This window comes from Caloenas nicobarica, chromosome Z (genome assembly GCF_036013445.1).
Source record: "Caloenas nicobarica isolate bCalNic1 chromosome Z, bCalNic1.hap1, whole genome shotgun sequence".
Lineage (NCBI taxonomy): Eukaryota > Metazoa > Chordata > Aves > Columbiformes > Columbidae > Caloenas > Caloenas nicobarica.
The window spans coordinates 56,150,513-56,219,012 of NC_088284.1; the positions used below are offsets into that span (position 1 = coordinate 56,150,513).

Below are 68,500 nucleotides of genomic sequence, written 5' to 3' on the forward strand. Positions count from 1 at the left end.
GGGCAGAGTAGAGGGGAAGGAGAACCTCTCTCGACCTACTAACCACCCCCCTTCTAATACACCCCAGGATGCCATTGGCCTTCTTGGCCACAAGGGCACAGTGCTGGCTCATGGTCATCCTGCTGTCCACCAGGACCCCCAGGTCCCTTTCCCCTACACTGCTCTCTTATAGGTCATTCCCCAACCTGTACTGGAACCTGGGCTTGTTCCTGCCCAGATGCAAGACTCTACATTTTCCCTTGTTATATTTCATTAAATTTTTCCCCACCCAACTCTCTAACCTGTCCAGATCTCGCTGGATGGCAGCACAGCCTTCTGGCGTGTCAGCCACTCCTCCCAGCTTGGTGTCATCAGCAAACTTGCTGATAGTACACTCAATTCCCTCATCCAAGTCATTGATGAATATATTGAATAGTATTGGTCCCAGAACTGACCCTTGAGGCACTCCACTAGATACAGGCCTCCAACTAGACTCCGCCCCATTGACCACGACTCTCTGGCTTCTCTCCTTCAGCCAGTTTGCAGTCCACCTTACTACCCGATCATCCAGTCCACACTTCCTCAGTTTAGCTGTGAGGATGCTGTGGGAGACTGTGTCAAATGCTTTACTGAAGTCAAGGTAGACCACATCCACTGCTCTGCCATCGTCAATCCACCTTGTTACGTCTTCATAAAAGGCTATGAGGTTGGTCAAGCACGACTTCCCCTTGGTGAAGCCATGTTGACTGTCCCTGATGACCCTCTTATCCTTGATATCCCTTGAGATGGCACCAAGGATAAGGTGTTCCATCACTTTCCCAGGAATGGAGGTGAGGCTGACTGGTCTATAGTTGCCCGGGTCCTCCTTCTTGCCCTTTTTGAAGACTGGAATGACATTTGCTTTCCCCCAGTCCTCAGGCACCTGTCTCATTTCCCAGGGCTTGGCAAAGATGATGGAGAGTGGTCCAGCAATGACTTCAGCCAGCTCCCTCACCACCTGCGGGTGCATCCCATCTGGACCCATGGATTTATGGATGTCCAGATTGCTTAATTGCTCCCTAACCCAGTCCTCATCAACTAAGGTAAACTCCTCCATTGCCCTGCCTTCCTCTGGGGCCTCAGGGGTACGGGGCTTCTCAGGACAGCCTCCGGCAGAGTAGACAGAGACAAAAAAGGCATTCAGTAACTCCGCCTTCTCTGTCTCTTCTGTCACCAGGGCACCCACCCCATTCATCAGTGGGCCTACATTGCCTCTGGTGTTAGTTTTATCTGCCATGTATTTGAAGAAGCTCTTTCTGTTGTCCTTGACCCCTCTCGCCAGGTTTAACTCTAAGGAGGCCTTAGCTTTCCTAGTTGCCTCCCTACATCCTCTGACAACAGCCTTATATTGTTCCCAAGTGGTCAGCCCCTCCTTCCATGATTTGTAAACTCTCCTCTTCCACTTGAGTTTGCCCAGCAGTTCCCTGTTTAACCACACAGGTCTCCTGGCTCCCTTCCTTGACTTCCTGCGCGTTGGGATGCTCTGATCTTGAGCTTGGTAGAAGCAGTCCCTGAATGTTAACCAACTATCTTGGGCCCCTTTACCTTCAAGCAGCCTTGCCCACGGGATTTCCTCCAGCAATTGTTTGAAAAGGCCAAAGTTGGCCCTGCTGAAGTCAATGATCCTAAAAAGAAGTTCCACCTATACCTTCTGACTGGATTGTGGTTTAATCAGGTTGTCAGAATTTGTTTAGAAATGTAGGCTTTAAAATACAGGATATTTCTTGCTGCTGATAAAAGAATCAAGTTCAGAGAACTGGACGAACCCAAAAACTTACAGGGAATTCACAACAGGTTCATGAGATCAGTGGTATAAACAGCAGTTAGGAGTTTCTCCACAAATGAGAAAAGATCTTTGTCAAAGGAAAAATATGACCAGCTTCCATGAATTATAACTTCTGAAACCTGAAAAACTAAATTTTAAAAAATATTTTCCTAGAAAGGGTAATATCTGTGTGTCTTCTTTAAAAGTCTAAAATCGTATTAAACATGTCTTATCTCCTGCTCTTCTGGAAGCCTATTATACAAACATTGTTTTCACCTTCTCTTCTTCTTCCTTTCCTCATGTCGTGGTTTGATCGCAGGAAGACAATCAAAAACCATGGCAGATGTATTTTCCTTAACCCTCCCATTTTCCATCCCCCCTGCTCTCCCTTTTTCACTAAGGACAGGAAATTTTGAGAGGTGTCGTGGTTTGATCGTGGGGAGACAATCAAAAACCGCGGCAGATGTATTTTCCTTAACACTCTTCCCCCCTCCTGTTTTCTGCCCCCCCTCTCTTCCCCCTTTTTCACTAAGGACAGGCGATTTTGAGAGGAAAGGAAAAGAAGAACAGAGAGAAGAAAGCTGGAAAATTTGAAAATGTTTTACTAACACTACTAAATAAACATAGAGAAAAATAAAGCAGAACAAATATTACAGAATCAGTCTTGCAATTCCCAGCAGCTCATCTGGCAGGATCCTTCAGCCAACCAGAACTAGATTCAGTTTGTCACGAGGCCTCAGCTTGCAGGGACAGCCACGAGGCCTCAGCTTGCAGGGACAGCAGAAAAACACAGAGACGAACCAAAGCAGCAGGAGACCCAGCAGAAGAGAGGGAGAGTCCTTCGGGTCCACCTTTTAAATCCAGGAAGTCATGAATGGGATGGAATACTCCAATTGGTCAATTTGTGGTCACCTGTCTCAGACCACCTCCTCTTGTTGCTCCCCCTCAATGACCCAGGACATTCCACCCCTTATAACATACCATTCACGGCATATTTAAACCTCATCAACACAACCTAATTAATACAATCTATCAAGGCGATCTAATTAATTACAGCAACTATATACATATATATATATGCAGGTGTAGCTCATCATTCTCTTAGTCCATGGACCATCCTTTGGAAAAGCTCATTTAAATTCACTTATCACACATCTAGTACATCTCATGACCACTGTTTCTGGGTTAAAGACATCAACTTCGAAGAAGTTGTCAGGCGCCGCTCCAAGAAACTAGCTCTGGTTCCATCACCACTGTCTTGATCTGAAAGACACTTATTAGACGCTGTTAGTATGGCAATTAACATCATGCAGTTCAGTCTTGACTATTTTCACCTAAAATCAAATCCCCTTGAGGTACACATTGAACTTCTCCATCTTTAAGCATCACCCACCAGGTGCTACCAGGACCTTGGGCAAAAACAATCCCACGAATGGGCTTGCCTTTGCCTGAGGTAGGAGTGACCCAAACTGCCTTTCCTAACATATTTTTCATGACTACAGGGACTTTATCTCCCTCTACAGTACGTAGAATTTCTGATTGTGCAGACCCGGCTCGATTAGTTGATCCTCTAGTGTTGACCAACCAAGTGGCTTTTGCTAAATGTGAATCCCAGTTTTTAAAGGTTCCACCACCCAGTGATTTTAGTGTAGTTTTTAACAAACCATTGTACCTTTCGATTTTCCCAGAAGCTGGTGCATGATATGGAATGGGATATACCCACTCAATACCATGTTCTTTGGCGCAGTTGTCTATAAGACTGTTTTTGAAATGAGTACCATTGTTTGATTCAATTCTTTCCGGTGTACCATGTCGCCAAAGGACTTGCTTCTCAAGGCCCAAGATCATATTTTGGGCTGTAGCATGGGGTACAGCATATGTTTCCAACCATCCGGTGGTTGCTTCTACCATTGTAAGTACATAGCGCTTACCTTGATGTGTTTGTGGAAGTGTAGTATAATCAATCTGCCAAGCCTCTCCATATTTATACTTTAACCATCGCCCCCCATACCATAGAGGCTTTAACCTTTTAGCTTGTTTGATTTCGGCGCAAGTGTCACTTTCATGAATAACCTGTGAAATAGTGTCCATAGTTAAGTCCACCCCTCGATCACGAGCCCATTTATAGGTTGCATCCTGACCTTGATGACCTGAAGCATCGTGGGCCCACTTTGCTAAGAAGAGTTCACCTTTATGTTGCCAGTCCAAATCCACTTCAGCTACTTGAATCTTAGCAGCTTGATCTGCTTGTTGGTTGTTTCGATGTTCCTCGGTGGCTCAACTTTTAGGCACATGAGCATCTACATGACGAACTTTCACAGGCAGGCTATCTAGCTGAGCAGCAATGTCTTGCCACAGTGTGGCAGACCAAATGGGTTTACCTCTGCATTGCCAGTTGTTTTTCTTCCATTGCTGTAGCCACCCCCACAAGGTGTTTGCTACCATCCATCAGTCAGTATAAAGTATTGGCCACTTTTCTCGTTCAGCAATGTCCAAGGCCAACTGGATGGCTTTCACTTCTGCAAACTGACTAGATTCACCCTGTCCTTCAGTGGCTTCTGTGACTCGTCGTATGGGACTCCACACAGTAGCTTTCCACCTTCGATGTTTTCCTACAAGACAGCAGGATCCATCTGTGAACAGGGCATACCATTTTTCAGTCTCTGAAAGGGTATTATACAGTGGTGCTTCTTCAGCACGTGTTACTTTCTCCTCCTCTGGGGACATCCCAAAGCCTTTACTTTCTGGCCAGTCCGTAATCACTTCTAAGATCCCTGGGCAATTGGGACTCCCAATTCGAGCTCGTTGCGTGATCAATGCAATCCATTTACTCCACGTAGCATCGGTTGCATGATGCGTGGAGGGAACCTTCCCTTTAAACATCCAGCTCAGCACTGGCAGTCAAGGTGCCAGAAGGAGCTATGCTTCAGTACCAATCACTTCTGAAGCTGCTAGGACTCCCTCATAAGCTGCAAGTATTTCCTTTTCACTTGGAGTATAATTGGCCTCCGATCCTTTGTATCCCCAACTCCAAAAACCTAAGGGTCAACCTCGGGTTTCTCCTGGTGCCTTCTGCCAGAGGCTCCAGGTAGGACCATTATCTCCGGCCACAGTGTAGAGCACATTTTTAACATCTAATCCAGTCCGAACTGGTCCAAGAGCCACCGCATGAGTTATCTCACGCTTAATTTGTTCAAAGGCTTGTCATTGTTCTGGTCCCCACTCAAATTGGTTCTTTTTATGAGTCACTCGATAGAGAGGGCTCACAATCTGGCTGTAGTTGGGAATATGCATTCTCCAAAAACCTACAACACCCAAGAAAGTCTGTGTCTCCTTCTTATTAGCAGGTGGAGACATAGCTGAAATTTTGTTGATCACCTCCATTGGGATCTGACACCGACCATCTTGCCATTTTACTCCTAAAAACTGGATCTCTTGTGCAGGTCCCTTGACCTTACTACGTTTTGTGGCAAAACCAGCATCCAAAAGAATATGAATTATTCTCTCACCTTTCTCAAAGACTTCTTTCTCTGTGTCGCCCCATACGATGATGTCATCAATATACTGCAAGTGTTCTGGAGATTTACCTTCTTCCAGCGTGGTTTGGATCAGTCCATGGCAGATGGTAGGACTGTGTTTCCACCCCTGGGGCAAGGGATTCCACGTGTACTGGATGCCCCTCCAGGTGACAGCAAACTGCGGCCTGCATTCTGCTGCTAAAGGGATAGAGAAAAATGCATTAGCAATGTCAATTGTGGCATACCACTTGGTTGCCTTTGACTCCAGTTCAAATTGCAGTTCTAGCATATCAGGTACAGCAGCACTCAACGGTGGTGTAACCTCATTCAGGCCACAATAGTCTATTGTTAGTCTCCACTCATCACTAGACTTATGCACTGGCCAAATTGGGCTATTAAAAGGTGAGCGAGTCTTACTGATCGCACCCTGGCTTTCTAGTTGATGAATCAATTTCTGAATAGGAATCAAAGAGTCCCGGCTGGTGCAATATAGTCGACGATGCACCATCGTGGTAGCAACTGGCACCTGCTGATCATCAACCATCAGCAGTCCTACAACAGAAGGGTCGTCTGAAAGACCAGGCAAATCAGACAGCTGTTCAATTTTCTCAGTGTCCACAGATGCTATACCAAATGCCCACTTATACCCTTTTGGGTCCTTAAAATACCCTCTCCTGAGGTAGTCTATGCCAAGAATGCACGGAGCATCTGGGCCAGTCACAATGGGATGCTTTTGCCAGTTTTTTCCAGTTAGGCTCATTTCAGCCTCTGCAACAGTCAGTTCCTGGGATCCCCCAATCACTCCAAAAATATTGATGGATTGTGTTCCTTTATAATCTGAAGGAATTATCGTGCACTGAGCACCAGTGTCCACCAAAGCCTTGTACTCCTGGGGGTGCGTTGTACCAGACCATCGTATCTGTACAGTCCAATAAACTCTGTTATCCCTTTCCTCCGCGTGACTGGAGGCAGGACACCACTAATCTCTGTCTTGCACAGTCTCTGAGTGTGAATTAGAGGTTCCTTCACGAGCATCAGAATCTCTTCTGTCCCTTCTGTAAACTGGGGCAGCCCTTTTCCTAGGAGTTTTCCCTTTTAACTCACGTACTCGTTCTTGAAGTTCTGAAGTAGATCTTTTATGCTACTTATTCATATCTTCTCCCTGCTCATGTAGGAAGGACCACAGTGAACTTCTGGTGCTGGTCTGCCTCTGTTCTCTCTCCAGAGATTGGAAACACCTTTTCCTAATAGCTGCAACATTGGTTCATGAAGCGTGTGTGTCTTCTCTGAGTACTTTGATTTCTTGCAACAGCTTTTCAAACTGGTCATCAGATTTTTCACACAGTTTCTCCACAGCAGAGACACAAGCCCGTAGAGAACCAGCAAGGCTGTCCTCAAATTCCTGGAGCTGCTCAATCACGCCAGAAACACTTTGTCTACCACCAGTTGACAAGACCATTCCTGCCAATGACTTAGCATATGAAGGTGGTGCACTTTGTACTAATCTGCACCACATAGATCATGTACACTTGATTCTATCTGGGTGTATCCCCTCCTGGCTGTTTGGCCCAAAACAGATGATCTCTCGCACAGCTAATTCTCTCAGGAACTGGATACCTCTCTCCATAGTATTCCATTTCCCTGATGTGCATTGACAGTCATCCTTGTGACAAAATCTTGTTTTCATAGCTGTCGCTGTCAGGAGTCGGGTCCAGAGGGTAGCAGAGTTGTGCTCACTTGCAATTGCCCTATCAAAGGTGGAATCCTTTGATAGAGATCCCAGCTGGTTTGCTTCTCCGCCCTCCAGTTCTATCATTTCAGCCCCATTATCCCAGCATCGTAGCATCCAGGTTACAATATTCTTGCCATCACGACGACTATAGTCTTTTCGCAGATCTCTCAGCTCACCTGGAGAAAAGGACCAAGCAGTGGTCACTTCCTCCCTTGATGATGCCCCTTGGGATGAGTCTGGCCTGTTGCCATCATCTGCAGTACAAGTAGCCTTTCTAGTGACTTTCTTACAACCGGCAACTGATGCTGATAAGGGCTCACCATTATCACAGGGGTTGTTATTGTTGCAACAGCAACTATGCCCCGTGTTTGAGGAAGGAGGGGCCCTGTTAGCCTTTGGACAAGCAACATCATCCACGATCGAGGAAGGGGCTTGAGCCTGTGTAGTCGTGGTGTCTGCGACTGGGGGCGCAGTGGCTGCAGCTGCAGCTTCAGCTGCCCTTCCAGCTTCAACAGACACCGTGCAACTCTCTTTGCTCAAAATGGACATAAACTTCCAATTTAATCTAATTTCTCTTAACACTAGTATTAATACTAGCAAATTCGTCATGGCAGAGAACACTGTTATAGTTCTATCAAAACTCCACGGATATTCAAAGCACTCAAAAACGTCGGTAATCTGCTCAAACGAGAAGGCGAAAGTATGGTTAGTCAACCTTTCTAAAGACTCGCTAGCCCATTTAGCAAACACATAGCTGGATTTTATCTCTCTCGGAGGTTTCTCAAAGTAAAGCAGAAATGAATAGAAACTCATTATCAGTCGCAATATCATAAAGTAAGCCAATGCCAAACCACCCAGTACAATCATAAGCATTGCCCAGTTCTTTGTTGTTATATAAGATTCTATTCCCAAGAAACAGCCAACATAAATTGGGTATTGCAGTCCATAAAGCAGAAAATAACGGATACAAATTATACCACAGCATTTTCAAACCAATTTAATTCACTTCTGCCTTAATACCACTAAATAATATCCTAAGCACCCAGACCCACAAGTTTTATAACTCTATGAGTTGGCACCATGCCAAGAAAATTGAAAGGTACGTCTGACCACTTTTAAGAGCCCAAAAGATCTCCAAATTTCACGCCGAGCCAAGCCGCACCACGTGGTTGTGCTGAGCCGAGCTGCGCACAAAGACACGGCAGGCAGCGCCACCTCGTGGCCGCGCCGCGCAACGCTGAGCACAAACACGTGGCCGCCAGACAAAGAGAAACGCGCCAGGCGCGGGCAGCCCCACCCCTTTTTAGTGCCAAAATATTAACTATTTCTTGAGCCCCAGTTTTGCCCACATTCTCCACCAATTATCAGTCGTGGTTTGATCGCGGGGAGACAATCAAAAACCGCGGCAGATGTATTTTCCTTAATACTCTTCCCCCCTCCCGTTTTCAGTCCCCCCTCTCCTCCCCCTTTTTCACTAAGGACAGGCAATTTTGAGAGGAAAGGAAAAGAAGAACAGAGAGAAGAAAGCTGGAAAATTTGAAAACGTTTTACTAATGCTACTAAATAAACATAGAGAAAAATAAAGCAGAACAAATATTACAGAATCAGTCTTGCAATTCCCAGCAGCCCATCTGGCAGGATCCTTCAGCCAACCAGAACTAGATTCAGTTTGTCACGAGGCCTCAGCTTGCAGGGACAGCAGAAAAACACAGAGACGAACCAAAGCAGCAGGAGACCCAGCAGAAGAGAGAGAGAGAGTCCTTCGGGTCCACCTTTTAAATCCAGGAAGTCATGAATGGGATGGAATACTCCAATTGGTCAATTCGTGGTCACCTGACTCAGACCACTTCCTCTCGTTGCCCCCCGCAATGACCCATGTCACCCCATCTGATCCAACTATGGCGGAATTGCAAACACAGCAATCAAACTCCCAGATAAGTCAAATTTACTTATTGTATTACGCTCATATATACAAAATAAATTATGCCATCTCTGTTCTTATTAATTATTCATGTCAAGAGGTGTAATTTAAAATCTTGGTCTTTAATTTTTTTCTATAACTGTCAGAGAGGGCTTTGGGGTGTTTTGGGCTTCGTTTTTATTTTTCTTCTGCAGCTTACAAAACATTGTAAACATTAAGGTATAATAGTTTCTCACCCTGTAGCTGTTTAGAGAAATCATTCTGGATTAGTTTTTTTAACATTTATTTCTGGTTTTTATATAAAAGAAAAATAAAGCTAGATTCTGAACACAAGCAATTCCCAGAGATACTGGGTTGCATTGCTGAGTAAAACCATGTTGCCTAATGTTGGAAACAAATTATTTATACCTCTTTGTGTCAAATTTTTTATTATTATTATTTTATGTATTAAGTCAACTAATTTTTACGGCGTCTAAATAATTTAGGAACCTAAATCCTACTTGCAAAATCACTTTGGGGTTAGTCCTACAGGAGATTAAAGCACTACAAGAGAGATTTAGCTCAGTGTGTATCTATTGACACAAAATCACAAAAGTAAGATAAATGTACATTTAATTTCTTGACTGAGTATTTGAGATATAAATCAAGTTATGGAAAATTGTATTGTTATTCAGAAAGCAGAATTAAGAATATAAAATCTAAAAGACTGTGCCCTTGATTTCAACAGAATATAAATTGTACTGAAATCTATTCTATTTTGGACACTGCCTAGTTCTGAAAGTTTCAGAGAAAGGAGAATAGTTCATTTTCGGCAGACATGGAATAATTTGCACCAACTCTATATGCCCTAATCTCCTTGTTTAGGTATGCTCTTCCACCCTGCAGAATTCATGTATAATACCTCCCAAAAAGTATAGAATTCTGAGCATTTCTGTTGTCATATAACTTGCAAATTCTTTTAGACTTACACAAAATTATTCACCACAAAGATGTTGTGTGGACCACTGCATTCATAAATATGTGTTGATGTCTTTAACTGACAAATTATTTTGCTTTCTTGACTGATCTCTCGTCATTGAGCTATGCAATAGGGAACTGAATATCCTCTGATATTTCTTCTCTAACATTTCCTATATTTTGACATTTACCGTGTTTCTTCTCCTTCATTTCCTAAGATTAAAAAAAAAAGCCAAAACCAAAAACATTTTCCAGTCTCTCTAAAGTGCCTTTCAACTCCCTTGACAGACTTCTGTTTCACTGAACTCTTTTAACTATAGCAAAATTCTTTTTGAGATGGGGAGACCTATATTGCTAGAAAATTGGAGTTTTTAGTTTTTTACAATGGTAACATACTATTTATATCATCCTGTTTATGAGATTTAAAAGTCACGTAGTATGATCAGACAGTTCTGAAGTTTCTCACAGACCTTGGAAACACCCAAGTCATTCTTATGACTTGGAACTGTACTATTTCATTAATCACATTCCCCTTTGATTGTATATGTGCTTAGAGCATTACATAGAACCTCAGTATGGAATCCCTGTGCTATCAACACCTACTGCCAGTTAAATCTCACTCTTTGCTTACTTTCTTTTGTCTGGTATTGATTCATGATGTTATATTGTTTCTCACATCATAACTATTAAATTTCCACAACAGCATCTTTGTATGACCTCTTAATTTGTTTAGCAAGTCTCATTAAATTATACCTAGTCATTCTCTCCTTACAATACTTTACTGGAACATCACAGAACCACAGAATCACACAGAATCACAGAATGTTAGGGATTGGAAGGGACCTCAAGAGATCATCTAGTCCAATCCCCCTGCCAGAGCAGGAACACCTAGACGAGGCTACACAGGAAGGCATCCAGGCGGGTTTTGAATATCTCTAGGGAAGGAGACTCCACAACCTCCCTGGGAAGCCTGTTCCAGTGTTCTGTCACCCTCACTGAGAAGAAGTTTCTTCTCAAATTTAAGTGGAACCTCTTGTGTTCCAGTTTGAACCCATTACCCCTTGTCTTACCATTGGCTGTCACCAAGAAGAGCCTGGCTCCATCCTCATGACACTCACCTTTTATATATTTATAAACATTAATGAGGTCAGCCCTCAGTCTCCTCCAAACTAAAGAGACCCAGCTCTCTCAGCCTTTCCTCATAAGGGAGATGCTCCACTCCCTTAATCATCTTTGTTGCCCTGCGCTGGATTCTCTCCAGCAGTTCCCTATCCTTCTTGAACTGAGAGGCCCAGAACTGGACACTATATTCCAGATGTGGTCTCACCAGGGCAGAGTAGAGGGGAAGGAGAATCTCTCTCGACCTACTAACCACCCCCCTTCTAATATACTCCAGGATGCCATTGGCCTTCCTGGCCACAAGGGCACAGTGCTGGCTCATGGTCATCCTGCTGTCCACCAGGACCCCCAGGTCCCTTTCCCCTACACTTCTCTCTATTAGGTCATTCCCCAACCTATACTGGAACCTGGGGTTGTTCCTGCCCAGATGTAAGACTTTACACTTTACCTTGTTATATTTCATTAATTTTTTCCCCGCCCAACTCTCTAGCCTGTCCAGGTCTCGCTGGATGGCAGCACAGCCTTCTGGCGTGTCAGCCACTCCTCCCAGCTTGGTGTCATCAGCAAACTTGCTGATAGTACACTCAATTCCCTCATCCAAGTCATTGATGAATATATTGAATAGTATTGGTCCCAGAACTGACCCTTGAGGCACTCCACTAGATACAGGCCTCCAACTAGACTCCGCCCCATTGACCACGACTCTCTGGCTTCTTTCCTTCAGCCAGTTCGCAGTCCACATCACTACCCAATCATCCAGACCACACTTCCTCAGTTTAGCTGTGAGGATGCTGTGGGAGACTGTGTCAAATGCTTTACTGAAGTCAAGGTAGACCACGTCCACCACTCTGCCATCGTCAATCCACCTTGTTACGTCTTCATAAAAGGCTATGAGGTTGGTCAAGCACGACTTCCCCTTGGTGAAGCCATGTTGACTATCCCTGATGACCCTCTTATCCTTGATATCCCTTGAGATGGCACCAAGGATAAGGTGTTCCATCACTTTCCCAGGAATGGAGGTGAGGCTGACTGGTCTATAGTTGCCCGGGTCCTCCTTCTTGCCCTTTTTGAAGACTGGAATGACATTTGCTTTTCTCCAGTCCTCAGGCACCTGTCTCATTTCCCAGGGCTTGGCAAAGATGATGGAGAGTGGTCCAGCAATGACTTCAGCCAGCTCCCTCACCACCTGCGGGTGCATCCCATCTGGACCCATGGATTTATGGATGTCCAGATTGCTTAATTGCTCCCTAACCCAGTCCTCATCAACTAAGGTAAACTCCTCCATTGCCCTGCCTTCCTCTGGGGCCTCAGGGGTACGGGGCTCCTCAGGACAGCCTCCGGCAGAGTAGACAAAGAAGGCATTCAGTAACTCTGCCTTCTCTGTATCTTCTGTCACCAGGGCACCCACCCCATTCATCAGTGGGCCTACATTGCCTCTGGTGTTAGTTTTATCTGCCCTGTATTTGAAGAAGCTCTTTCTGTTGTCCTTGACCCCTCTTACCAGGTTTAATTCTAAGGAGGCCTTAGCTTTCCTAGTTGCCTCCCTGCATCCTCTGACAACAGCCTTATATTGTTCCCAAGTGGTCAGCCCCTCCTTCCATGATCTGTAAACTCTCCTCTTCCACTTGAGCTTACCCAGCAGTTCCTTGTTTAACCATGCAGGTCTCCTGGCTCCCTTTCTTGACTTCCTACGTGTCAGAATGCTCTGATCCTGAGCTTGGTAGAAGCAGTCCCTGAATGCTAACCGACAATCTTGGATCCCTTTACCTTCAAGCAGCCTTGCCCACGGGATTTCCCCTAGCAATTGTTTGAAAAGGCCAAAGTTGGCCCTGCTGAAGTCCAGGGTTGCAATTCTGCTTGCTATTCCATTCCTGCAACACGAGATCCTGAACTCCACCATTTCATGGTTGCTGCAACCAAGGCAGCCCTCAACCTTTCCTGCTTCAACTCGACCCTCCTTGTTAGTGAGGATGAGATCCAGCAGTGCACCTCTCCTACTTGGCTCCTCCACCATTTGTATCAAAAAGTTATCATCAATGCACTGGAGGAACCTCCTAGACTGAGGCTGGCTTGCTGAGTAGTCCTTCCAGCAAACATCAGGGAAGTTAAAATCCCCCAGACAACCAGGGCCTGTGACTGTGAGGCCGCTCTCAGGGACACGTATTTTTTATTTCCATAAAAAGTCACTTGTGTAAAAATTCATGTGCATAAAATCCCTTATCAGAGGAGAACTTTCAAAGTGTTTTCATTATCGAGTTTGGTATACAGGAATATAAGAGGTGAGGGTAGGGGAGTGTCACAGAACGGCCTTCACAACAAACTGCAGAGATTTCAAGCACTTGGCTGGCTTGAGTACCCAGAAGAAAGTTCTTCTGAGAAAGCAGTTAAAATCTCATCCTTCTGTGGCTCTTAATCCATGCCAGTGGGCTTTCATGGCACTAAATCCTCTTCCAAAGAAAACCACCTAATCTCCTGATTTCAAGGATCAAGAAAGATCAAATCTCTCTAACAAAAGCTGCAGAAAGAAGTGTTTCTATAATTGATTGCTTGTTATTGAATAGCTCAGGCAATGTGGCAGGTGGTGAGGTCTTGGATAGACCTCTGGTGACACATTGAAGAGAACATAGCTTGGATGAGCAAAAGGAGGACCTACCTAATAGCGCCTAGTCATGTAACTCAGGAGACCTAGCATACATCTTTTGGTGCTCTCAGACATCAAGTACAACCAGCCTTGAGCAACAGGTAAGTTTAAAGTCAAATTAGCAGGTTCTGTGCTCTTGGAGCTCCAGCCTAGAAAGAGCATGTTAATAACAAACAGAAAATTTCTAGCAGAGCAGGGAACAAAAATGAGGCCACCAGCTTGTCTTCCTGTTAGAATCCCATCAGTGCACTAAATGCTTTTATAACTTGTTTAATATGAATGTAAAAATGTGATTATTTCTCTCAGACCATTTTCAGGAAATTCCTGTGGCTTAGTAGCTAACGATTTTTTTTTTTTTAAACAGATCTTCCAACATTTCTTGATTATTTATAAGCAATGTAAGTATGCAGCTAGGAGAGAGGTATGATCAGAATATGCTAAGGGAGCACTCCAGTGAGGCTGTCATTTTAAATACTTTGTGAAATGTCTAGAAGAAGAAAAAGGTGAAAAATCTTCCTCCAAACAAAACTCAGCTCCATTCCATGACTTTCCTGCAGTATTAACTCTTCATTTGCTACACAGTCAGCTTTTTAGTTAATAAAAATATTGCTTCAGAATTTGACAGCAGATAAGGCTGACATTGGAGAACAGTGCAGGAAGGAAGAACACAGGTATCCCAGAGACATTTTGCTTTATGAATAATGGTGACGATGATAATTAATAATTATTCTGTGCCATTGGAGAATTCCACTAATTGGTAATCTCCTGCTTTAAAAGTCCTAATATTTTATTTCTGCTTATTTCTAACTACCAAGTAGAATGCTAATGGAAATGTGGCCAACTGATATTTTAGTAATTATAACTGTAATCACATGAACTCTTATGTAGCTAACCTTTAATTACAAAACTAGATGTAGAAAACTGGTTACAGTCAAAAACATAAAATAGAGTAGGAATTATTTTTCAGAACAAAATCTGAGCTTCTAGCATTTCTGAGGAGTAGCTATAACATATTTTATCTTGAACAACAATAAAAATCCTTGGGATTTTGAGGTGGTTGGTGCTGTATTAATGCAAGGGGGAGGATTTAGTAGTGCATGAGTGAAAGAGAAAGGAAGTAAATTATTACATTTACAGAGCATACAGTTCAGTAATCAAGTAACCAGCAAGTCTTATTACATAATTATTTAAATAGAAATAGTTAAATCAAATAGGTTCTTTTTAAAATTTTACTCAAGTAATTTTGTAAGTCAATTTCCTACTCAGTTTCACGTAGGATCAGGTCTTCAAAGGCATGTGTACAAATAGAGATAACATATCATGATGTGAAAGTCCTTTTGTCTCATCCGCTTTGGGACTACTTGCATGAAACCCAAGCATCTCATGTAGTCAAAGCCATTTATGTTTACTTTTCAATCCATTTTATAGAATCATAGAAACACAGAATGCCCTGAGTTGGAAGGGACCCACAAGTATCATGGAGTCCAACTCTTGGCCCTGCGTAGGACAACCCCGCAGTTCACACCATGTGTCTGAGGGCGTCCTCCAATTGCTTCTTGAACAGTCAGGCTTGGGGCTCTTACTGACTCCCTGGGGAGCCTGTTCCAGTGCTCCACCGCCCTCTGGGTGAAGAACCTTTTCCTAATGTCCAACCTAAACCTCCCCCGACACATCTTTCTGTCATTCCCTTGGGTTCTATTGTTGGCCACCAGAGAGAAGAGATCAGCACCTGCTCCTCCTCCCCTTGTGAGGAAGCTGTAGCCACAATGAGGTCTCCTGTCAGTCTCATCTTCTCCAGGCTGCACAAACCAAGAGATTTTAGCCACTCCTCATACAGCTTCCCTCCAAAGACTTTGCCAACTTAGTGGCCCTCTTCTGGAATTTTAGGTAATTTCTAAACCAGTTAATATTTTTGTCCTTACCGCAGCATGTTTAGAAATTAAAGAAAGTTATTTTCCTTGAAAAGTTGTCATGTACATAGGTTCTGTCACATAAATACTACAGTAAGATTTCAGGGTCTGTATTTATTAAAGCTTTCTTAGCAACTTTCAGTGTTTGGTAGCAACTGGCAGTATCTTTTTTTCTGCATCAGCATGGTTAAGAGTGTTTACCAATTCTTGTAACAACAACACGTGTTGTTGTAAATGATGTTATTGATTAAAGACCATACTAAGTGCCATAATGAAACCAGTGGGAGTGCAAGTTAAGAAACAATTAGAAAATTAGAAAAGTAAATGTACCAGTGACCTCATAATTGAAATTCAAGGCATAAGATAAAACTGACTGATGGATGGAAATGTTGAAAAGAGTGGCATCTTCACAGAATAGCAATTTGTGTAAGTCACTAAAAAATATGTCTGAGGTTTTAATCTTCCTGCTCTCCTCACTCATAGTGTCTCATTTAGAAGCAGCTCTTTATTTTTACCCTGGAGATCATGCTGAAATAAGCTGCCAAACATCCCTTACACCTCCATGCCATCTAATTATAGCCTGTAACACTCCAGAATGCTGACAGTGCTTAGCTATTGACTCTTGACACCCTCTAAAGCACTTAATTATCTTTTCGCACAAGCCCCTTTCAGACCTGTCAACTTCTTTGTATTGTTTATGAAAAAAGTTGCATATTAAGATTTCAGGATTACGCACCTGAAGTCAAACTTGTGCATACACATGGACCATTAAAAGAAGAATTTAATAAATGACAGGAGGAGAGATGAAAGAATTTGACTTGATAAAACTTCTCAAATAAGGAAAAGAAGAAATATTTGGCCCTTCGCAAAGATTTCTGGGATAAATGGGAAGAATTTGAGGATTTTTTATTATTTTTATCAAAGACTAAAAGGAAAAAGACATCAACAGGTAAGTGGCTCGTATTATTTATTTTTATTCCATGAGCTTAGTATCCAGACTTGGAGCTTTGTCTCTCTCTAAAGAAAACTGCATGTAAGCATCCCCAGCAAAAAAGGAAAAATAAGCTAATTTTTTCAAGAATTCCTGTGTTTCCTACAACCCTATCAAGTACTACTAAAATCTAAAGATTCCTTAGTTGAATGAAATAATTGTGAGTAATATATTCCAAAATACATAAGTAATATACTGATTTTAAGCATTTTGGAAGCTTTTCTATCTAAACCTCTTGAAGTTATCCCTTAAGTGTCATTGAGAAAAAAAATGTCAATTGTGGTGTCTAAACTGATGTGAAACTCTAATTGTCCCCATAAATTGTAATCACACAGTATTTAAAGTAAGACAGCTTTCAACTATGACTGCTTGATGACTAGATGCATGGAAGACAGATTTTGAAACACTTGTGTTTTCCTATAAAATTTGAAGATTTAAGCTCATTCACGTGATTCAGCATGATTCTACATGAATATGTGGAACTGACTTAAAGTATGTGTTGCCTTTGTATAGTATGTTGTCTTGAAGACAGTTACATGCACGTCACATTTACTAAGTCATGTACTCACCAAGCTACTGAGTTGTTTAGTACTGACAAGACTCCCAATCTGAATATCAACTATGTCTACAACCCCTGTTGACTATCAATTGTTCTCTTATAGCAATTTTGAATAGACAGCATAACTTGTAAAAAAGCAACTAGTTCACAAGCATTTTCCAAATCAGAAAAACAAAAATCTTCCTAAACAATCACTCTTTTAGATAAAGAGAGTTCTTTCGGAACACAAGCACTAATAATGAATACAAAAACATAATTTTGAATTTTAAAATAAGAAAATTCCACTTCAAGGATTCTGTAAGAGACATCAGTATTTTCTTAGGTATAAACAAACAACGAATCTATTAGAAACAGAAAATCCTTGAGAAGATATGGCCTATCACACCATGCACGTATCAGCTTCCTTTATCACCAGACTTACTAATCATGCTAATTATGTATGTGTGAAGTATTGTCTTATGACTGAATGTGAAGCACTTAAAAGTTGGCATTGAGAAGATTAACAGAAATAGCAGCTACATGCCTCACATGCAGAAGGTGTCAGGGCAGCAAGGTTATCCTGTGGTAGTGAAGAGACTAAACGTGTGTGCAGATATTCAGGGGTTCAAGTTCATTAAGATTTTTGCTAGGTGACACCAAACAGCATATCCTAAACAGGAAGAGGTGGACAACATTAACTAAAGACGTTTTATTTGAGTTTTTTACAGTGGTTTAAATTCTGTATGCATCAAGTGGTCTCTTTTGTTACATTTGGAAAACAAGCTACATGAAAACAAATGAAGTTCTTAACTTCAAATACGCGTCCCCATAAAGGAGGAAAACAATGAAACACCAATGTAACGATACCTAGGCCAAATAGTTCTCAACGTGCTTCATGCTCCTCAAAATGTTTGTACTAACCATGAGGCAAAAAGACAGACAAGAATACAAGAAGCAATTTTATTAGGATGTTCTGATTACACAACAAAAGAGAATATGATGTCCACAGCACCATCAATAATTATAGTTTCTGTGTTTATAGCTACTTTAATAATGTTTGGATGTCATGACTTAATGGAATCACATATGCTCCATAAAATGTATTCCATCTCTACATCTTACAGCTGTCTGACTCTAGATCGTGAACTCTCACAGCAGCTTTCTACCTTTCCAGTCTACTTTTCCCTCACATTTTCTGCAATCGCTTCTTAAACTGCTTTGGTGAGCTGGAAGTCTGCTACTCTTACTGCTCTAATGATTGCTCTTTTGCACTGTTTCAGAGATTTACTCTACTGCTTCAGTGATTTTTTTCCCCTTTAGTATCACTATTGTGGCTTTACCTTTTAGTCTAGAACCAGTGATTGCTCAAAACATGTACTGTAGCACACCACTGAACTATAAGATTTGCTTTACCTGGCTTGTCAGGCAGTGAGTGATATTTTGTCAATAAGAGGACCTGAATTTCTGGACATTCCAGGCTATAACAAGCAGCAGCCTGTGCAGGGCATGGGTATGTGTATTATACGGACTGGACATGCTCATTGTTTTCTTCCAACCTTTATCTCATACAGCTGAAACTTGCTTACCTGCCCGAGTAAACATAGAAATAAAGAGGGAGAAAAGGGGTTGGGAGGAGTTCACGCAATGTGCCAGGAGATGTTTTTATTTGCAAAAATATCATTGTAGTGTAATTAAATGGTCCCTAGAGTTCCTTATAATTAAATTATAAGATACCTCCTATTTGTAGTCAAGCTCGGGGTAGCCGGGCAGGGGAATGTGGGGAAGCTCAGCTTTGTTTTATGGTTCTCTAACTGTTCACTAGGGTCTATATATCATAATCCAATTATAAGCAGAAATCACAGAATTAAATATCACAAACATTTATTTCAGATGGTTATACATTCTCCATAAATATTTCCTGTCAGTCAAACTTAGAACATCCTATTTAATTATTTGTCTCCAGTAATTGCCATGTAAATTCATCCTGAATATGAGCCGTAGAGAAAAAGAAATCGCTTACCTCTTTTCCTGTATTTTGAAAAGACATTTAAGGTATCTTTCTTCCATAACTAAATTATGGCCTTTTTACTTTTCCATATTCTGTAAGTCCCTCTAATCCTATTCGTAAAGCAAGCTGAAAGAGCAGTTAGTGACAATGTTCTTCCTCTTTGAGGGAGAAGCAGATTGCATTTGAGGCTGTTCTGGTGTTTAGTAGCCCAAATTAGACTTCTTAGTCTTCCATAAAAGATCATAAAGCTCCTTTCAACAACATTTCACTATTGATTTGGTTCTTGTGGTCTTTTCAAAACAAAATCTCTGAATTCAAGAAGTGTTCCCCAAGCCTGAAAGACTCGTTAACATATTATAGCTATCTCAGTAAGATTCTTACTATGCATTTAGTAAAATGAAGGCAGAAGACACAAATTCTCATCAGGATTTCCAATGTTAATTCATAAAGAGAAATACATTCCTAGGGACATAAATCCCATCCTGTGCTGTGTAGCAGAGATGAGACCGAGGAGAAAGAATAAGAAATGAAAATTGTCTGCACATCTGTGTAAATATTGCTTAAGTTTAAAGGCAGAATTATATTAGAACAGCAAAAGCAACAACAAATCATCAGCTTTACCCATTTTTCCAAAAATCTGAAGCACTATCACTCATTTCTAAGAATAAGATAATCTTACCATTATATCAAAATAAATAGAATAAGAAAAGACCACCTTGTGCTTATATCCAACTGAGATTTAACCAAAACTATCAAGACAAAACACTTGTCTTCCCTAAGGTCGTCTACAAGCAGCACTCCATCCTACAGCATGCTTACTTTCACTTATTTGCTTTCTCGGCCCTTTTCTCCACAGCTGCAACCCATCTGGTGTACAACAAGAAACATTGCCATCTCATATCAATCTTAAAGCTTCAATTTGATCTGTATGTCAGGAGATTTTCAGCTTTTTCATAGATTCACACTCTGTCCTCTTTTTACTCTCTGCTGTCCTCTAGTAGCCTGTTGAGCTGCAGCTGTTCATACTTAAAAAGAAAAAAACCCAAACCAAACTAAACAAACAAACCAAAACAAAACAAAAAGCTGTTGGCAAACCAGAAAGGATTAAAAGAAATACAATATAAGGATTATCTTAGGAATGTGTCTCCCAGTGAAAGACTAGAGAAGCTCAATTAATTCAAATTCACTACAAGCAGAAGTGTAAGTAATCAGCTCTAAGTAATCAGTGAGAAAAAAATATATATATATAGTTTAAATATAACCGCCAAAGGCATAACAAGAAGTGGAAACTGGAATCTAAAACTGCTATAGAGATAGTATTTCTATAGTGGAGGTAATTAAATAGTGGATTATTTTACATTCTTTTTCAGCTGATATCTTTATATTAAGCCTTGATACCTCTTCTAAAAGCCACTCTTGGTTCCAACAGGAAATTACAAACTTGAAACAGAAACCGCTTGAGAAAATTCTGCAGTTCGTTACTGTAGCAACTTGTGGCCTTGAAATCTATTACTTCACTTGCCATCCACTTCTTAACTATATTATGTTGCTGTGCTTGGGACAGCTGAACAATACCTTATATGCAAAGATAATACTAACAATATATTAGTTGACATAACCATGGGGAAAAGGAAAGAAGTTAGCAAATCTTGAATAAATACCTCATAGAGAGTAAGCAGGATGCCCTTGGGTGTTATTATAGTCCATGTGCAATGAGTATGACTGCATAGTGGAGTTTAGGAGAAAAGACAGAGGATATATATAGAGGTGCCCAAGATCCGAATTTAGACCATCTCATACTCTCCACGGTTAATATCCAGAGGCATGTGGCTCTCAGCAGTTTCTCCAGTACATCTATCCCACAAATACAAACCAAATGTCATTACAAACTTTAGATTTCCCAAATAATATTTCCTTTGACCACTGACAATGAGAGCCTATTTTCACAGAAATTTAAAAAAAGATAGATAAACTCCTTTAACATTCTTGCATGAACAGCAACTATGTACACTTTTCTGATGTATTTTGTTGCCTTTCTCTTCCTTAGATCACATTCTTCCTTTGATTGCCTTAAGCATTCAAAACAGCCCAAGAAAAACAAAAAAAAGAATACTAAAAGAAAGGAGACGAAGACCAGACTCTAAGCATGGCCTTGATTTGCAGTTTAATGCACCTATGAAGTGGATAATTGTCTATTTCATCTTGCGTCTGTTGCTTTTATGTTATATTTAAACTAATTACATATAGAAATATTGGTACTCCAAGACACAACTGTCATTTTCCTAGAGCAAAACCTAGTAGAAACTCAAGGTTTATTAGTACAGACATGGGGACAATATTTTTTGTAACTTTTCCTAATTTTTACTCCAAATATTGGCCACAGAAAAGAAGCATAATTCAATTTTGGTCAGACAAGAAAGGCTTTAGGAAAGCTATTTGAATGCCAAGTTTCAAAAACATGTACATCATTCATCCAATATATTTAAACATGCAACAGAGGAACACAGTCATTCAAATTTATGTCTGCTTAAACAAATGAATGTTAGCATTATTTTGCACTATACATTGCAATTTTTTTTTGCTTTTTATTCCTTAAGAACATATTTTGTCGAAACTTTAAATCAGTACCTACCACATTCATTGATACAGTTACATCAGGATAGAAAAATTTTTTAAAAATCAAATCACAAACAAAGAAAACTAGAATTCGTGAGGGAAATTCCTGGTCGAAGTCCAAAGTGACAAGTTTGCATAAACCCAGCTTTCCTTCTCTGAACTTGATTTTTATTTAATAAAATTTTCTATAAAATACCATTTTACCTATTCTTACTCTTCAAATGAATGAAAACATTAAAAGACATAGAAGTAGATTTCAAAAAATTGGGAGATAGGCTTTTCCAACAGACGTGAAATACAGGTTAGCCCATGCATCAGGAGGTATATTTAACCATAGGTTTTTGTCTGTGCTCTTTGGAAATTGGACAGAGGGTGGTATGAACTTTAATAGAGCAGTCATGAACTCTGAATGTAAAAAAAGAACAACCAAAAATTGTTCCTGTCCTTGAGTCAATTGCTAATTCTAGAATTGATATAATTCAAAGTGAAATACCTGGAGAGTGCCTGTTTACTACTTCTAATTCCAGTATCTGATGATTCACTTAACTGTCATGTTTCAAATGGAATTCATAAAAGTAGGGAATGTTAGAATTCGTATAATATTTTTTTCTTCTCTATAAACAGGACATTGTAGAAATGCTCCAGGAAAGACTGCTTGTGGCAGGAATTTATTCTATGTGCCAAAGTCTCTCACAACACTCAAACTTCACTTAAGCCTTAAGAGTAGACTACAAACACAGAGAAGCCCTGTGACCTGCTTTGTGCAAGAAAGTCAAATTCTCTAAGCATGTGTGCATACATGTATGGCTTTGTAAAGATTTGATTCTTCTTCTTTTTTGTCTAATCAATCTCAATTTTAGCAGAAAAATTAACTCACAATTTTTTCTAGAATTGTTTTCAGGCTTTTAAACACGTAACAACACAGCACAGGCGTGTCCTCAACTGTGATACAAAAAAGAACACAGTTTTTTGTTTACTCTGGACTAGGCAAGAATTCCTAGCGTTAACATATTAGCAAAGAATGACATTATTAGATAGTGTTATGTGCAATAGTAATTCAAAGAGGATTAAACATACAGTATGTTGCCACCACGTAAGCAAGTGAAGATCATTGTTATGCATCTTTTCTGTCAGCATATATGTGTTTATGCTACTTCCAGTGAAACTCTTGCTGAAAAAATGAGATTGTTACACTGGAGATGATGCTTTCTACCTTATTATTTACTAGGATATTTTGGTATTTTCAGTTATGCTAATTCTTAATAGAAAACACATTTGTTATTTCTTTCTTACCACTCTGCCTCAAATTTGATATTTCAGAAAATTCAGTGGTTGTCCATCAAAAGGAAGTCTTCAAAGGGTACAGAACAAACAAGGTAAAATGTTCCTAAAATATCACCATTTGTTTAAGATTTAAAAAGCCTCATTTTCCAAAAAGTACCTCAACTGTTGAATATACTCGTCTAGCCTTAACAAACTGCTCTTAACACATTAAGTGTAATAAATTGGAAGAGAGACTGTTATGAATACCACATGTAGTTTCTATTAATAACTACAATTCATGTCATCTTTTTAATACCATGACTCATCAAAACCAAAGGAAAACCTCTGCACATAAATAATTTTGTAACAAATCACCAGAAATATATTAATATAACGCCACCTTCCACTGAAACTGCTTTAAATTAAATGTAAATTATTTATTGCCTTTACTGTATTTAAGTTCAAACATTTCAGAAATGTATACCTATAGATTGTAAAGCCATCTTGTATCGTCACTTTCTATAAAAGAAACAGTAACTACATTGACAGGCAGTTCTTTGATTAATAATTTACATAGTTCAATTATGCTGAAATATGTGCCATCCAAAATAAGATTTTTTTTTAAGCAGCGGTCTTTTAATTACATTTATTGGAGTAGTAATTGTTAATATACAATACTATAAAAATCAGTTTGACTTTTTATTCTAATTGGATAATTTATACATCAAGTACTGTGGAATAAAAGGAAGAAAAAATTTTAATCAGAAATTTTGCAAGACTGGTGAAAACATAACACCATGATTTGTTTACTCAGCTGTGCCTTCCACCTTATTGTCTCCAACAGTCATCTCACCTCATCTCATCTCATCTCATCTCATCTCATCTCATCTCATCTCAGCTCATCTCATCTCAACTCATCTCATCTCATCTCATCTCATCTCATCTCATCTCCACTTCCTATGGCCCTGTTTGTCCTGGTTTTGTTAAAAACAAGACCAGTTCTCTTTTAGTGAATTGTCCTTTCAGCTATGTTCTTCTAAGTAACTGCGCTTTTCTGAATTCAGCTGCATGCTTTTTTGGACACTGCACTCCAAAACTGATATGGGTGACCAACGGAATGCAGAAGAAGCTCATGTTTAGATTTATTGCTATAGCAGCCAACAATTCTGACAACAGGACATATCTGCAAGGAGAGGCAGACAGAACAGGTGACTAAAACTGACCAACTGAGTATTCCATCCCATACAAGTCAAGAGGGATATGACGAGGGTCTTGCTCTCTTCGACTATGGCTGGCATCTGAAGAGGACCCTGCCTGCAGTGCCTGCAATACAAGGTCTGATTCCAGACCCTGCATCCCTGAATCCAGTTTCAATTTACTGTGAAGTCCCACCCAGGACTTCCGGGTGCCCACCCTGCAGCCGCTGGAGCCACGCCAGCTCCATTCACTGAGGGAGGGTGAAAAAGCTGCGCTACCCTGTGATATTCGAGATTTGTTTTGTAAATCGGGGATATTCGAGATTTGTTTTGTAAATCTGGGATATTCAAGATTGGTTTTGTATATTTTGTATATTTTCACTATTTATTAGTAGCATTAGTAGCATTAGTAAAGCCTTTAAAACTTATTTTCCAACTTGCAAGACTCTCTTCCTTTTCTTTCTATCACCTTTTCCTATGTGGAGAGGGTGAGGGGGGATTAACAGAGAGCATCTGCCACGGTTTATTGTTGCCTTGCAATAAACTTTGACAGATTTATTGGTGGCCCGTACAGGGAAAAGATAAGAGAAACCGTGACAAAAGAGACCAAAATACTCTGTTACTGCTCTTACTTGTCCATCTGTATTCAGTGGATATATACTGCTACTATTGGAAATTTGTTGCTTTAATTTGAAGTACAAGGTCTGTATTATAAATTGAATAGTGCTTGAAAATGATGAACCTTGAGCAGAACATACAATATATGTGGATTCAAATGGCAACATTGGATTTAAATAGCAAGGTCTGGATTTAAATATCAACTCTTCCATTGCTCATGAATTTCTGTAACCATGATTTTACAAGGAAAACTTACAAATTTCAGGTCACAGTTTGTAGCTTAACCAACACTACTTCCCACCCTGCCAGTTTACTCAAGATTTTAGAAATTGAGATCTATCAATGTGTGCATGTTTAGATGTGTACAGAGGTGCACTCATATGAGAGTAAATTTAGTTTTAAAACAGAAAAACGTAAGACCTTTCAAGCCTTGGGACCACATCATTTTTGTCTCTCTAGAATTTGTGATCTTGATGGTAGGAGTTCTGTGAGACCCTTGTGAAGGATAGATGAGAGATTTCTTTCTTGATTTGCCCTTAGAACCTTTAAATTTCAAGATTATGTGCTCAAGACCCAATACACCACATGTTTCAGCTGCTAAAAACCTGTCTGTGTTGCTTATGTCTGGGATTTTTTTGATCTTAAAATAACAATAGGCTTAGAGTCTTCTGACTTCTAGCTTGTATATGTCCATGGAAATAATCATCTATACTGCAGTGAGGGAGAGTAGAAAGTAAAGAGTTAGAAATCCATTTGTTTAGCTGACTTACTTCCAGACTGCCTGAGAAAGAGTGAAAGGACTTCTTCTTTGTATTTATGATCCCATTTCCTGTTATTGTGCACATGCATCTAGATGGTTCCATGATGATTGCAGAAAAGGACCTTGAACAGTTTGTACTGATTATATTATGTGAGAGATGCAATTTATTATAACAAGAGTCCTTCAACAGTTGCTCTAGGTCTTGTTTTATTGATCAATATATGAATAAGCTTGATTTATATGGAGAAGATGTCTTTCTAAGTCTAACTCTCAAAGCATTGCATTGTTATCCTTAAGAAGATGTATAAGGCCTCGCAGTTGGGCACTACAAAACTAATTTACTATAAAAACATGCTATTTTGCTGTGTTTCATCTCATTTGTGTTATTTTAGCTCCCAGTTCTATAACAGCAATAGAAAAAAAATTGTCATTTTTGCGTATGTGCCTTTAAGTCTATGATTCTTTTTCATTTTAAATCAAAATTTAATAAAATGTGTCAGCAATAACCAAATAGTTATCCCTTAAAACAGATCTTTAATTGATTCTGCTTTGACCTTGGACAAAAAAAGAATTCCAGAAATCATATGACTTTAAGGCTGCTGACAGAAGTGTCTTGTTACATAAAGCCATAAAACTAGAAGGAAGGTAGAAAAGCATCCTTCTGCAGACTTCTTTGGACTTTTCTGAGAAAGGAGCCCTGAGTACATTCATAAAAGAAAAAAAAAGGGGGGGCATCAGGAGGAACAAAAACACCAGATGAGGGAATCTCATGCAAATTAATGCCCTGGGGACTTGAAATCTTATTTATAGGAGCTAGTCTTTTCGAGTGAGTACAGGAGAGGAAGAATATCCTGTTTTGTCTGGATAATTTCAGCATGTTTTTTCAGTACATTAAAGTTACTGTCTTAGTTTCCTTTGACAGGTGAAAAGTGGTTTACTACATCTGCCAAAAGTCCCAATTCTTCTGGGACTTTACAAAAACAATAATATGTAATCCACTGCATTATGTTCATACTCAAGTAAACTCTGCTTTGAAAATAGCTTGTCTCCAAATATTTTTGCCAGATGATGGCAATATCCCATTTAAAAGCTGTGTGAAAAATTATTTCCTAGTGCAACTATGCTATAACATACTTATAAAGAAGGTGAAATTGCTGAAAGCTTCTCAGACTTTGAAAGGTCATGGAGAACAGGAGAGGTACCTGAGGACTGCAAGAAAGCCGATGTTACTCCAGCCTTCAAAAAGTGTGAGAAGTATGACCCAGGAAACTACAGGCCAGTCAGCCTCACCTCCATCCCTGGAAAGTGATGGAACAGCTCATTCTGGATGTCATCTCTAAGCATGTGGAGGAAAATATGGTTATCAGCAGTAGTCAACATGGATTCACCAAAGGGATACCATGCTTGACCAACCTCATAGCCTTCTGTGGTGGCATGACTGGATGGGTAGACAAGGGAAGAGCAGTGGATGTTGTCTACCTTGACTTCAGCAAGGCTTTTGGCACTGCATCCCACAACATCCTCATAGGTAAACTCAGGAAGTGTCGATTGGAAGAGTGGACAGTGAGGTAGATCAAGAACTGGCTGGATGGCAGAGCTCAGGGGGTTGTGATCAATGGTGCAGAGTCTAGTAAGAGGCCTGTGGTTAGTCAGTACTGGGTGCAGGCCTGTTCAACCTGTTCATCAATGACCTGGATGAAGAGACTAAGTGCACCCTCAGCAAGTTTGCTAATTATACCAAACTGGGAGGAAGGGCTGACACAACAGAAGGCTGTGCGGCCATTTAGCAAGACCTGCACAGGATGGAGGACTGGGCAGAGAAAAACCTGATGAAGTTCAGCAGAGGCAAGTCTAGAGTCCTGCACCTGGGGAGGAAAAACCCCAGGCACCAGTGCAGGTTAGAGGTTGACCCACTAGAAAGCAACATTGCCCAGAGCAATGTGCCCTTGTGGCCAAGAAGGCCAATGGTATCCTCTGGTGCATCACAAAGAGTGTGACCAGCAGGTCGAGGAAGATTATCCTCCCCATCTATTCTGCATTTGTGAGGCCACAGCTGGAGTACTGCATCCAGCTCTGGGCTCCTCATTTTAAAAAGGACAAGGAACTACTGGATGGAGTCCAGTGGAGGGCCACAAAGATGATGAAGGGTCTAGAGCATCTTACTTATGAGGAAAGAGTGAGAGAGTCTGTTCAGCCTGGAGGAGAGAAGGCTGAGAGGGGATCTCATCAATGTTTACAAATATCTCAAGGGTGGATGTCAAGAGGATGGGACCAGACTCTTTTCAGTCGTGTCCAATGATAGGATGAGGGACAATGGACACAGACTGAAACACAGAAGGTTCCATCTGATTATGAAGAGAAACTTCCTTACTTTGAGGTTAACAGAACACTGGAACAGGCTACCCACAGAATTTATGGAGTCTTCTTCCATTGAGATACTGAAAACCCGCCTGCATGCATTCCTGTGCAATCTGCTCTGAGTGAACCTACTATAGCAGGTGGGTTGGACCAGATGATCTCCAGAGGTCCCTTCCAAACCCAACCATTCTGTGATTCTCTGATTTGCGTGTGACATTGAGCATGGCATAGGTATTATGTTCTTCACAAAATACAGATGTGTTCAGAATGATTTCTGAATTGCTATTACTAGACAACAAAAGAGAAATTTCATTGCTCTATATCCAATTTTATATCAGAATAATGAGAAAATATTTTCAGTGGAATGACATTTGAAAAGCTTTCTCAGCCAAATTTATTTATACAGAGAATGTGACTCCTTTTTTAAAGCATGTGGCCATACCTGATAAATAAGCACAATTGTTAGTTCAGTCCTGTGCACTCAAAGGCACCTTCCTTCAATACCACTTTTGGTTTTGATAAAAAGATAAGTGTATCTGAAAAATTAAATTAAAAAAAAATTGTTTCTAACCTCCTCGAATCTGTGAAGTTTTCTTATTTGATCAGGAGAAAACAAATGATCACTGTTGATCAACCACTGCTGTTGAAATGGATTTTGAGAATGCCACCTGAGAAGTTAAATTCCTGGAACCTGTTTGCTCTCCAACACAGAAGTTGTGTACATATCATTTATCGACTACTGCTATCTATCTGGGCAGCTTGTTGTGTATGACAAAACAGGGAGATTAGCTTCAGAAGGGTCAAATTCCCTGACCATTTTTTTCCCAGGTGAGGGTGGTTTGAAGAAATGTAAGAGCTACCCAAGCAAGAGGAAAGGTGACATAGCAGTGTTTACACACACCTGCTGTGCTGAAACAACTTCACATGACCTATCCCATATGGAAAGCAAATCTTGTTCTAAAGATAAAGCAATAAAACTGAGTTCGTTCAAATTACAGAATGCAATTCTTTACAGAACAAAATATGCAGGTGTGATAACTTTCAGCTCAGCTTATGCTTGGCGTATCTTATTCTTTCTGCCAGGACCTCATGGCCAACTTCCTAATTTACCATCAAGTGCTTTAATTTGAAGAGCCAGGTAGAAGTAGCAAGCTGGGACTGCCACGAAGTTGTCACTCAAGACCGTTATGTCTGAGAAGCAATCGGTTCATAAGGAACAGCAGGACAGCAAGGATGATATATGCATGTGATTATTCATGAGCTTTTGCTAAATGCAAATGCCAATGGTTGTGATTTTATAGATGAGAGGAAAACAGAACTTTTAAAATGCTTATTCAATCAAAATGCTTAATCTTTTAAGTGTGAGAGCCTCTCAAAGACCTTTGGCAACAGACAGAATGGAAAAACAAACAAACAAACAAACAAATCAAATCAAAACAACACCCACAACAACTACAACAAGAAACACAGCAACTAATTGAGTGTTCCAGCATCTTGAAACTGTGAGAGCTTCTTCCTTGTTTAATATTTTATAATTGTTCAAGCAGATAAATAATGTTATGTCATAAATACATATAATAGAAATTACATAATAAACAAAGTATGAGAGCTTTCTTACCAACATTTTCCCACCTCACAAGTTTATCAGGCTCATACTGGCATGTTGGATAAGCCAATTAATTTCAGCAAAATGTTTACAAACCTCCTTCCTGAAATCATCATTTTAAGACATCTTAAAAGTAAGCAGGAATGGACATTTCTGTCTTACAAAGTTTACTAAGATTCTTGCTTAACGAATATTCAGTAATTTTCAATAACCAGTTGAAGCCTCTCTTTCAGTATTCACACATGGCAGTGGGGCATACGGCCCACCAGAGAGCTTTTGTGGTTGTAAATGGTACCTTGTTTGGGAGGCTCAGGTAACAACCAGGCATACACACGCCTGCAGTCAGATTCACCAGATCTCTGAGGAACACCAAGCAGATTCAATGTGCAGCTCTGTCCCTCCATCCGTCTGCCACCAGGTCCATTGTAGTTGGAAGTATCTCAACAACTGCTGTGTTTAGAATAGCATATTGTCCATCAACTGCTCAGTTGAGAAAGTAAGTGGAGCTACATTCTAGGGGTGGCAGGAAGTAAGTGAATTTATTTACCTATGTATAAGTTTATGATGGGTGAACAAATGCTGCAGCTGTTTTCAATGAAGCCACTTTTCATCATTATACTGCTTTTATACATGTGTTTCTTCCCAGCTGAAAAACAAACAAAAAACAAAACAAAACAAAACAAATCCAAAACCCAACAAACAAACAAAAAAACCCACAACAAAACATATTCCTGTGATGTATCACTTTACTGAGGAAGAAAATTAGCATTTGTCATAAACAAAAGCGTAAATGTTTGAATGGAACAATTAATAATAGAAAAAGTAAAAATATTTTTCATATTGGCTACATACAGATGCAGGAAAACTCTGCTAATTTATATCAGCTTAAAGATCAAGCTGCAACTGATGTTTAATGACAGCATTGCCCCCACAATTTTATTGATTTTACCATGAAGACTGACAACAGTAATTCTCATGTGGCTACAGAAAATTTATCTTGGAAGAAGAATGGTATTATCTAGTTGTTTTCACATAATTCATTAGACTATACAAAAATCTGCACCAATGAATACATAAAGATCATAGTCCAAGCTTAGAGATAAGACAAGAAAAATATTTTTTAATAATAAATAGAAATCATCCTTATATATATATATAGTTCTTTTTATATATATACACATATATATATAGTTCGTCCCAATGGCTCTTGCCTTAAAACGCAAATAATAAATATTCTTTTATTCACTTCCTAATTCTTCACTGAGAAGCCCAAAATAATGTAAGAAATACTAAAACATAGGAGAACACATGAGAATACAAAAAATGCATGTCTTTATTAACTCCGTTAGCTGGTTTCACATTGCTAGATTAAAATCTGATCAGTGGAATACCTAAGCAGATCTGATTAAATACTTTTTCAGTGATGGAGCCACAATGCTGAGAGACTGTTTAGAAATCCTTAGAGACTAGGCAGAAGGCTAGGTTCAGAAGATGCACATTCACCTAATTGATTCTGAATCAGTTAAAAACAACTCAGAAGCAGACACAGGAGGTAATAAATTTCAAAGAACAAAAAGAGGTGCAGAAGAAAAGCAGTCCTCCTGTGTCATGAAGAGTAGACAAAGCTGTATAGTCCATCCTTTTCTGAACAGACCACATGGAGGAAGAAATGAGCAACTAGGACCCTTTTGCCCAGGGACAAACGATTCTGCATTTTCAGGCCTGAATAGAAATTCAGTTTGAGATGACAGATAACATGTTTGTGAGTTACCAGGAAAAAAAAAATACACCTTTCTCTTGTTTTCTATTAAACATTTTCATCTCTATTCTGTCATTTATATGTCTGTCTATGGAGAAGTGTGCACATTTCTGTGAGGAAGACTTCTTTAATAGCTTCCTAAAAAGGTCTTCTGTATGCCAAATTGACACTAAATGAGTTAATAGATTGCCTTGAGTTTAAAATGTTGTTCTTAAACTATTACCTTTGCTTTGATTCCAGACTTTATTGTTTTAAACAGTGAAAAATAAAGCCCCAAAGAAAGTAACATCAATGATGGAATGTGGTAAACCAGAGTTGCTTTAAGTGCCTGAAGAGTTTCCTTAACATGAATCAAGGGATTTTCCCTAGGCTGCCTCTTCGGGTAAGACACGACAAGCAGAATTCTTATATGAGTCCTACAGACACATATACTTCACCTAATTGGGTCAAGACACTGGATTGCCTAAAATACTGAGTTTTTAACGCCCTTTTCAATTTAAGATTCAAAATCCCCCATGATGAGTCTTAGTACAACTCTACGCAAAATAGCCTTGTCATCACATCATGAAGAGTTAAGTTCAATTTGCTTATTTAACTACTTTGGATGTTTTGATTTATTGATTACATTTCTAATTGTGGCTTTTCATTCTGTAGATTAATCATACATGTGTTTGTCTACTTGCTTTTTAATAAATTCTTGAAAACACTCACATTGGCTTACTTCACCAAACTGCAACATGAGTTATGAACTCTGAAGGCACAAGTTCAATCAGATATTTGTATTCTTTTACGTTCTGTTTCTAAATCAATACTGAAGTGCAACTATAACTACTAGTCTAAGTAGAAGTCAGGGAGAAGCACTGCTGAACGAATCGGAAAACCATTGTCACATTTTCCTTCCCTAACCAGTAGACACCCATATAAGCTCTGAGCAAGCTGAGATGACTTCTCATCCTAGACATGTGAGATTAGATTTACGTTTGGAGAGCTTAAATCTACTCCTACAGTACTACACTGAATCTTTCCAGAGATTTAACTGTTGAACTTGGTGTAGTCTTGTGAATAAACACTAAGTCAGGTTTGCTTTAAGGTTTAGTTATGTCTCAAAAACACTGTGCTTTCAAGAGGAAGGTGGGACAAATAGTGATGGGTCCACACAGTTTCTCATTTCAGAGCACCAGCTGACTTTGATGCAATAAAAAAGTGAAGAATTTTCAGATTTTCAGAGATAGAGATTCTTATGTGAAGTATGACAGTACCAGTACTCCTCAACCCTATGCTTTTCTTCCCAAAGATGCAGCTACCCAGCTATTTGTGTTTAAGAAGGAAAATAGAGATGCTGAATCCCATCAGCAGCTGTTGCCTGGGTGGCAAGAGCCTCTGCCACCTTCATAGAGCCAACCCAGCATCAGCCCTGGTCTCTGTCCAACACTGCTAGAGAGGGGAGTCTTTGATTTTAAATCCTGTCACAGAATGTCGCCTCTGGCACATTTTGACTCTGCGCAATGGGATTACGGAACAAGTCCCAGCTCCAGCCTTTGCTGCCATGCCATTTATTTAAACAGATTGAACCTGAGGTAGGAGGCTACGAGAGAACCTTTCAAAATCTCATGCCCTTGGAAATTATTTCTTCCTTTCGTCCTTCATCTTATTCATAGGGTCAAGAAGACACATACACACATACAAAATTTAAACAAACAAAGCTTTGTTCTTAGAAGGGAGAAGCAGAAACTCCAGGCACTCCCATAAGTTCTGAGACCAGAGTAAGGCAAAGGGCCTGAATGCTATCAAAGGTATTACAGAATTGCTGGCTGTACCTGTAGGTCGCCAAAGCTTTGTCTTTTTCCCTTTGCCATCTGTTCCCGGTTCAGGGGAGTGCTGGCTGCTCCTCAACTGCACCAGGGAGGAGGTCATGTTGCAAAGTGCTGCCTGTGGCGTCTTCTGCGGAATGGCAGTCACTTCTGCTAAGCTAGGTCCATCAATATCCTGGCTGGTGGTAAGTCTGAGGCAGGCGATGCCAAACATCTTTGGCCACAGAGGAGCTATGAACAAGCTGTCTTTTGGCTAGTTTGTAATGTTTCTTTGTCCATTTTGAAAGCTGATGGAAAACTGCTTAAAAACGGACAAGTCTGTGAAGAAACACTGATATGAAACCTGCCGCTGTTCGACCTGCAATGGTCTCTGTCTTGATTCTATAAAGCCATTAGGACGAACCAAAATCTGCCACAATTATTAATGGTACCAACAATTACTGCCTTCTTAGATGATCTATAAGAAAAGTCTAGTCAAATAAGTGAGATATTTACTGTAGGTTTGTATTTTACCATATCTGGAAGTTGTAGTTGTTGTAGTTGTAGTTGTAAACTAGAGCATACCTTCTGGATGCCCTTCTGAGCAGAGGAGACAAAACATTCAGGAGCTCTTTTATTTCTTCTTTTTAAGTATTTATGTGCAAAGTATGGGAAATTCTGCTTAATTTTAATAGACTCCAACTACCCTTTATTTGAAACAAGTTCAAAATTCGTCAACAAGTTTCTAGGTTGGATGCATATTGAAGAGTTGAGAGGTGACATTTCAGAGATTGGAAAAGCACCTATGGACCTAAGAATCAAGACTAATTACATCAGGTATTTGTAGATTGAAAGAAATACCCAAGAGATTTTTTCTTTCCAGGCCTACACATATCTTTAAAAAACGCACCTGTATTCTATCCGATGTGAAAGTATAAGTTTGTAGATTTTTCTTATACATCTTCCTGAACTTATGCCTCTTCAAAAATAAGCATGTAAACATAACTAACGACTTTAACTAGGGGTTTCCATTTTTTTTTCTTCCTTAAAGTGGATCTCTATTAACACATTAGTTAAGTGCTTGAGTTGCTTTTCATTTTTTACTTTTCAACATGATATTTCTGTTAGCTTTCCAGACTGAATTTCATGTGACCCAGCTAAGTGATTAAACTAGGAATTTTTCCAACAAACAAGTACAGTACCTTTACACTCTCAGCTGTGACATTTCAGAAAGACCGTGTCATCTGAATCTTGTGATAGCAGTGATGTTAGGTTTATTCTGTACAATTGCTTATTCTTATTATTGCCCAAGCAATGGTAATTAATTGTCTATTTCTATTCATGTACTTTATTTTTCATATTTATTCTTTGTAGAGTTAGGTCTTGAATGGAAAAACTCTGTATTCTGTTAAATCGTTTTGTATCCACCTCATGTTCTCCTTTTCAAAATTCTCTTTTGGTATTAAATGGTAATTGCATTTTTTATTATGTAATTCCCTAGATTGGTAAGACAAAAAATTAGGATGTGCCCATAACTTAAAGCAATGGAATAACTGAAATATTCAAAAGTGCTTTACTTTTAGAGAGAAATTAAAACCTCAGTCCATTCAATCTTGCACAAGCACAACAAAAATGTTTAAAGGGAATTGTTTGGTTTAATAAATTCTGAAGACTAATGATACACTAGGATCTGAATTTGCAGGAAATCTCTGTTGTTCTCTTTCCTAATTACATTAAAAAAATTATTCTTTCCTCTCGTTTTTCCACACTTACTTGTGCATACATTTACACACCCAGACTGCTCTCTCTGCAGCAATGTAAATCTAAAACAGAGAAGGTAAACACAAAAAGTTACAGGGCCAAGAGTTTCCAGATAAGAACTGCTATCTCTTGAATCAAAGCTCCACCTAGCCTAGCATCCTGTCTCTGTTGGTAACCAGGAGCAGAAACAAAGAGAAAATGACACAAAGGGAAAATAAAACAAAGAAAATATGCATAGTGTGATCCTTTTCCCTGGCATATATTCGGAGCATCACATGACTATGGTTTACAGATGCTGGCTGCTGCATTTGATAGCTGTATTGGACTTATCCTCTATGAATTTTTCTAATCTTCTTTTATAAGCATGTACATTCTTAGCCTCTATCAGAATCTGAAGTGTCAAATTTCACAGAATATTCCTCATCTCCATGATTTTAACCATTATTGAATTAAAACTTTCCAAATAATATTTTTCAGAACTTCTGTTTGGTAACCAGAGTAGACTACATTGTTTTACATGTATTCTTTTATGTCACTAACTTGTCGTAAAATTATTCCCCCAACAGCACCGCTCCGTCCCACAAGCTCCTTATTTTATTGTATAGATTTCTGGGACAAAGTTAAAAACAGACACAACATTTGGACTCAGAAACAAGTAGATCCAACAATTTCCATTTTCAGCAGTGTCAGGGCTTTCAATTACACTTGTCTTTGTTGAACCATTCCTTAGTATATTACTGAGCAAATATCAAGGTATCTCCCATCACCCAGAGACATTGGAACATCCTAAACTGTTGCCCTTACTTTGATTTCTTTCTACCAAGAAGTGGTGTCATGACAGCATCTTGAGAAGAAATGAAAACTCTTAGCATCTAGTGTTATAGTATCTACTGCTTGAACCAAGATTGAAGTAGGATTAGCTAACGATTAAACCATGAGACAAAGAGAGTTGCTGACCTAATTTGAAATCTTCTGAAGCCTCACATATGTATTTAACAAAGCAACATGAGTCATAATTCAGATTTTCCGAAGAGACAAAAGGGAAAGTATACTCCAAATCATGTATTTAACAAACTGATTCAAGTAGCTTTTCCTTTTATGAAGTATAAGCAACTACCAAAACTAATATAGCTATAGAGACATCATTTTGTCTTAAAACTTTGCAGGAAATATATTTAAAAAACCACCTAATGTATTTAGAACCACAGAAATAAGAATATGTATAAAAATATGTTACTTACTTGTTACTTCTGAGCAGTATCTTCAGAGACCTTTCAGAACACTGAATTATGAATTGCGTAGGAACTGAAAAGAATCCATTTTATTATTCTTTCAAAAGTCCATAACAACTCTTACTAAGATATTTCAGCTTATTGGTTTAAGGCTTCTACTGAGAATCTTTAGCTTATGGATCACTGATCTGCAGGCTGTAATAGCTTCAGCCTGACGGGTCAAAGTCAATGTATTATGCCTCTTTACGACCACCTCCAGGACAAAAATGACCACTATGCCCAGGAACAAAAACATTTATTTTATCTGGCTGTGTCCTTCAAGAATCTAATCCGTATTTCAGTCCAGTGTTATATTATCTCAATCCATTAAGTGACACTTCACCAGTAAGATATTTTTATGAAAGGAAAAGTCAAATATGGCATTACAGTACCATTATATTAGTGTCAATACAAGGAAAATTATTTATTTATAGAAGCAAAGACAAACAAATATGTTGCTTTTAAAGAAAGAGATACAAGGCTCTGCTTACTTGAAGTCATACAAAGCTGTCTTGTTTATTTTGGTACTTACTGGTATAAGTAATTAAATGTGATTTGGCCTTATAAATTACTTGGTGATGAATTACCTAATAATCAAGGAAAGCATTTCCTACTCTCCACTACAGATGTACTTGGTGTTCCCATTTGCTGAATGAGACAGTAACATAGCCCTACTTCTAGGATCTCAGCAAATTTTTACCCACATGGACAATTTGTAGTGCTATACCTTTACAGTTACCTAATGCAATTAGCAACTATAAGGCCTTTACATAACTTTCTCCTCCCTCTGTCTTGGGATGTCACAAATTACTGGGTGAAACACATGATTGTTAAAAGAACCTCTAATCCTTTCTGCCAGCCAAATCTGGCTAGGAGAGACTCATCTTTGAAGAATATTGCCTTGCTCCTCAGTCCTATAAATGTCAGGACAGCTTTCAGCCCCTTGTTAAACATTTTACAAATGAACTGGCCTAGAAAACACGCATGCATACCCATTATATATTTGCCCTCTGAGCACGAATATGTATATAGCAGTGTCTTCTGTGGATTCCAGTGCTTTGTATTCAAGAAATGATGGTTGTATTTCTTTCCAATTTCCTTACCTGCATGAGACTGTTTCTCAATAATAGAATGTATTTAAAGAAAAAAAAATTAAGCAACATCACAACGTCATAAATCATTCAGCAAACACCCCAGCTCTATTCATAGTCATACATATGTTGCCAGTAATACAGACAAATATAGTGTCATAGAAATATACACACAGACTTTGAGAAAATATGCCTCTAGACAGAAACATATTGTGCATATGCAAATAACTGTCTGGCACTGAAGCTTTGCCCTTTAGCATTCACTTAACTGTATATCTTTCCTACCCCTGTTCCCCTCCTTTTCTTCCATCTGTTTATTTCTTTCAAACCTTCACTTAAGAACACAGCACAACCTCTCAAAAATCAAGAAATATGGTCCTGCAAATATAACTGCCAGGTATAGAATATAATATTGCTTTTGGGAGGTAAAAAAAGATATAGAGGAGGCTACATTCAAATTTTCCTACAAAGGTTACAGAAAATGGGTTTTATTCGTTTCATCCAAATGATGTTCATTCCAGGCTACATTTCAGGTCTGGTTGCTATACTTTAAAGAAATTGTATAATCTAGGCTTGCCATCAGCTTTCTTAATTTATTTCTCTGAAATGACAGGCCTGGCAAAGGCAGTCTGGCCTCTCAGATGTCTGGATTACGCTGTAGCTATGGAAACAGGTGTTAAAGTGTTATGAATTTCAATTTACACTGATATTCTGCACATCATGTTCTGTACTGATGACAGGTTATTTTACATGCTGACCAATACAACAGTATCAATCTTACTGATTTATAGGAGGCCATCAGGTAAGAGAGTCTCCATGATAAACTTGGGGAACTTTCCCCAGGTTTTACACTTAGTGTGTTCCTGTGCACGTACAGGCTAACGCATGCAGATACAGAAGCAGAACATGCTGCCACACTCTTTCCCAAGTCTTCCAGCAAGGCGGTACAGGTATCTGAGGTTGATTTGCACAACCTTTCCAGCTTAATGAGTATTTACAATTTTTTTTTCTAGCATAAGGAAAACCAGCTACTAGTTCTTCCTCAAATGGAATACTAACTCAGGGCTGAAGCCCTGCAGTCCTTTCTGTGGATTTGCATGAGGCTATATTAAAAAAAAAAAAAAAAAAAAAAAGCTGGGATGGAGCAGGAGACCATAACCAAATAAATGCCTTTTGCTTTGGTACAAAATTGCCTGTGATAACAATGATCACCGTTCCTGACTCCCTGTGTGACTTCTGTAGCAACAGCAGCATGAGGCACAAGGCAGGAGCCTACTGCCGCTTCCCATCGTCCTGCAGCAAATTGAACTCAAAAAAAGCAGTGTATTGCACTACTACCCTTTCTCAGCACAAACAGTGAAGTCAAGAAATAGTTTCTGTATAATTTTACATCCAGATAAATAGCTACAGTACAGAAGTCATGAGTTTTCCCAGAAACATTCCTGGTCCCCCCAAGGCTCGATGTGTTTGTCTTCTATTTTGATACACCCTGTGTTGTCATTTACCTTCTCCCTGACTGTCATGTTGTTCTGGTGAGAGATTTATGCTGCTCATGTGTGTGGACATTCCCCAAGCAGCTCAACACCTGCTACTTCTTTGGTGCCACACAGTCAGTTAAATCCCTCCTGAACTTGCCTCTACCATCAGCATTGCCTTTTTTTGTTTCCTGATATTTATTAACTTTTTGGTGTCTGTTATTCATAATAACACAAACAGTGATGAAGTCAGATTTGGTGTCAGAATGTATCTTTCCTCCTTGAGGTTTTGTAAACTGAAAAGCTTTTTCTCCTTGTAAGAGCCAGAAAAACTCTTTAAACCTATGGTTGAAAATGCACGCTGTATTTTGCATATAAAGTGTCAAAGTTTAGTCTTAGATTATTTTCTAAAGTATGATGAAGCAATAAATACTCTAAGGAGTTTAAAAAATGTGAAATTTTGCTATGCAGTTATAAAATTCTTATATAAAAATATAAGTGAGAAAACATAAGTGAAATTGATCCAAAAAATTAAAGCACATCAGAAATAAGGCAGCAAAACTACATTACCAATGATGATACCCGCTGCATTCTAAAATCCCCTATCCAAAAACACAGAGTACATAGCCTGTAGAACTGTGAATGACCATAGCACTTCATATCAGTTCCAAGGCTTCTTACTGCTTTTGAGCAGCACACGCCTGGAACAGCTCAGTTGTCTATTTTACATAAACACAAAAGAAATAACATAGACGCAGTTTTTTGTAAGGTGAATACCTCTTCATAGAGAATTTAAATAAGGCCAAATACTTTTGTATAGAGCATAGTTTGACTATTATATGAAAACATTTCCAGGTATTAGTGGTCTTGAATTGATTTCAGGATAGAAGAAAACGCGTATGCATACCAACAGAGAAGTTCAGAGTTATTTAGTTCTCTGAATGAAATATTTTACAAATTAAAAGCAGAAAGGATTGTTTCCAAGATTTTTAAATGTGTGTGCTGGGAAGTCAAAGTTAAGGTGAGGATAGTCATCATATTTCCCACTCTAATTTCAAGAAGGATAATACATCAGCTAAAAAGAGAGTGAGAGAAAAGGACCTTGGTCCCTCTTGGAAATTAAAGACATAATTATTGAATTGCAGCACTGTTTATATTCACATTTGCATTACCAGATGAAAGATGTTTTACAGTCTTTTTTTTGTCTCCTTTTTAAACCCACTCTGGTTTTACACTGAGGTATCCACTTTGGTATAGCAGAAATTGTATGCAAGTCTTCCCTTCTGCACTAAGTAAAAATGAGATAGTGAAACATAAGTTTTCAGTAGTCACAGCCCTGTCTTGTAACATCTGTGAACTCTCTAAGCTAATGATATTGTTTTTTCTCAGTTATTCAGATTTTAAAAAGGGTTACCCACATGACACAGCAGGGTCAGCTTTCACTGATCACAGCAGGAACAAGCATTTAAAGGCCAGTTCAGTTTTGAGATTCTTTTCCTCATCCAAGGTCTTGAGAGCTGATGTTTCAAAAGATTTCTGTGTGCAGACGAAAGATCTTAGATCTGCTGCCTCTATGGCAACTCAAGTCTTAAAAAGCATTCATTTCTTCTAGTCATAATCCATCTGAATGGCACTTTTTGCATTATTATATCAAATCAAGCCTTTCCTTAAAGAAAACCTGATTCTGTTACATCTAGTCAAAATAACTATAACATATGAGACATGGTTTGCTCCAATAATTTCCCATTAATCAGCCTGCATTGGTTTTAGGCACAGGTCCCAGAGGCTAATGAATGGATCATTAAATGTACTCTACAATGAATCCCCCAGAGTATGCCCATTCTTTTCCACATCACCTGTTTAAGAAAGCATTTTGCTTAATGGCAAAGGCAGAAAGATAAGCTTGGGAGCAGATGATGCAAACATATAATCTGTTTGGGTTCGTTTTTTTTTTTTTAAATCCTCTCTGCAAGTACTTGGCAATAAGATGAGGACGAGGAAAAAAAATAGGGAAGAATGATTTTGAAAGCTGTATCATAAACAGGTTTAACTTTTTTAATTATATTTTTTAAGGCAGTTATTTGATATCCCTTGAATAGTCATACCCATTCCCTGTAGGAAACTAGAGATGCCCGACTGGGTTGTGAAAGATCTAACACACATACACGAACTGTTAAGTATCACTGGCTCCTGCACAGTAAATGTCATCATTCCCACCTCCCAGTTGGCATCTTTAAATAGCTCACTTTATTTATGGTGTACATAGTGTTAATGTCCTTCAGTTGCTCCATTTTCAAGGATGGAAAAGCAGTTGCTAAGCATTTGTAAATGACAGCCCCAGGGTTCATTAAAAATATGGCAAACATTTGCTAAGCTCATTAAGTGCAATTTTTGTGTGTGTGTGTATCAGATTCCTCCTCTGCATGTTATGCGTGACCAAACATCTATTAACCCTAATCCCATTGATGAGTCTGATACATTCAAACCAGCAATTAGACAAAACAAAAGAGATATTTATTGAGAGACTCATAAATGGGCTTTCATATTGGTCTAAGCTGTTGTAAAATGACAGTTTAATTCCTTTTTGTTAATCTCCACCTACTAGAGTACTCCCTTTGTTTGATTATAGGTTGTCAGATTTAGAGATTCTGATTGAATCAAAATTTGAAGTAAACTAGAAATACACAATAATTACATTTTATAGGCACTGCTGCCTACTGTATAAGCAGAGTAAATGCAACATAAGTTTAAAAAAATCACAGGAAAAAGTTTTCAAGAATTACTTACAAAAACAAAGGTATACACTGCATCCATTTAAATACAGAAAAGAAAAAGAAAAAAAAAATAACCAACTTTTATTTTCCTGTAGTATACCACATTTTGATATCATCACCTGCTAAACACAATTTTTCTGGAACCAAGAGCATTTCTCCAGTGTCACAGAGAAGGCATCTCACCTTTCTTAAACAGAATGACCTTTCTAGCCCGCAGGCATGCCCTTCTCACATGTTTTTTCAACCACTGTGAAGTACAGGTGTTATTATGGACTCTGCAAGACATTTGCAGTATGAACTGTCAGGCACAGAGTCTATGTGAAAAAAATCAGAAATATTTTTTAAGAAAACATCTGCCTGTTTATTACGTAGTGCTTAGAATACTATTGTAAAACTTGTCAGTGACATTTAAGGGTGCGGGAGTTGGTGCTGATCTATAAAGTACGAACTGGGCTGCTGTGAGTTAGCAAGGAAGGAACATCATTTATGCTGTGACAAACTAATATTATGAAATTTTCGCAGAACAATGACAGTGCTTTGCAAGTGAAAACTCCTGAGCTTTAAATAGTATAAAACAAACAAACAAAAGGCAAGAAAACTGATTCAGTAGCTTTTTCTTAAACTTTTTTGTCAAGGAAAAGCTTGCTTTCTACTGAAGGGATTTTTCTTTAAGACAAAAATGTTATGGCTGAATTTTATGCCTACAAAAAGAAAGATCATTAACAAAGTTAAGTCATTCTCAAATAATCTCTGCTTTTCCAGGAATCCCACTTCTTACTAATCAAAAGCTTCTAAAAAGTGGTTGAATACACAACCTTCAGAGGAAAATACACTCAGCAAAGATTTTTAATGAATTATTCTAAATTCTATGAAACCAGGAGGAAAGCATATCCTCATTTCAGAAGAACTGCAATAATTATCTATAGAGAAAATATTTATGTACGTATATAAATAAATACAGAGATGGCATCAATCAAGTGTTTTCAATTGTATTTTAAAATAACATTTTTGCCCCAAAAGTATCAATGAAATGGAGATTAATTTGCTTTCCTCTAGAAGATGCTGCTTCTACAAGATATAATGCTATAAAGTAGTACTTTCAATCAACTAGTGTGTACTATTGACCTAAATCTTCTATTTAGCTATTCAAAAGATGTCTAACAGAAAAACATTGCCTGACATTTCTGCTACCCACTTTATATTGTCAAACCCATAGATTCATCCTGTCTCTGATGCTGATAGTTCTGTGATTCCATCACTTGTAGAGGAACACCTTCCATGTAAGTTGCCAGCTTCTCTTTCCATTAATGCAAACAATATATCACCATTTCATCAGCAGATTTTTAGTAAATATGATAAAACTTTACTGCTTAACAAAGGCAGCAGAAAGGTCCACAGTGCAAAGGGAAGCGCTGAAGTGTATGCTTTGACATATTTCAGGTTAAAAAAAATTTCTAGTTTCAGATTGTCCCACTTCCTAACTCAAAAGGAAGGAAAACAAGTCAGCAGGGATTTCTTGATAACCTAAAATCAATAAGATACACTGAGTATTAATGCCTTAACATTTACTGCATTAAGTAGTAGTTATTGTGGAAGAAAAGAACATGTGCATTTATAAAGCCTTATGATGAAACAGTGATAAGTAAACAGCTCATTAAGACCAAAAGCAACAAACCTTTAAGTCCCAGATTTTTTAAAACTTGAAATATTTTTTTACATTAATTAAGCATTTCTATTAATAACTTGCTCACTATTCCTTGCCTAATGGTTTAAAAATTGTCTGGATGTGCTTTGACTGAACAGATACTAAGCTATACACAAATGCAAACATGTTGTACTTTTCAGAGCTGGAGAGCAAACCTGAAGACATTTAGGTCTGAAGATGACAAAGCTGATGCTGTTTTCTGTTCTTGCAAGGGCACGTGTGACTGCTCCAAATCCAGTGCTCAGAAAAGTTCATCTTTGACAGAATTTCCAGAACAGAAGAAGACTGACCACTCCTGAAGAAAAGAGACACAAAGGATCAGTGTCTCAAAGGCCATGAGATTATTTTTTCTGGTACTTTTAGTTTTGTCCTTCTTGAGTTTTAAAATAAAACTGGAAACAGAAACTTCACTGGGTATTCTTTATCATTCTTTACCAATTCTTTATGCTGTATTTTACTTTAGGTAGAACTTTCAAGACAAGGTAAGTTATTTACTAAATGGTTTATTACAAGGCAATAGAGGCATGTACAAGTAAGGTCATGTCAGTAGCACCAAGAACAGGATGTATAATTGCTGTTAAGGGTTCAGATTACACTTTAAATGTCTTCTATTTGCTAGCTTAACCAGTCAAATCTCTTTTACTTTTTGTTGTCGTTGTTGTTTTTAACTTTTGTCTTTTTGTGAGTTGAAGGAGATGGGTAAAAATGAAAGAAGTCCTCAATCATACAAAATTACCTAATTGTGAAGTCCAGATGATATAACAGCACCTATATTTGTTTAAACAAGCCATTTTTCAAACTGGTTACCAGTACAAATAAATGTTTGAGTTAGCAGGCACCAAGGGGCAAGCAAAACTCCCAAATGCTACACTGTTCAGCAGACAGAAAAGGAACGATGATATTTTAAAAGGAGAAACAAGAGAATCCAGACAATTTTAGTGTACAGAGATTTCCTTTCAACTTACTCTTTAGCCATAGGAAAAATGTTCCAGTAAGAACAACGAAAAGCAGGTTCTGCGTCCATTTCTATGCTGAGAGATCTTACAGCCTTTGTTATCTGTTCTGCCAGAAGCATACAGAAAAGAGAACATCACAGATTCAAGTTAGTAATTAACTAACTCACTTTCTGGATGTAGTAAATAACAAATTGGCCTAAATTAACTAACCACAAGATTGTCCCAGAAGGAGATAGCATATCTAATCCAATGCAACAGAAAAAATTGATAAAATGCTTTTCTTAATTTTCACCTACTGTTCTGAATATTTATCTTAAAAATAAATAAGGATGCGGAAAGACTGGATCATAAGATTGTTGTCTCCTGGACTCCAGAAAAGTATTTATAACATATAATCTTAAGAATCACAGAATAGTTGGGGTTGGAAGGGACCTCTGGAGATCATCTAGTCCAACCCACCTGCTAAAGCAGGTACACCTAGAGTAGATTGCACAGAAATGCGTCCAGATGGGTTTTGAATGTCTTCAGAGAAGGAGACTCCACAACCTCTCTGGGCAGGATATAGAGCAATGAAATTTCTCTTTCATTGTCTAGTAATAGCAATCCAGAAATCATTCTGAACACATCTGTATTTTGTGAAGAATATAATACCTATGCCATGCTCAATGTCACGCAAATCAGAGAATCACAGAATGGTTGGGTTTGGAAGGGACCTCTGGAGATCATCTGGTCCAACCCACCTGCTATAGTAGGTTCACTCAGAGCAGATTGCACAGGAATGCATGCAGGCAGGTTTCCAGCATCTCAACGGAAGAAGACTCCATAAATTCTCTGGGTAGCCTGTTCCAGTGTTCTGTTAACCTCAAAGTAAAGAAGTTTCTCTTCATAATCAGATGGAACCTTCTGTGTTTCAGTCTGTGTCCATTGTCCCTCATCCTATCATTGGACACGACTGAAAAGAGTCTGGTCCCATCCTCTTGACATCCACCCTTGAGATATTTGTAAATGTTGATGAGATCGCCTCTCAGCCTTCTCTCCTCCAGGCTGAACAGACCCAGCTCTCTCACTCTTTCCTCACAAGAAAGGTGCTCCAGACCCCTCATCATCTTTGTAGCCCTCCACTGGACTCCATCCAGTAGTTCCTTGTCCTTTTTAAAATGAGGAGCCCAGAACTGGATGCAGTACTCCAGGTGTGGCCTCTCCAGGGCAGAGTAGAGGGGGAGGATAACCTCTCTTGACCTGCTGGTCACACTCTTCTTAATGCACCCAAGGATGCCATTGGCCTTCTTGGCCACAAAGGCACATCACTGACTCTAAGAAAACTTATTTACAGACACGCTTTCAGTTATGATATTTTAACAGTTATAATTTTTTGTCTTTTCTGATAATCAGTGCTGGTTGGGACACTCTCATGTCTCACAGTTTCTTTTTTTCTTTGTTTTTCTTTGCTTTACAGCATCCTTTTGAAGTATTTGCCATGGGCGTGGTTCACAGTACTACCACATTAGTCATCCCTTTCCACTGAGACTGTCTTTAGACCCTTATCAAACTGTCAACAAATATCTTTATGGGCATCACCAAAATGCAAATTCTTAAGATATATCACTGCAGATATACCTTCTCAGAACTAAACATCTGAAAAGGTCTGGGTTAATGTGTTGGATGTCCCCTCCCTTCCTACTGAAGAATCTGTTTATTTCCAAAAGGTTTGTGAACTTACTTTCAAATATTTTTAAAGTATCTGAGGTATCATTCCTAATCTTCTGACAGAAACAGGATTTGAAACATGAGCAAGAATCTATTCTACTGGTTTTCACCAGGGAGGTGTAAGAAGCACCACTGAGGATAAACAGAACGGTTCCTGAATTCTGCAAATTATTTGAACACCAGTTTCTGTGCCTTTCTCAGCAAAGAGAATAGTGTTCGCTGGGCTGTTATACAGCTTTCACAAGAAAATCTTCCCATTTCATGTAATGTTGTGTTTGACACTTTTAACACAGCTGCATTTCAGTAATAGAAGACTTAAACAGGATTTTTGAACTCAGAAGGGATGGTCCAGTACCAAGTGGGACTTGTGTACTGAAAGCCTGATTTGGGAATACTAAAAAGGTAGGAGTATACACATACATATAGATAACTCTCCTGTTCAGCAAGTGGTAAATTTTGAGCTCTGACTCCTACTGCCTTCCATTTCCCTTCTTCCCAGATACATCTGGTACTACTACCTGAAAGTAAGAGCTGTTATTATTTTAGTGAAACAGCATCTTACATGTAATGGAGAAACTTGGAGGCTTCCTCTGCAGACCTCTGCGTTAGAGGTTGTATTAAAAGTATTTGTTTTGCTGATTTTTTGAGGAGCAATTTCCCATCCTTCTGGAATGACTATTTAATTCTAAAAAAGACAAACACTAGAAAAACCACAGTAGAAAGTAAAAGATCCACTTCCAGATCAGTTGTCTCAAAAGAGCAACAAACTCTTACATGGAAAAGCCCTCCTTTGTATCTCCATACTGATATGTCCACAAACCACCATCTGAAGTCTAGCTATTAAGAATAACCTTTATTTATTTTATTTTATTTTATTTTATTTTATTTTATTTTATTTTATTTTATTTTATTTTGACTTTTGAGGTAGATGTCCAATTTCCTGGCAAAATACATCCAAACAATCTTGTTTAAAGATATATATACACACACTACACAAAAAGAGCAAGAGATTGCATTTATTAAAATAAGAAAACAGAAGTTTACTTTCAGTAATATCTTACATTAAGATGCATGTAAGTTTTCCTTTTAAGAATTTTTTCTGTAATTGTTCCTCAGTGAGCTAGTTTGTACAGAGGTCTTTAAAACTCCCCTCGACATTAATAGGATATAAGCTGCTCTTTCACAGCACCTCCCACACAGTGCTACTTGTCCTGAAGCACTTTACAATCTCACAGTAAAAAACCATGTATCTGTATTTCACCAGTTTACTAAGATTCACGAAGCATTCTGAGCATGTCTGGCATGACAGAGTTGAGAGACTGGGTTTTGTCCCTCCTTGCCAAATAAAAATGCCTCCAAGAAAAGGAAAGAAAGGAAGAAGAAAAAGAAAAAGAAAAAGAAAAAGAAAAAGAAAAAGAAAAAGAAAAAGAAAAAGAAAAAGAAAAAGAAAAAGAAAAAGAAAAAGAAAAAGAAAAAGAAAGAGAAAAAGAAAAAGAAAAAGAAAGAAAAAGAGGGGAAAAGAGGGGAAAAGAGGGGAAAAGAAGGGAAAAGAAGAGAAAATAAGAGAAAAGAAAAGAGAAAAGAAAAGAGAAAAGAGAAAAGAGAAAAGAGAAGAGAAGAGAAGAGAAGAGAGGAGAGGAGAGGAGAGGAGAGGAGAGGAGAGGAGAGGAGAGGAGAGGAGAGGAGAAGGGAAGGGAAGGTGCGGGAAGGGAAGGTGCGGAAAGGGAAGGTGCGGGAAGGTGCGGGAAGGGAAGGGAAGGTGCGGGAAGGTGCGGGAAGGGAAGGGAAGGTGCGGGAAGGTGCGGGAAGGTGCGGGAAGGGAAGGTGCGGGAAGGGAAGGGAAGGTGCGGGAAGGGAAGGTGCGGGAAGGGAAGGGAAGGTGCGGGAAGGGAAGGTGCGGGAAGGTGCGGGAAGGGAAGGGAAGGTGCGGGAAGGGAAGGGAAGGTGCGGGAAGGTGCGGGAAGGGAAGGGAAGGTGCGGGAAGGTGCGGGAAGGGAAGGTGCGGGAAGGGAAGGTGCGGGAAGGGAAGGTGCGGGAAGGGAAGGGAAGGGAAGGGAAGGGAAGGGAAGGGAAGGGAAGGGAAGGGAAGGGAAGGGAAGGGAAGGGAAGGGAAGGGAAGGGAAGGGAAGGGAAGGGAAGGGAAGGTGCGGGAAGAGAAGAGAAGAGAAGGGAAGGGAAGAGAAGAGAAGAGAAGAGAAGAGAAAAGAGAAGAGAAGAGAAGAGAAGAGAAGAGAAGAGAAGAGAAGAGAAGAGAAGAGAAGAGAAGAGAAGAGAAGAGAAGAGAAGAGAAAAGAAGAGAAGAGAAGAGAAGAGAAGAGAAGAGAAAAGAAAAGAAAAGAAAAGAAAAGAAAAGAAAAGAAAAGAAAAGAAAAGAAAAGAAAAGAAAAGAAAAGAAAAGAAAAGAAAAGAAAAGAAAAGAAAAGAAAAGAAAAGAAAAGAAAAGAAAAGAAAAGAAAAGAAAAGAAAAGAAAAGAAAAAGAAAAAGAAAGGAATTCTCTTGAAAAATTCAGATTTAGACACTGAATCTAGAGATAAAACAAGAAGTATTCCAAGAGCTAAGCTGTAGTTGGAAGTCCATGTTTTAATATATGATAAAACATTAAAAAAAAAAAAATACAGCACTGAGATAGGTGTCATCCAAGAAATGTTAAGTTTTAAACCCAAACTTTGGAAATAACATCTTACTGAAACCGTAAGTGTAGAAATACTGTTAGAAACGAACGAAAAGTAATAGGATTTACTTACTTGCAATGTTTTACTGCTAGTGATGTGGCAGAATCAAAATATCTACATTAAATACACGGTGTACTTTGGCAGCCTGTATCCAGTCTTTAAGCCCCCCTTCAGGCCCAGTCATTCAGGCAAGGTTTGCAGATTTTGCACTGGATTACTGAAAATGATGCTAACATGAATATCCTTCAGCTCACAGAGATCTAATTTAAATGTATATCCTACTACAATGGAACATCAAGTTTCTACATCTCTATCATGTTGGCATTTGCTCCAGAGAAAGACAACAAAATGGTCCACAAAGGTCCCATTCATGTTAAACTGGCTTTTGCTAAAATCACAAGTGGCTTGGTAGTCCCTGAGTTAGGCAGCAGGAAGCTCATGGTCAAAGAGCTCAGGCTGCACCAGCCTGTGTCAGGACCACAGCATTACATCCTCAGCCAGGTGCTCTAGGAGCCCCAGCTTATTAGTCAAAATAAAATAAAATATAATAAAATAAAATAAAATAAACCCCTAAAATTAGATGCTGTAGCAGAATAGGTCTTAAATGCAGTTGCTGTTTAGATACAGATGTAACATTTCAGATGTACACGTCTCAGGAAAATTTTTTCTCCAAAGCATGCACATGGAGGGTTACACATTAAAAACCAGACCCAGTTACTGCTAATGGGATTTGTGCACCCTGCTTTGAAAAGGTAGCCCTTTTAGGCTGCTATACAGTTAGCATACCAAGTAGCTGCTACAAACAGCCAGGAAGACTGAATGCACAATTAAATAGCTGTATTTTCTGAATCAATAAGAATTGATTGAAAAATAAACACTTGAGCTTAATCTATTACTGTCATATAAAATTGGCCTTCTTCCTAAGCGGCATTATGAAACTTGGCCTGACCTCTTATGTCTATGTGGAAAATTGTCTTTCAAAGAAAGGAAAATCTTCAAACCCTCTATCCTCCAGAGTAGAACAATAACAAAAATCGCATCATTTGACTGAATTCAGGTCTGTATGCTAAGCATATTGCATCCATTTGTGAACTTTGATTAACTGTGAGCCACAATACTGTTTCACCAGGAATAGTACTTTCTATTTACAAGCTCTTCAGGCCAAAAAAACCTCTACTGTCTGAAATTTGTATAGCCCATGGGGGTATTCATATTATATTCAAACCTATCCTACATAACCAATTGGCACATGACTATTAGCAAAACAAATCACTATGATTTTGCCTGAACCAAAATCAAATACACATAACAAGGGAAAAAGAACTTCTAGATTCACTTAAATAGACAGCGGTTTCTTTATGAGATTGAGAAGGGAGTATTCTCTTGCTTGTAACTAAACTAAAGTATCCAAAGCACATCCAAAATGAGCCTGATATCTTTGAGGGTGCAACACGAGCAGGAGATCAAACATCTTTTCTTTCCTCAAGAATTCAAAAAAATGCTCTAATCATACTATATGCCCAAGTAGCTTTCTTTTATCTGTACATATAGAATAAGAGGGAAAATTATAGTGAATTAAACAGTGCCTGGCTTAGGGGCAATAGGGCACATCAGCATCCAGAAAAACATCCCATGAATAAAATTATGCTCACAAAACTAATAATTGAGTCAAAGCAAATGAAGACACACTAGCCTTTGAAACAGCTCTAAAGCACATGAGCCAGATCAGTAACTAGTAGGAATTCCTGTAGGTGAAAGTTGGAGGATTTTTGCATAGTTATCACATTAAGATACAGGGTACACATAGTCTAGGGAAAGAACACTGCAGCCAGTGGCTAATGACACCAAGTCCAGACCACACTCTTCATAATGGCTGATAAAAGAAATATTCTGCCTCCCAAAAGGGGCTTTTTCCCCCCTGTTTTCACAGGTCAGCCGCAACAAAAAAGACTGCATCCCAGGCTGGGCAGCATTCAACTGCCCATTGTACCTGTGAGCCAAAAGATTTTTTTTTGTGACATATGTTGTATGGAGCTTTCTCACTGGGTCAATAGGATTTCACAGGCACTGTAATACAATTGCTGAACTGAAGCCATAAAGTTAACTAAAGTAAAAATTATACTGTGGCTGCTGCCTTTTTTTTTTGTTTTCTGAATAATGGTGGAAAATTAGGTTCAGGAGGTAAATTACATTTTTTTATATTTCTACAAAAACGTACCAGCATTTTAAGCCTTTCTTAAGTGCCAGAGACTTAGAATTTCACTGTTTGAGGTTTAGTAGCACAGATTTCTGTCCTTATTTATAATTTACAGGGAAAAAAAGATTCTACAGAGAGAAATTAATGCTTGATTTATTTTTTAAAACAAAAGAGAATTCTTGCTCTTTCAACACAGTGTTACTGTTTAAGTGGAAACCAAAAGATTGTCAGACTCAAGCCCTCATCCAATACCAAATCTTAAATTACTGGAAGTCTATGTAACGATTTGGGTTGTTTGTTTTGCAACTGGATAGGAGATTCCAATGCAGAGTAGTCATCTATTATGTTTATTGTATTTATCTTTTCAAAATTGACTGACAGTCCTTAATGGCTTCATTTCTTCTCTAACTTCATGAAATCTTATCTGCAATGGGAGTTCTAGAAAACATAATAAATACGTATCAACATGTATGCAACTTTAATATAACATCTGACTTTTGATGAATGGCTGAAATAGAGTAATAAGAAATATAAGTATAGCAAAGAAGTAGCTGTTTTTCAGGCCTCATAATAGAATTTTTATATATTCGAGTTAATTAGGGAGGGAGTCAACGTCCAACATCCACAGTATAAAACCAAGCTATTTTTTAAAATCATCAGAGAGATAACAAGAATCCAGGGGATGGGAGGCGGGGGGAATCAAGTAAACTTAAACATGGAATCAATCAAATTTCATTTTTTCAGGTTTTTTTTTTTCCATTTCCATCCTGGGAAACACAGCACTGAGTAATGCAATTTGTAAAAGCCCATGCAGCGTGAAGCTACTGCTCCTAAAGAAAACTGCCCCTCCTTTCTTGTTTGCACTTAAACGTTGCAGAGTGGCCTTATATCATACAAGGAGATACTTGTGTAACTATAAACTCTTATTGCATAAACACCAAGATTGAGTACAATTTCCTCTTAATTATTCCTCCACAACGATTCTTTCAGAGCTGTTGACGAGCTTTCCCTGTGATTGCAAGGAAGTGCACAGGAACAAGTACCAGCATGCATGCAATAAAATGTAACGAATGAAATGCCTGCACCTCTCCATAAGCAAAGCTCCTGAAGTCCTTATTCAGACAAATTCCCATTAAAGCCAATTTGCATTTTGCAAGTTAGAGACATTGCTGTACTAGTGTTAAAACAGAGAGGAAGCAGCTTGTGTCTCCACTCTGAGACTACCAGACAGGAACTTTACCCTTAGTATAATCTCCTACACTAGCCTGTGTGATACTGGAGAGATGATGTGGAAGGAGTTTCTGTGCCAGGTCTCCACATGGTGTCTCAGACTAACCGGAGACTTAAGCTTCAGGAATTTATAGCCACTTTCTTTTTTTTTTTGGTAGAAAATCCAAGATGTTTTTGCAATTTTTTAAAGCTCAATTAAATTTGAAGCATGCCAGGATCAGATGTGATTAACTACTGCACTGAGAGTACAGATGCCATGCAAATGTGAAAGAAGAGAGGACTTATTCATTAAATAACAGAAAATGCATCTTGAATACTAGGCAGAAGTGTGAGGAAACATATATATTGTCACCCATATGTGTGGAAAGGAAAGGGAATACTTGTGAATGGTGGGAAAAGGCATGGTCAGACCAGAGCTGCTCTGCTGTAATCACACAAAGCCCAATATCTGTAAGGGACAGTAAGTCTGACTGTAGTTTTTGACAGGTGAGAGAAAAATTCAGAACTGCTCCCAGAGGTGTGCTGGAGCAAGATCAGGACCTGGGGCTCAGAGAAGCAATTTGGTGGTTCTTAAATAAACAAAATCTTTCATAATCAGCAGCCCTGTATTCCTGGCTTGCACTAGGTGCACTGTTCTTGCCAGACGCTCTGTTCCCCTTCCAAAACTCTGAGGTTTTGGCCTTTTTTTGGCTTTCCTCTCATACAGAGAGTTCCTCTGCACTGCTTCCAAATCTCTGCGTGACAGAGTCTTCATCATTATTAATTCAACTATGTTTACCCCTATAAGGGATTATTTTGAAACAGATCTTCTTAACTAAAACATGAGCACAAGAAGAATTTATGTTGTTTTATTACATAACTAGAAACTAAGATTTGTGTACACATGGGCAAATATAGTGCGCATTGGCATTCCCTGAGCAAACAGCACTCCCAGGAATATTAAGATATCTTTGGGGTGGTTGGAATACATAGGCTTAAAACAGAGAAATACTCAGGGAAGACAAGTTTCAAGGAGTAAGCAACCCATTGGTGAAAAAGAAATATGTGGAAAGAACACATAAAAAAAAAAAAAAAAAAGAGGATTACCAGCATCATCAAAGCAAGTTAATTAAAGCAAGTACAGAGGAAAATATATATACAGTACTAAAATGGTTGACCTATCAGATAGGTGCTAGTATCATAGTTCTCAACGATAGCCGTATACTGAGAAGAAATTCTCTGATGTTGAACTGATAGCAAATGTGCCAGTCTGCACATTCTGTTTCTCTGATCGTCACTATGGGTATGTACAGAAGGAAATTAAAATCTTAGAATCAGAGAATATCCTGACATGGAAGGGACTCACAAGGATCATCAAGTTCAACTCCTGTCCCTGCATAGGACAACCCCACAGTTCACACCATGTGTCTGAGGGCCTTGTCCAATCTCTTCTTGAACACTGTCAGGCTTGGGGCTGTGAAACCTCCCTGGGGAGCCTGTTCCAGTGCTCCACCACCCTCTGGGTGAAGAAGCTTTTCCTAATGTCCAACCTAAACCTCCCCTGGCACATCTTCCTGCCATTCCCTTGGGTTCTGTCATTGGACACCAGAGAGAAGAAATCGGTGCCTACCCTTGTTCCTCCCTTTGTGTAATGGTGACAACTTTTTGACATGGCTGATATATCCAAATCATTGCTAATCCTTTGTGGCATAGGATATTTTGTGATTCTTACAAGTCATAGAATGGTAGAGTGGTTTGTCTTGGAAGAGACCTTCAAAGGTCATCTAATCCAACCCCCCTGCCATGGGCAGGAACATTTATCAGTACATCATTTTGGTCAAAGTCTCACCCAACCTGAACTAGAACACTTCCAGGGACAGGACATCCACAACTTCTCTGGGCAACCAGTTGCATTGTCTCACCACCTGCATCCTTAAAAAATCTCTTCCCTATGTCCAATCTAAACCTATCCTCTTTCATTTTAAAACCATTGCCCCTTGTTCTGTCACTACAAGACCTGATAAGAAGTCTCTCTTCACCTTTCTTATAAGCTCCTTTTGTATATTGAAAGGCTGTAATAAAGTTTGCTCCCAGCCTTTCCTTCTCCAGCCTAAACAATTCAACTCTCAACCTTTCGCCATAGGAGAGGTGTTCCAGACCTCTGATCATTTTTATGGCCCTTTTCTTGCCCTATTCTAACAGGTCCCTGTCTCTCTTCTACTGGGAACTCCAAAGCTGGATGTAATTACTTCAGATGGTGTCTTTTGAGAGCACAGGGAGAGAACTACCTCTCTCAACCTGCTGACCTTGCTTCTTTTGATGCAGCACAGGATATGATGGACTGGCTTTCTGGGCTGCTAACACATATTGCTGGTTCATGTTCGATTTTAAATCCACCATTATTCCCAAGTCCTTCTCCACAGGGTTGCACTCAATCCATTCATCTCGCAGTCTATATTGATGCTAGGAAATTGTTCTGACTCAGGCACTTGGCCTTGTTGAACCTCATGAGGTTTGCGTGCATGCACTCCTCAAGCCTGTTAAGGTCCCTCTGGATAGCATCCCATCCCTCAAGCGAATTAACTGCACCACTCAGCATGGTGTCATCTGCAAACTTGCTGAGGGTGCACTCAATCCCACTAGCTATGTCATTGATTAAGATATCAAATAGTATTGGTCCCAGTACAGACCCTCAAGGGACAACATTGTTTTTTGTAACTCTCTGGACACGGCCATCCATCTGGTCCTTAAATAAATTAATTAATATTTTAATTTCCATTTTCAAGTTAATGGAAATTGTAAATCTAAATTTTCAGATTGTGGGTTTCCCTGATAATCTTATAGCAGCTATTATTCACAGAAACTGCAAGCTTTTTGGGCTGACTGTCATTGGATTTGCTGAGTTACAGGTCTTTTTCCAAGAGCCTTGCTGCTACAGAGAGCCCTCCTGGAAAGTATGGCCTCAGGGCATGTACCCTGGATGTTTCACTCCTGTAAAAGTTGGAAGTGTTACCACCTTCTAATTAGCAACCTTCTGGCAACAGAATCAAGATAAAATGCATCTCCACGCACTTTGTTTTCAAATGTGTTCCCCACTTTAAATCATGCCTAGGAAAATCAACTGTAGAAACCATTAATACGAATCAGATCTCCTTCCTCTTTCTCTTTCTTTCTTGGTGCCGTTTGGAAGTTCACTTACGGCTCCGTGCAGGGGGCTGGGAGCAGCTGCAGCTGTGGAGCAGAGATGGCTGGGAGTGTTCTGCATGCCTGGGATGGATGATGGCAAAACACTTCAGGGGAGGATACGAGAGAGTGTGAAACCCATCATCACTGTTTCTCTCTTCGTAAGGCACACAGCAGCTGCCATTTGTTAGGGGACAAGCAGAGGGACTTGGTCATGTCTCTAAAGGTCAGGAGCCTCTATGCTAGTCTGAGAGGGCATTACCTTCCAAGGCAACAGGAAAGTGCAATGTGGAACCATGCACAGTGGTAAAGGAGGTGACGAGGAGGCAAGACAGTCATTTTGGGAGCTGTTCACATTGCCAGCTTGGTCATGTCACACACAACACTTTTCTTGAATATACCTTTTGAATGTACGTTTTTGCATGTATCCTGTTATTAGTTTTTCAGTAGGAGGAATTAGCTGTAATTTGAATTGATCATTTAGGCAAACAGAATTTATATTGAATTTTACTCTGAGCTTAAACAGTTTCAGAAAAAGAAAAAAAAAAAAGAGACTGTGTTAGATCACCATTATTACATTTTCTAAGCAAAACTTTTCAATTTGTTAAATTTGAAACCAGTTTTCAAAGTCGGATTAGATTTATTTTGAAGAACTGTTCAAATTGTAGAAATACAATGCCTTGTTTTATTTCAGATTAAATGAAACATTCCCATTCGGTGATTAAATTTCTCCTTTGCCTCATTTGTTTGTTTATATTTGATCCAGTCTACATCACAAATAAATAAATAAGTGAAATTGCATGGATCTTGAGTTCACTCTGACTAATCCAGTTCAGAAAATAAGTCTTTTTCGACTTTCTTGGAGAGCAGGCATACTAAATGTCACAAATTTACAGGCATGGTTTGTATCTGATTTAAACGAGAAAAAATGCATAGCATTTAATAGTTATACAAGGACTTGCCATAGCTGTGATGCTCTAAGTATTAAAATGAGGAAAGGTTTATAGCGTTGGTGGCAGAGGTGGTGGAGGAGTAGGCACAGCCCTCCTCCCTGCCCACTCCCTCCACAGCCCAAGAAGTCCCCAGCACCACAGTCCCAGCCCAAGCACCACGGCAGTTCATGCTTTTGAGAGCAGTCACCAGGGCTGGGGGCCAGGGCAGCCTCTAGGTAGCTTACATGAGGGTGCCTGGCTGAGGTGACAGTCTGATCGAGCCTCATCTGGGCATCAGCCTGCAGCCAAACCAGCACACGTTCAGTATGGGAGACCCCAGTACGACTAGCCCCCTACCAAGATTCTGTCATTGCAATTTCAAGTTCAGCAATAAATCTGGTTTTCATTAATGAGAGAATTAACAAGAGAGCCAAACTCATTTCAGACCTATTAAAAACAAAATTAGGTATATTAAACAAGGTATATAAGGTGCTATGGGAAACTTTTTTCACCAGTAACCATGACTGCACCCAGAGTAATCCAATCTAAATTGCTATTGAAAAATTGCATCCCACAGTTTTCCTATTTCTGAAGGTCATCAGCTCCCTCAGCCTAGCCTTAGCTTAATTTCACTTGCATTAGTTTTACAAGACTGTAAGTGAATGGCCTTCAAGAGAGTTACTTCTTTCATAAACTCATTTTAATAAAATCAGGATCTAGTTAAGAAGGTTTAATCACACAGATACCGTTCTTGTCTCATTGACTCTGACAGAAGTTCGTGGTGTAAAGCAATGCAAGAAAAATCAGAATCAGCACCTCTGCTTGCACTGTGGTGCAAAGAGTATCTTGATTATGCTGAAAGGGCTTGTAGCTTAGGTAGGAAATGCTAGATTGCAAGCAGAATATTATGTCTAAACATGACATGTAATTAATTGCAGTTTCCCATATCTCACCTACATCCATTGCCAGCTCTTTTTTTTCTTTTTTTCCTAGCTACAATAAGGAATAAAGATATGGCAAAAGCCAAAAGGTTGAATTTTAAAGTTACAGTTCTTATGCAGATATGCTCATTTGTTAAAGCTTAGCATTTAACCACAGGCCATGACTGGAATTTATTAACTCACTAAAAAATGATAGTATTGGGTCCTCAGCCATTGTGTAGTGACTGCTAACTTAATTATCCATATCTAAAGAGTTAAAATGGTGGCTTTAGCTGACCTGATATTCTTCCAGCTTTCTGCTAGTGTGCGGTGTACTGTATATTAACAACACAGGTCATTGAGTACCCACTGAAAGCTCACTCTGGAAATACCTGAAAGGCGCATTGAACACTTCAGAAATCTGTGCCATAATACTCCATGTGTTAACAGAATATGTGGCACAGCGATACATAGCAAAAGATCAGCCTGGGGTGGGCATCTGAAGTGCTCTGTCTTGCTGCTGAAAGCTGGAGTGAAGCATTGTAATTTTATTCCAATTATACTTTTAGTGCCATGATGTCACGGCATAAATTTGTACTTTCACATGCAGCTCATGCTGGTGTGATGACAGCTCTTAAAATATTGAGTGATTGTGGGCCCGTCAGCATAAAATTATCCTAACATGGTGCCTTTATTAGTGCTTCAATAAATGCCTTTCTTCTTGTGTTCCAAGGTGGCATTTGCAAATGAGCTAATTTCTTGGCAGTAAAATAATTCTGTTGCATTTATTTTGCGAGGTGGGGATGGAGGAGGGAGAAGAAAAATGCTGTTACATAAAAGGGGTTCTTTTGCCATCAAAACTACATTCACCGTAGTTAGGCAAGTTTAAAAAAGAACACATTAACTAAATGACTATACAATTATTTAAATGAGCTTGGTGCTTTATAGAGCCATAGAGGGGTATAAACACTTTTTCAAGCCATATAACAAAAGATGTGACAGCCCTCTCACAAGAAGCATTACCTGAAAGTCAAGCACAAACTATGTTTGCTGACTGATGACAGATATTTTGGGGTTCAGAACGTATCTCCTTCAACAAACTAAATCCAAACCTGATGTCAGCTATCCTAATTCACAGGGAAAAACAGATAAGAAGATAAGGTGAGGGAAGCAGGTTTTAAATTGTACCTGTTGTCTTTTATTGTTTGTATCAAGTAAAAAATAGATGAAATGATGGAGAGAAAATGATGCATAAATGGAAATGTGCAATCATAGTGTTAGCAGGGAAGCCTCATATTTATCATTTCCTTGCTGCACACATCCAACAATTTACTTGAGAAGATTTGTGACATGGTATGGTTCTTATTTCTTGTTTAGTTATATAGCCCTAAAAAAACAACTGACTTCCCAAAGTTGCGCTCAGTATGCATCACTGTAATTAGTTCAGTCATTAAAAGTACTTAATTTTAAGCATCTCATGTAAAGAATCTCATGATTTTTAAAACGATTATTCCATGAGCTAAGCTACAACTGTTTTCAATGCCATAAGACCTCCTACTTTTCCTTCCTCCATCCCCAACTAAAAGTAAAAGGTTATTAAATTTAGAATTTATTCACAGTCAACAAAATCTTCTACTAAACAAAACTTACAAAGTTTTGAAAATCCTTTACTAGGAAAAGATCATTATCCAGCATTTGAAAATGCAATATTTCATAATATCTGCTCAGCTGTCCTGTGGGTCTGAATTTCAAGGATCTGGCTGGTTTTAAGCCACAGGAACTCAGAATATACCTCCAGTAAATGCATAACGAGCACTTCAAATAGAGCACTTCAAGAAAAAACTGAATTAAAGCACATTAAAGAAGAAAGTGGAAGTTCAACAAGTGAGGAGTTTTGTTTTTCCCTTAATGGTGCTCGACATGTGTATCTTTACTTAAAACATTAGATACTGAATAAGGTTGAATTTAACCAAAGCACAGAACAGTATTTTTTCCTTTGTGAGAGTCAATTATATTCTAGACCCAATGAAGCACAGGCATAAAAAGCAGAGAAATAGAAAGAAACCAATATGATACATCTATCACATAATGCAAAAAAATTGGAGGAGGCATTTTGTGAAAGAGCACGGAAGTCAGCAATCACATCTTAAGTGCGTTTCTTTAGTCACTTGGCATATCTACCTACCGCTAGGTATCAAAATTATTTGCACCTTGTAAATGTTAGGGTACTGTAAATATAAAACTAAACCAATTAGGAACTCACATTACTGTTTAATTAAATTGCAAGGCTTTTGCTACTAATTCTGCAATAACATAGGATGTTAATGACATCTTTTATAAAGAATACAGCTTTAAAATGAGTGTAACTGTTCCATAGATAGCTGAAGTATTCCAGATTATAATAACAGTAATAGGTTACAACAACTGTCCACGAGTTTCCCAAAACTGTTGATTTGTGTGATTCAGCTCTATAAGTCTTTTGAGACTTTTAGAGTGTCAGCTACCAGTAGCAGAAATATCAATAAAGAGTAACCTTTTCTGTTATATATAATGAGTAAAAATACATAGGTATCTATCAGTCAGTCCAAATAAGTATGTCAGAGTTCCTATAGCATTTTTAATATTCCTTATGCAAAAGGAGAAAATTTTACTGATTAAAATGTAAACAACCATGCTATATAAAAATACAAACCCACCTAGGAATTTTCTCTTGACAAAGTAATGAAATAACATGTTGTCTTGCCTCCAAGACTTCAGTTTAGACATCTTGTATTTTCCCCCCTGCCTCTATATTTAACAGTATTTTGAAGCTGGGCTTATGTATAGGTATTTTAGTATCCACACAGATGAATCATCTGAACAGCAAGTAAATTGCCTTTTTATTACCCATCGGAAAAGGTATTGTTCCATTCCACAGCTGAGGAAAACTTGGAAGAAGGGGGGAGTTTGGACATGTGGAGGAACAAAGCAAGGACAGAATAGCTCTCAGGGGCACTAGAGTTATATTAGAGGCATTTCTGATCTTATTGTTCATACCCTCTAGTCTGCAAACTACTTAAAAACAGGCAAGGGAGCATTAAGGTCATCAAAGAAACACAGATAGGGAGAGCTTCAGTCAGTGCTTTATTGCAAATAAGGAACAAGGGACATGGAAGAAAACAAATGCATAGCATACATGATTGGCCAGATCAAGTGTAGAAGATTAGCAAAGTTATACATCCTGGCAATGCAGTAATCCAAAACTTATGCACAGTGAATACTGATGGTGTACATAAATGTGATGAGTAAATGATATTTTTTTAAACAGAATAAAATTAATAAAAATTAATGTTTTCCTTGGAGTTGGAAGGAAAATATAAAAAAAAAATTCTTTAGATGAAACTCAATATTTTAACCAACCTATAAAGAAATGTTTCATTTAGATTTCATTTTAGATTTTGACATGTTTCCTTCTGTAAATTCTGAAGTGAGATCTTCTGACCTTTTCAAAAAATAGTCAAAGTAATTAAAACTATTTGTGTCGATTTATGTATCTTTGTGAACATATTTTCACCAGAACTGAATCCACGTTTTTTGGTAAATAAGTTGTCCTGCTGAAAATGATAGTGAGCTTTGCTTTACAGGAAAATAAATCTGTAGCAGAATAAGCATGAGACTGAAAGAGTTGGGACTGTTCACCCTGGAGAAGAGAAGGCTCGAGGGTGACCTTATAAATGTGAACAAATGAGCATGTAAAGAAGAGGGTGTAAAGAAGACAGAGTCAGGCTCTTAGCAGTGGTGTGCAGTGATAGGATGAAAAGCAATGGGCATAAACTGAAACACAGGAGGTTCCTTCTCAACATCAGGAATCACTTTCACTGTTAGAGTGATAAAGAACTGGCAAAGGTTGCCCAGAGAGGTTGTGGAGTCTCCACCCTTGGAGATGTTCAAAATCTGTATGGACATGATTCTGAGCAATCTGCTCTAGGCTGCCCTGTTTGAGCAGGGGAGTTGGACTGAATGACCTCCAAAGATCCCTTCAAAAATCAACCATCCTATGGTTCTGTGATTCTGTGAATATGTGGAAAGGGAGTCCACTCCAAAGCTATCAGGTTTAGATGGTGGTATTTACCAGGAAATGGTGACCTTCTGTTCCACTAACTTTTAAAAAGAATACAGATATTTATGACTTTCAGATGTTAAGGTTGAAGTATGAGGGTTTCTGCCATTATGGATGAGGTCTTTCTAGTCCCAGGTTTGAAGATATTCTTAAAAAGTTTGAGGAAACTATAGAATCTGTACATGTACCTCTTCCAGAAATCTTGTGTTTTGAAAATTTCCCTTGCTTTGAGAGACTGAAGTTTCCTACTATTCAAGAGGAAGAGATGCTCCAATGTAAAAGAAGATGACCACCAAATGCCCTAATGATGAAGTGGTGGTCCTTTGAGGTTGAGGCAGGCCATTTGCAAGCCTCTTTGAAATGACGGAGGGCTTGAGCTGTGCCCAAAATAAAAGTGGAATAGCAGGGGACTCCTCTGAGGAAAGTTTGCATGTGTGGGAAGGCCCAGCCCAGGCATTGATCCCTAGAAATTGGGAACTCCTTGCTGGTCACTGCCAGCTGAGACACATGTTCAGGATGGGGCTCATCTGCAGTGAATTAAGGGCATTTTTAGGTGACTGAAAAATATGTGATGGAGAAGGCTGCTAGAAGAAGGAATTTAAATAGGCCAGCAGTTTAGGAAGGAAAACAGTGTGAGCCCTGAACAAGAATGGATGTTTACCATCCAAGGAAAGGGTGTTATGAAATCTTGAATTTGTAAGCATCTAAGCGTTTCAGCTTGTAAGAGACTAAAATATTTGGTGGGGTTTGTTTTGGTTTTTTTCCTTAAAAAAACCAATATGAAACAAAAAAAATGCTGCAGGTCAGACATGAAACACAATCACAAGTTACAAGGGAGGCTCTAGGATAGACCTAATCTGTCAGCCACAGTGTGACAGCCTTGAAGCACCCCCCAACATTTATAAAACAAAAAACTCATTAAAGGTATGTTACGCCTTAAACATCTGGGTTTTGCAGCTTTGGAAAGGAAAAGATAGGTGGCTGGGTGGCTGTGGAGGCAATCTATCTTTTCTCTTTCAAGGTTTCTGTGAAACAAAGGCATAAATTATTGAGAAAAAGGTGATTAACAGTGTTGCTGTCAAGGTCTTCTGGTTTAATTGGGATGGCCAAGATGGGTCATCTAGAGAAATCATGAACCACCAGCTACCCTTAATGGACAAGACAACTCATTCCTGGTCAGCACTGCAACCATTCCTCTAATTTTTAGACTACCAACTCATTTCTGGAAAAATCTTCTTAATTAGCACAAAGAGAAAGCAGAGGTAGGAGATGAGCTGTCCCTCTCCTGTGTCACATGCAAATGGACTGGATTATAAAACTCCCTCACCTGGGACATTTGGGAGTCTGCCTGTTTGTGTTTTGTGAGTTTGTCTTGTGCGTGTTTGTATGTGTGCTGCATGGCATTAGCCAAGTTTTACACCCATCACCAAGACAAGGAATGCTGAGATCTTACCTTTTGTCCTGATACCTTAACTTATCTCTCTTCTTTTCCTCTCTCTCTCTCTTTCTCTCTAACTTTATTCTAGGCACACAAGAGTAACATCTTGCGAGTTTTGTTGTTAAAGTCTTGCTAAGTTTTCATGATATAGTTCCAAACTTTTGCCAAGCCACTATTCTCTGTAATTCCACTGAGTGTTTTTAGTAAATTTTTGATTTAATTGAACCGCTTGGATGACTGTCATCACTTTGTGTCACTGGGCAGAGTATTCAAAGTTAACTCATCCTTAATCTCACCTGGTGGGACAGAACACCATAGTGACCTGCAAATATGCATGTAATCCTGTGTTCGCAACTGACTTACTGCGTACAAGGAACAGAATGCCTTAGCAATGTCACTTGGCAAAAAGAAATAAAAACTTCAGCTCCACAGCTGCCAGGACAAATATAAGTGGCAGAGCAGTGTTAGCTCACACAGGCTGAGCTTCCTTGCTGTTTGTACAAGAGCAAGAGAGACATTATCCATTTTGAAGATATTATGATATCCTCAAGCTAAATTTTGCTCTAATGAGTATTGTGAGCCTACCTTTTCTAGCAAAGTATAAATTAAAATAGCTCTGTATTGCAAATGGAAGGAGGACGGCAGGAAGCTGATTCTCAGTCAAATTCATAGTCTCATCTTCACACCCGAACCTCTTAGAAATCTACAAGTCTCTATGTTCCTGACCTAGTGTAGTTAGTCCTTAAGTTATTTTTCATTTAAATGGCAACTATTCCCCTCTAGTATAGCTATGAAGGATTGTCCTCACAGCAGAGCTGTAAATTTCTAACTTTTTCTCCCATCCAATGTACAGAACTTGCACATCATTTTACAGGTAGAATACCAGAATGTGTGCTGCTTTGCTTCATGCTACCGAACTATCATCCATTAACTGAGAGTGTAAACTGAGCCACCTGAATGCTAACATCTCCTAGTACTTTCCCAGAGTTTTCTCTCTACTCTTCTGCCCAGAAGAACAAACCCATTCTCTCAAGACTCACAGGGAAAGAAATATTAATAGGTACCACTGAAATAGGTCAGATCAAAAGTTCCCCTAGAATAGCAGCATGTCTCTGACAACAACCAATACTGGATGTCCACAGAGAAGTATAAGAATGAGACAAATACACTTCGTCATAATAATCCCCTAATTCCCACTGGTTTGCTGTCTCAGGACTTTATGAACTGACGGTTTTGCCTTAATCTTTAGTAACCCACATTAGATTTTTTATGGATTAGTACTGCAAAAGTATTCATGGAGCCATTCAACTTACCATACTAGCAAGATCCATGAGATATGGCCCTCAAAACAAACAAGCAAACAAACACAAAACAACAACAACAATAGCAGCAAAAACACAACCAGGAGCATGAGGTCACTGAGAAAAATATGATTAAGACATTTAAGAAATGTTTTCTTATACCCAGGCTAAGTTGTTGTGATAGCTGACTGCTCATCTTAACCATGTAAGGTAGATACACTCTTTGGCAGCCACTGTTAAAAAAACCCAAATAATTGTGACATTTGAAATAGACTGTGGCATCTATTTAACCCTTGATCTTCAAAATGTAAAACTTTCATCAATACCATCCAAAGCAGTATGATTTACAGTTGTCAACAATTTACAGAATAAAAGGGCGCCTACCCTTTCAGTCTTTCAGACCAGACATTAAAAAACAAGCAGACAAAACGCAGTAGTGTTGAAAAGCACAGCTGAAGAAGTGAGAATCAGCAGCAGGCAGAGAGGAACCTGACTATTAATTCACTAATGAAAGCCCTTGATATGCTATCCCAGAATCCATTCCAGCCCTGTGTCTGGAGCAGTTTTCCTTTTCTTAGCCACCATGTGCCCTCTGTCTTCTTTTTCAGATTTCTCCTAACACATACCTCTTTGTCCAGTTCTTCCTCCTAATTTAAATAATGAACAATAATCCTTACACGCTGCCTTTCCTGAACTGTTGTCCTGTGTTTTGCTGTGAATTTCTCATACCTCATTTAGACCATAAGCTTTTCAGGTAGGGCATGCATCTTGTAAATTTATAGTGCTGCATCTGTGTTTAATGCTAATAATATGCAGTGACAGGGCAGGGCAGATTCATACGCAATAACCTGAAAAAGAGGCAGCTATTGAATTCATAATCTGGCACTTCATATTCACAAGAGAGGAAAAAGCTGTCATCTCAGTATAGGGGATCTGCTATAAAAGGAATGTTTTTTGCACTAATGGTTATCAAGAATTCATACACTCCACTTCATTATCACTCCCATATAGTAGTGACTATTTCCTAATGTTCTTCATACCATAAAGCCATTGTTTAAGGCCATTTGATCACACCTATTTGTTAAAAGAAAGGTTTCCCAAATAAAAAGTAAATTAGACCAAAGGCATATGAACATAACACCCACACATTCCTGCCCATCAAAATTCATAGTGCAGGGAACAAAACAACTTGGTATGTAAAATGAAGTAGACAAGTGCCTCAGTGACACTTAAGAAAAAGCATCTGAGTCATACAAGAAGGGAGAAAGGAAGCAGAGTGCTGGGTAGGCTAAGTAAGGGAAATGCTTGGCAGCTGTAGTTTTGGAAGTAAGATGAAAGACTTCATCAAACAAAAGGAGGACTTGTAGGAAAAGTAATCTCTCTACAAAATTGTTGAGGGCCAAAATACCATTTTTGAAGAGCCCGTTTAATTACAGCTCTGATCTTACAAGTACTCCTGGCAAAACACATTTTTGCTCATTTTTCAGCAACGTTGTCAGCACCAGGTGACTGCCTCTCCTAAGGGCAATCTAAGAATTTACTTCAAGGTACTGAGATGCCTTGCTGAGGGTGCTCAGATGCTTCTTAAAAGCAGTAACTAAAGGTAGCATTAAAATCATGGAATCATGGAAGAGTTTGGGTTGGAAGAGACCTTCAAAGGTCATTTAGTCCAATCCCCTGCAATAAGCAGGGACATCTTCAACTAGATCAGGTTACTCAGAGCCCCATCCAGCCTGGCTCTGAATGTCTCCAGGGATGGGGCATCTACCACATCTCTGGGCAATCTGTTCCAGTATTTTACCACCCTGGTTGTAAAAATTTTCTTCCTCATGTCTAGCCTGAATCTCCCCTCTTTCAGTTTAAAATCATTAACCCTTGTCCTATCACAACAGGCCCACCTAAAAAGTCTGTCCCCATCTTTAACTACTGCATTGATTCAGGATAACATAAACAACAGACAGAATTTACATGGAGACTCCATTAAATCTGGCATGAAAAACAACCCCAGCTACTCCACGTTTCTTGCTTCTGCAAGAGTGCTTACAGGCTTGCTTGCTGGGACTCCAGAGAAAGCAAATACAGTGACACCCTCATCTGCCAGCTTGAAAACCTGCCTGTGAGACCACAGGATAACTTCCTCCAGGGTCCCCACTCATACCACCTTCCCAAGATGCCTCATTAAGGAGGATCACTTCTGGGAGGTCCCCACAGACCACACTTCTCTCAGCCCTCCTCCCTGACCATGGCATAACAGAGATTTTGAGATGGAGTTTGCCAGTAGACAAAGCTGTGGTAATTGTATTGGACATCTCATCTGTGGCCTTAACGTCATTTTTTTTTCCATTTCTTTTCATTCCCTTCCACTCTGCTAATAGCCAGTCCTCTGGAGTAATCAAGTTACAGCCAATTGAAATTTTTGTGTTATGGGCTGCTGCAAGCTCAAAGAAACATGGAATCATGTACACTCTTTTTTTTCGGGGGGGGGGGTTGGCTGGAAGTGGATGGGACAAGGACCTCTCATATATAAATCTGGCATGAAGCCAAAACATTTCTGGTATTCATATTTTTTTTCGTGTCCTCAGATCAAGCTAATAATTTGAATGCTTAAAGAAACCAACTATAGTAATTCCAACATGTGATCAGTTGATTGGCATTGCTAACCAGTCTAGATTGTACTGTACCTCATAGGTACAGTTTTTATTCCCATTGCATATCATATATTTCCTAAGGAAAAAAAACTATACAAGGCTAACAACAATAACAGGGGAAAAAGATATAAAAATAAATAAGATCTAGTAACAAAATAAGAATAAAAGCAGTGGATCGCGGAGGTAAAATAATTAATTCTCATATTTCTCCCAAGATTTTCACACTTCCTGAAGCATCCCTCAGGCTTCTGTAGTGACAGTAGTAGTCAAACATGCACAGTTAAATACAGAAACTGTTTACTGTTCCCTGTCTTTGATACAAGGAGACTTCATTCTTGGCTTCTGCTTGGGTGTCACAGAAATAAACATAACAAATGTTTGTGATACGTAAGTTGTAAGTAGTTTGTCAAATGTCCCCCATTAATGACATACAGTTCGTGTAATATGCAAAGTACATCACTTAGTCCCAGTGGTATAACAGGACATGAGTAGAATTTGGTTTCAAAATATATCTTCAGGAAGTATATGTATTATCAAAAACAGACACCACAATTAAACTTTAAAGAAAATAGTTGCCCTGTCTAACCTTTATGGGTCAAATTCAGCATCATGTAATGGCTTTGCAAAAGTGTCCTTGTATATCACATGAAAATATGTCCATAAATAGCCTTGATTGTAGAGGCTGGCCAAGTCAAAAAATGTGGAAAAAAAAACCCAAAACAAAACAAAAGGTTTTTCCCCTGAAATAGGGAGTGTTTAAAAATATTCACATCAAAAGCAGGGAATTTTAATTTACAACAAAGTTTATTAGGAGACAAAGAATGAAATGCTTATAAATACTTTTCCTAACCCAAATGAAAAAATATCAAACAATATTTTTATGCTTCAGAAAAGACTCACATACAAGAATATTAAAACAATTTTTACAAGATTTTTAAATTAATATTTCTTCACCAGTTCAGTTAATAAGTTTGTATCTATACTTCTGAAAGAAATACGGAAGTATTGCCCAAAAGAACAAATAACTCTGCTATCATCATTTTTTTACTGCTTCCTGAGGTTAAAACATGCTGTACCCTAATATTGAACCTTTTACCGTCTATCATCTCTGTGTCAAGGAAGATGGAAACTAAATTTCCCAAAGACAGTACCCAAGTGAGAATACTCAAAGTTGTTTATCTGCAGAGGTCTGCAAATGCTGGAGTTGTGCCCAGACGGGACACAATCCTTTGCTGATCTAACTCTGACACAACCAAAGCTGTGCTAAGGACTAGCTTGGGCTTGGTGCAGCACTAGGAAGAGTTCTTGTCTTTCAGTTCAGCATAGCCAGCCTGTACTTTTGAGCGTAACAGGAGAAAATAGAAAATGCAGCATAAGCATAGCTAAAGAATGAGGTAAAATAGAATCTGCTCAAGAGACAAAAAGTCGTATACTATACTTATTTCAAAAGGACCCATCAATCTTTCTTCAGGTGGGAGTTTGGAGTGAGCCAATGAAATGCTTTGTGACCAGGAAAAATACAGCAGGTGGTGGAGAGGGCCATGGACAAATCCCAGCTTATGAGACAGGTGTCTTTAAAAGGAGGAAAGCTTAGGGACATGTTTTTGAGCACGTTTAGGAACTGCACAAGGATAAGTCTGTAGCACTGGCTTGTGGTCTGAAATATAAATCAAGCAGAAAGCTCTTGACATCATAACTCTCTTCTTTTGAAAGATAAATGGATATAAAACAGCTAAGGTTTAGCATATATGGCAACAACTATAGGCATTTTTACTGCTGAAAATTCTGTGTAAAACTTTTATATCCCTAATCACACTAAGGAGCTTTTTTTCCAAGGCTGTGGGTAAGAAATTAACCATGCAGTTTCAGTCAACATCAGTGGCAGCTGAGCAGCTGCTAGTAATTTCCAGTTAGTTCTCAATAAGAGTTCCTTCTGTGGGAGCCACTTCCGTCTGCAGGAGACCACAGAATAAACCAGTTCCTTTTAAACTACAATGGACCAGGAAATGCCAATTTATTTTCTTCTTTTAATGGAAGGGACTGCTCTGGGGAAGTTAAAAAAGGAATGAAGGCTCC

General features: G+C 38.9%; 1 long non-coding RNA gene across 1 annotated transcript; it reads right to left on the minus strand.

Moving 5' to 3' along the window:
* Nucleotides 1-2,398: 2,398 nt before the first annotated feature.
* On the minus strand, nucleotides 2,399-20,847 carry LOC136001940 (uncharacterized). The gene is made up of 3 exons (XR_010607863.1): nucleotides 20,780-20,847; nucleotides 5,293-5,499; nucleotides 2,399-4,416 (listed from the first exon to the last, which is right to left on the minus strand). It is a non-coding gene; the product is annotated as an uncharacterized LOC136001940 (long non-coding RNA).
* Between the last annotated feature and the right edge of the window lie 47,653 nt (nucleotides 20,848-68,500).